Here is a 65934-nt window from a genome sequence, read left to right as displayed (position 1 = left end):
GCAAGATAGCAGCATGCTCATTGATTCTAATTAATTCCTTGATTACATGCTCTTGTGGGCACCAGGTGTGATTTATTTTGCTTCACTCTTAAAGGCAGGAGAGGTTTGAACACAGCGATTTGGGTGAAAGTATATATAACATTTGGAGCTGATTTAATGCCTATTTTTTGTCAGCAGTCCCTTCTCTCTTTCTCAGTCCCCCACATCCTGCTGCTGATGCTGGTTCCAGTAAATCAATGCAACTCACAAAGATGGCCAAGAAAAGCAAGTTTGTTTATTTTTTTTTTTCTTTGCAGGGTTAGCATGTTGAACCAAATTCCAAGGGGACACTGAGGGATAAATGTTCAGGGGTGAGATTTGTCCCTGCCTCTGATCAACCGTATGGAAGTAATTCTTGGGATTTTTGTAAGCCTGCATTTTAGAAACCAAGCATCATGGGAGTCAGCTGTGGATTACTAAAATCAAAAACAACTTTCTGATGGGCAAAACACACTTACAGTTTGTCAGTCCTTAATCATATTGACAGATTCCTAAGCTGGCAGGACAAATGCCCAGCAGACCTCACAGAGAAGGCAGATCCAAAGTGCTGCCTCTCCAAAATGGATTGAATCAACATGAATCAACACCTTGATTCATTCCTTTCAAAACCAGAATAGCTGGAAAAAGCAGGGGCCCTGACAATGCTCTTCTGACCATTGAATTCTTCTTCAAAGACAGAAACAAGCCAGAGCCCAATAAGGATATTACAATCACAGCCTCAGCAAAAGGAAAAAAAAAAAACCTTTATTTTCTTACTATTAGTGGTAGGAGAAGGCAGATCCAAAGTGCTGCTTCTCCAACACGGATTGAATCAACATGAATCAACACCTTGATTCATTCCTTTTGCAGGTGCATTTTCATACCCACATATCATCATCTTGGCACACAGACTTAAATATTTACTTGCTCATGTTTGCACTGTGCCAGTTTCTCATTGTCACCGTGGTTCCATGACTAGGACAGTGTGAATTTCCATGGATCTCTGCAAAACCCCCAGGACCAAGGTCCAGATTTTGCCTCTGTGTGATGCGCTCTGAAGCCAGCTCGGAACCTTACACTTTTTTCCCCAGTGAATGCAAGGATAACACAGGGAAATACAGTCCAGGACAGGAAACAGCCCCAAAATCACCTTCCCCTTGCTGCAGTCACTTGTGCCAAATAGCAAACTGCCTGATTAGGCAGGCTTTCCAGGGATCTGCCTGTCCTCAGCTGCACCCTGGCACTGCTGGCTCCCGGGGCAGGGAGCACAGGTGCCCTGCCTGCAGGGAGAGGCAGGGCAGGGAATGTGCTCTGTGCACCCTGTGAAAAACGCTTGCTCCTGGTTGCATTCACATTTTTCCATGTAATAGCACAAAAAAAAAGAAAGAAAATGGTAGTCAGAACGAGATGAATAGAGGATTTGTCTTTACAAACAAGCTGTGGCTCTGCTGGTAGATAAAACTAGCACTGGGAGATAAAAGAAACAATGGGAAGGATTCCACTGATTGATGAAATGGAGAAAGATATTTGCTTTCACAAATAAACTTTAGGTTTGCTGATAAACGAAATTAGACATTGAAAGATGAAAGAAACAATGGGGAAGAAAAGACCCTAAATTCAGTAAGAATTAAAGATTAAAAGGGAGGGTTGTACATTAGAGGGAAATCTCTGGTATCAGGCCTGTTGAGAAGTCTGTACCTCTCAAGTACCTCAGCCAATGGGGAAAGAGAGAAGGGAAATGCAGCAGGGAAATTGGGATAAAAAGGAGGCTGCATCCTCCAAAAATTTGAGAGACCCCAGGGGAATGCCCCCATGGCCTCTCCCTTTATTCAAATAAAGCCAGAAAGGACTCCTCTGTCTCCTTTTTGGACATAAACCTCTGGTGTTTGTGGATTAATTTTCCTAACAAGGATAAGGCCATCTCAGCCACAGAGCAGCCAGCCTAAACTGCTTCTGAAAACAGGATGGAGGCTCACAGCCCCTTATGAGCCAGCAAAGCCTGCAATGCACCCAGCACAAACAATAATTTAAGTCACAGCACAGCCAGACATAAGGTTTGAGCTGCCCATGTGCTGCAATAGTTGGTGGGAATATTAAAACCAATAAAAATCAGCCTGTGTCTTCTTCCCAGCCTGGTGCTGCCAAGGACTGTGACTCCCTGGCACAACCATTGCAGGCAGCCCATCCTGCTTTTGTGAGGGAAACCAGTGTGTTTGCAGCTCTGTCATCACTCACAGGGCTGGAAACCACAAGAGAGTGCATCCTCCTTCATGAGCACCTCTGCTACAAGGGAAGAGCTACAGGAGCTGCCCTGGAGGAAGGGTGTGGATGAGGGCAGCTGTGAGTGCCAGCCTGCATGCACAGACCTGTCACTCCTTCCTGCATGGACTGTGGGAGCATGGTGGTTGCACAAGCAGGGGTGCCTCACTGCAGCAAAGAACAGCAATCCACTGGGTTCCTTACAGTACTTTGCTGTGAGGTAATTGAGGAAGGTAATCCCAGATTATTAAGGAATTTCATCAAGAAGCCCTGGTGCTTTGTGCAGTAAAAATCAAATATCCACCCACACAGTAATCAGGTGTAATCAGAGTTAAACTTGTCAAACAATGTTGGTGCATTTTGCATTTGCATTGCTGGGATTGATTTCCTACATTTTCCCCCTCTCTGTGAGTTCAGAAGATTTTTTAAGCTTTATCGATCACTCCTGATTTACCATGGCGCACCAGCCATGCTACCTGTGCTTTCAAATGTACCATGTCACTAAAGCACATTATCTTTTCTTTCCTTCTTTCCTCCTTTCCTCCTTTCCTCCTTTCCTCCTTTCCTCCTTTCCTTCTTTCCCAGCCTCCTCCCTTCCTTTTTTTTTTAATCTGTAAACACGATGATGCTTGCGCTCCAATCTGTGCCAAGGCAAAGACTTTACTTCTTCAAATCTTGCCAGTTTTAGAGTCTGAAGGTTGGGGACAGCTAGGGGGAAAAACAAGAACAAGAAGTCTCTGAAGCTGTAGGAATTTTGTTATTGTTGTTTTCCTTTGTAAGATAAAAGAGATTTTCTGTACCCTGAAACCGTTGGGTTTTCTTCTTACTTCACAAAGTTATTTTATTTTGTAATTGATATTGCATAGGAGACCATCAATCTTTGTGTGAAAGGCCTAACTTCTCAGGATGCTGGGACCACTTTGGTAAGGCTGCTTTCTGCCCTTCTCTTACAGGAAAAGAAAAAAAAAAGTTGTCCTATAATTCCACTGAGAAGCAGATGAGTATTACCAGCTGAGTTCAGTTCATTCTCTACATACCCTGTATTCCATGTGCTGGTATGGGAACCATCAAATGCTGACAGGACAAGAGGAAATGGCCTCAAGTGGTACCAAGGGAGGTTTAGATTCAATATCAGAAAAAAAATTCTTCACCAAAAGGGTTTTCCAGCCCTGGATCAGGCTGCCCAGGGTATGAATCTCCATCCCTGGAGGTATTTAAAAGACATGTAGACATGGTTTAGTGGTGGACTAAACCAAGCAGTGCTGGGTTAACAGTTGGACTAATTGATCTTAAAGGTCTTTTCCAACTTAATTCTATGATTTTTTGTAAAAAGTATCCCTAAAAATGTTATTCTGCTTTGCAATGAGACCATTTATCTGACAGAGATGTTTTTAGGGCATTTGCACACCACATTTTGGTGATGTACATCTGGAAACATATCTTGAGTACTTCCCATTCAACCTGGGTATTAAAAGCAGGCAGATGTGCTTTTAGTTCAGATTAACAAACATAGGAATGGCTGTTCACCTTAAAAACAGTGAAGGGTACCCCAGTCCTGTAGGAGGGAATGTGGTTATGAATCCTCATAAGTAGGAGCGTAGGTGCTGTGTTTTGGTTCAGTGTTTACCCAGTTCTGACCTTTCTGAGAGTTCTCTGTCACATGAGAAAGAGAGGGAGGCTGGGGTTTAGTTGTATGTTCTTGACAATCAAGAAATGTTCAAAGTAGTGATGTTCAACTGCACTGGAAGTGCATTTCTGCAAAGGTGGAAAAAGTTGGTGATGTCAGTGGGTCTGCAGGAGAACACTAGCAGCAATATATTTGAAAATACTTCCCTTTGAGTGCAAAAGATTTCTACCACAAGTGCTGATTACTGAAATTAATTTCCCCTACACAGCACATATGCTGCAAGATTTCACATGTCTTTTCTGCTTTTTCCCTAATGGTTTTCTGTGAAAGCAATGGAACAATGTAGTTGTGTGATGCTTTCACATCTTCCTCTTTTCTGCAGTAAATGTTTTTAGCAGAATTTAGCCATCCTTTCTTATAAAATCTTAGCTTCTCTTCTGCAATACTTCTACCTATTTAAAGCTGTTTCTGGAGCACATAGAGGTGAAATGCTGAAGGCCTCATCAAGTGCACAAGAAACCTTATATCTATGGGGATTTTGCTGTGAATTGGTGGGCTTATATTTTTCTCTGTGGTGCTCAAAAAAGCACTGTCTTCTCTTCTGTGACTTCAGTATGTATGAGTCCTTCAACTTTGTTAACATCCTAAAGATGCATTACACCTCTTCCCTTGAACTGAGGGATTTCATGAATCAAGGATATGATATGTGCTTAGGGAAGCTTTAAGTGATGGAAAAATTACGACTTCTGCCTCTGATCAAAGCAGAACAAAGCACCTGACTGCTCCTCTCTCTTTTTGTTACTTCAGTCTCTTTGGAATCAGGGAAATCTCCAGAGGGGAAGGTACCAAGAATTGTAATACCTAGGAAAAGAGAAGGAGCCCTGAGTGAGAATAACACCCTTGAGCTCAGCTGTCTATCTACAATTTAGGCAGCTTTAGCTGGTCCAGGCTCTTTTGTGTGTGATAAGGGGTTGTGGTATTTCCTTACTGCAGTCTGGCAGCTGATGAGCTCAGTTACTTTCCCTGGGATTGCCCATCCAAAAGCAGGGTTAAGTCCTGAGGAAGAAATGCAGACACAAACGTAACAGGCTGGAGTTTCCTTCTAGTTGCAATATGCTAATGGCAGAAATCTGTATTTAAAAAAGGCTTGAATTCAAAATGGAAGTGAGGTGATGAACTGTACAGCTGTAGCAGGGTTCCAGTCACTCTGTAATGCTAAAGATTCTTGATTAGACTAGCAGGAGAAAGTTTATTCCATCTGACTCACAGAGAGGCAGTCCCTGCCTGGGAGCTGTGACTTAGGGAAGCTCTGTTAATGATACTTTCTTCTTCTCTGAGCACCATGGAAACACTTTTACGTAAACACATGGTGCTGCTGTCGTCTGCATTTGCAAACCATGCTGGTGGAAAAGGCATGGATGGAGTACAAATGTACAGGAATTAGATCATAGCCCGAAACAGGCACTCAAAACCCTGCCATGGAGAAAGAGCCAGTCTAACTCAATAGCAGACTCCTCTCAGCCATTTCATGTACAATGATTTTCTCTCTACATAAATGTTATAACCTGTATTTGATTTCTCTACAGAGTACCATTGTTTTAATTATGTCAAAATAAATGTCTGATTTGTAATTCAACCCAGTCCATCTAATCTATCTAATTCAAGGAACCTGTACTGAAGAAAAACTGAAGCAATGTAGCAGCAAATCGTTTCTGATAAAAAGGATGCATTTCATTTAAATCAAAATAATTTAAACCAGCAAACCAGAAGTCTGCGTTAAAATAAATTATTTTACTCTTGATTTGTATTTCCACTTTTTTTCTCCTTGAAGAATACCCTGTTTTCATTGGTGTGCAACCCTCTTGCTGTGATTATTACAGCTAAATAAAACTCCTTACACTGTAACTGCTTACACTATACCAGGGCTTATTTGTTTTGCAGGGGGGTGTGCAGTATCTGTACAAATCTATATCACTTAGCATGCATTTACTCCCTCGGGCTCTTATTTACTAAGTGGTTTGTTTTTCTGCCCAGGAAAAACTCTGCTGGAGTTTTCTGCTCTGGACTGGCTTGGGTTGGTGGTGGCTCTGCCCTTCCAAGGCTTCAAAGCAGGGATTGTCTACAGGGATTGTCCATGCCTCTCCCCTTGGGCCTTGGGAGAGCAGTGGGTGCCTTCTGAGGAAGGCAGGACACAATGCTGGGGAGGCAAGTGCTCCCTCCACTTCCACAGGGCTGGTGGATGCTCTCTGGTGACACCACGACCGTCCACATTTGGCCCTGCTGTCACATCCCACTCCCTGTCCAGGTGCTCAGCCAGGACATCCATCACATGCAGCCTAAGCAACCCTTCTTAATTTTTCTTGGGAAAATCCGTTCCTTGATGGATTACATCCTGCTGGGCCTGAAATGGCGGTGCAGGCACTGTGTTTAATTTCAAAGGTAATTTTATACAACTATTCCCAAAGCACCATCAAGGTTTCACTTAGCTGCATTTTAACCTCCAAAGCCCCCAGCACTGCCTGACACTTACATTCAGAGGCAGGGTCCTTCTGCCTGACCCCTCCTGGCTGGAGGAGCACCCAGAGCATCCCAAGGGATGAAGCAGCCCCGTGCCCGTGGGAGTGACGAGGGCGGCAGGCGCCGCGTCCTGGCGCACGCCCCGTGAGGAAGCGTGGGCGGTGTGAGGTGACTTATGAAGCTGAGCAGCCTCCCAGCACTACAGCTTCCCCCTGCACCCTGCTGGGGAGTGTTTCAGCAGCCTGTGGCAGCAGCCAGGCCCCCATGGCCTGGCACTGAGCCCCCTGCATCCTCCCTGCTCAGGGCTGGCCTCGGTGCTGCTCCACCAGGGAAACGCCAGGTACCAGGGGAGGGAAACGCTGGGCTTGTGCTCGGGGTTTTTGGCGGTGGCGGCAGGCAGGAAGGAGAGGGACACAGAGGAGGGTGCTGTGACTCCTCAGGCTCCCTTCCCCTAACCTTATTCCCCTCTCCTCCCAGCCCAGGAGCTGCAGGAAGATGATGTGCCTGCCCACCTCCCCACCGGCGCTGAAGACGTGCCTGGGGCTCGGGCTCTTCGTGCTGCTCTGCCTTGGGATAGGTAAGCGGGAGCCAGGATGGGAGCATGGGAAGGGGCTGGGAACCAGCAGCAGCACCCATGGGATGGTCAACAGGGGATGGTGGCCCTCAGGACACTCCTGGTGCCTTCTGCCAGGGCTGAGCCCAGGGTTTGGGGCAGCTGGCACTTCACTGAGGAGCCCTCAGCTTCCCAGGCCCATTTTGCACCAGGCTGCTGGCTCCCAGACGGGCATGGTGATCTGCCATCCCAGCCAGGGTGAGAGAAATGAGGGTGTTTTTGGTCAGCTGATGTCTGTGGGGAGCACATGGCACAGCCCTTGGGCTCCGGTTTCAGTGGCGGCGTGGTTTCCGCAGCTTTTTGTGGGGTTCAAAGTGGGTGCATGGTGGAAAAGATCGGCAAAGGTGGCAGCTTGGGGTGCTCTGCACCTCCTGGGCAGCTCAGCACAGAGCAGAGTTCTTTCTCCAACAGCACAAATCCCCACTGAAGCCCTGCCTGGGCTGTCCCTTGTCCTTTTCTGAGGACTTGCCATAAAGCTCACACAGATCGCTCCTCGCGTCAAAAGGCTTCGGATGAGTCTTCTCAGATGTGTGAAATATCAACCTGGAAACCACACAAAATTCACTTCTGAGCTGGAGTTCGTGGTGGATACAAAATAAGTTGTGTTTATTGGCATTTTAGTGTTTCTTCGCTACTCCAGAGCAAACCTGGGCAGAACTGGGGCTTTCGTTAAAAATCAAGTGATGCAAAATGAGGAGCTTCTCATGCTCGTATTGTGAAACTGGGAGGTATTTGATGCCAGGCTTCATTTTGAGTTTCAGCCTCAGAATTTTAAGATAAAACTTGTAGAATTTAGCAGGGAGTGAATTTCAGAGCTCACTTGTAAAGAAAGCAGTGACCTCAAATGTCTCTCTGGGATCTCTGCTCTTCTGTCTTCCCCTCACTCCTTCCCCTACCTCTGTGCTTGCAAAGCATCTGTCAAGCACAAATATATTTTGCTTGTATTTGCATCAGGCAGACAATCTATCATGAGCAGAACTGTTTCTCATACAGTACTTTTAAGAGCTTGTGTTATGTTAATAATGTAATTACAATAATATGGTAATTTTCCAGTCATGTAATTTTTCTGAAAACAATTCTGGTTCCTTGGCTAAAGAATGTATAGTTGGATGTATAGTTTGATGCCTTCTAATATCCACTACTAGAAACAGGAGTTTGATAAGAAAACTAACTGTTCCTCTAGTTTTACTTTTGGGGCACAGTTTTTAGATGTTTCTCAAGCAACAAGTCAGTGGAAGTCCTGGTGCCTCAGGAGCAGGTGCTTGGCAGACTGATAACAGCAGGACAGCTGATGCACTTATTTTCCTCTCACACACACTCTGAACCCTTTCTCTCCAAAGATCAGCATTCCTGCATCAGAGCTCCTGGAAAATACATGGTGCAGTACCCACTAAGGACTGGGTTTTAAAAGCTTTACTGGTGCTTATGGGTGATGCCTTCTCAAGGCTGCCCACAGGGACCACAAGGACCAAGTTCTGACCTTGTTGTGGCAAAACAGTGGAGCCCTGAGTGTCTGCCATCAGCCTGGCAGTGACTTTCCACACAATGCTGAGTGAGTCACCACATTTACAGGACATTTTAGAGGACATTACACATTTTACAGGACTGACCCCACATGGGACTGCTCATGACCATATCAAGGCGCAGTCAGGGCTGGCTCCCAGAGCCCATGTCCTTGGTTTGGCCCAGGTGTGCTGATGCTGGCACACCTCCCTGATGTAGCAAAAGGTCAGGTAGCGTTCTAGGATGGAAACAGGTGCTCTCTGTAAAGCCCATGTGAGCTAAATAGTAACAGAGAGGATGCCAGGCTGAATTTTCATGTCATAGCAGTGGAAAGCATCAATGGGGGGCTTAATTAAAAGGGATTTGAAGGTTGTCTTTTATTGGAAAGGTTGAAGGTTGATTCATAGGAATTTTGTGTATGTGCAAGCTACATAGATCCATTTATTTTGCTTTGAATTGAATTTTGCTACTCTGATATTCACCTGAGGTGCCAGTGTAATTTAGAGCTGCTTCTGGGATGTCATCTGCTGCTGGAGACACTGATGTCCATGAACAACACCCCCTTGTCTCAGCAGAAAATGGCAAAATAGCTTTGGTTACAGCACAAACACTTTTATATATTATCTGAATGCATTGCTGGTATCCCCACGGGCTTGGTTTTATCCTGCCACTGCACCTTCACACCTACCTACAAATTGTAGGATGTTCTCAGTCCCAGTTTGATATCCTAGAAAAATATATCTTGAAGTTCCTCAGTATGACCTTTCCCTGCCCTGTGTGCAAACAAAGCACGGGCACTGACTTCAGGGACCCAGCAAGCCCAGCTTTATGTCCATGGAGTATTTTTAAACTTCCCTGGAGTCTTTTCTTCCAGCTGGGGACCACTTAGCTCTTGGTTTCTTCCCAGGGGTGAAATTTTTTGAGAAGTTTTGAAGAAAATTCCCTACAGCTTTTCTAAATTACTGGAGAGTTGGGAAGGGAGGGGGAATATCCACTTCTGTCAGCCAGCAGAGGCTCATGAGTAACTCATTCCGGGAATCCCCTTCCCCTCTGTTACTCCCAGCAAAGAGCTGGGAGTGGAGCTGGGTTTCACAAAGGGACAGTGAGGGCTGAGAAAGATTCCCTGTTTTGTGTCCACCCCCAAATATTGAAGTGTCTAGCAGTGAGCTTTAGGTGCTTGGTGTCTGATTTCCGTGCCAGCTCTGGTATGGGCTGTGCTGGGGCAGATTTCACCGTGGAGATGGCAGAAATTTTTCTTTACCTACTGGATTTGCCCACTTGATCAGCGGATGCAAATTGAGTTTCTGACTTATTCCTCTTCATGCCTTCAGCTGTTGTTTTAATTTCTTTTTTCGGATGAGTTTCTGTCTCCTGTTCCAGACATGTGGGAAAAAAACGTCTTTCGAAACCCAGGGCAGCGGATCTAAGGAACTCCTTTTACTGTCTGTCAGTCTGTCCAGAGTGAAACCTGCTGCAAGAGCTTGTCTGGAGAAACAGAAACCCAGCTAAAGCCTACTGCTCTTTGCTTATAGAGACTGTTTTACTTCTTCTGTTGAGTGCTTCTCAAATGAAAGAATTCCTTAGGAAGAAAACCACAGAAAATTCAACTTAGACAAGCTACATTGTTACACACAAAATAGAGTTAAAAGCCTAAATGCCCAGTTTGTAAGGCAATGGGTCAAATGTTCCTTTCACCCACATCATTTCCTTTTTCCAGTTAGATCGGAATGAACCCAGATAGCTGCAGTGACCTCGTGTTGCTCTGACTGCAGCAGCTTTTTTGCATTTCTTGGATCACTGAGACATTTGTATCCTTGTTGCTGTGTGCATGTTGGACATTCCTGCATTTAAACATGCAAAGTTTGGAGTGGACACTTTTGTTAATTGTGGTAGATCAGCAGCAGAAGATGCCACCCTTATGCCCTCTCCCCTTTCCTGCTCATCATTGCCTTGATTCTGAGTTCCAAGTGGGGTTTAATGGGGGTAATTAATCTGATATAAATGACTGATGCTATCCCTCTGCCTCTCTTGTGGTGAGTTAGCTTTTTTCAGAGCCAGTTTGCTTTTACACCTATGCTGTGCACCCTGGAGGGGGATGGCTGCAGACAGGAGTCACAGCTGAGGGGTACAAACAGGTCATTGCCACCAAGAGATGCAATCCTGCTCCTCTCTGGTTTGTGATCCTCCTCTTCTTCGCACATGTCTGATCCCTGGATTATCTACTTCACCTTCCAGCTTAGCAGAAAGTTTCCTTTTTTTCTCTTTTTTTAGACTGGTATTTTGAACCAGACTCTGGAGAGCCCTGCAAGAGGGAGCATGTGGGATTGGAAGGGAAAGGGGACCCAGATCCCCTCTGCTTGCATGGGGAAGGCATGAGATCATTATGAGTTTGCTGTCTGGCTGCATCTCAAGGTCATGACAGGCTGGGGAGAGAATTTCCACATTCAGAGAGATTCTCATGTGGAATTATAGAGTTTGTGTTGGAAAGGATCCTAAAGCTTATTTTGTTTTAACCTCCCTGCCACGGACATGTCCACTAGACCAGGTAGGTCAGATTCCTACCCAAAGTGGCCCTGAACACCTTCAGGGCTGGGGCATCCACAACTTCCCTGGGCAACCTGAACCAGCACCTCACCCCCCTCACAATAAATAATTTCTTCCTAATATCTGATCTAAACCTTCCCTCCTTCAGCTTGAGGCCATTCTCCCTTGTCCTGTTGCTACACGCCCTTGTGAGAAGTCCCTCTCCAGCCTTCTTTAAGGCTCCTTTTAAGCACTGGAAGGCTGCTCTAAGGTCTCCCTGGAACCTTCTCTTCTCCAGGCTGAAGGTTTCTCCTTCCTTTTAAGCATGTGTTTCCCAGTATAAATGCTGTGCACATGTGGATGTGGTATCTTCTATAGGGTGGCAAGGCAGGTGTGCTGGATGCAGTGAAGTCTGTTCACTTGGCAGAAGGAGGTCAGTTTTGGTTTAAAATAGATTAACTTTATGTTTAATTGTAGCTGTTCTGTCCCCCTTGGAGGGGCACCACCATTGGGAGTCTGAGGATTTCATTTGAGAATATGTAAATCTTTCCCAACTCGGAAATGCCGCAGGCTTTGCTTCTGCTTTTTCACTGTTATGCTTTTAAAATATCATTGGTCCCAGGGGACTCCCTGACTGAAAAGAAAGTGCTGACTGATGGCTAATGGTGGCATTCCTACCTACCCTGAGCTGAAAGGACATCCACCTTTTGGCAAGCCCCAGTTCCTATCTATCACATAAAAGTTGTTAGAAAAGACGATTGAAGGAAGTCTCTCTGCTCACTACTGCTCTTGCCTTAGAAGGCACCCTCTGGTGTCCTTCTGAGTGCCCTCCAGACAGGGATTTGGTCCCTGTGGAGGTGTCCTTCTGAGTGCCCTGCAGACAGGGATTTGGTCCCTGTGGAAGTGCTCCAGAGAGAGCAGAGCTCGCTGTCAGACACTGGTTCCTAAAAGGAGAGAGCCCTGCCCTGCCCTGCCCTGCCCTGCCCTGCCCTCAGTGCTCCAGCAGCACCTGCCCAAGGCTCTCCTACCTCTCCCTCTGCAGCTTCTGGAGCTCCCAGACACCTCTGGGCTGCTCTGCTCTGGTTTCCTGAGGGTCCCAATGGTTAATGACCACTGTCCATGCTGAGCTCTTCCCTAGGGCTGTGTCATCTCTGTGACTGCCAGGGCTGTCTGCAGAGCATCCATGAGTCAGTGCCTGAGCACAGACCAGTTTTTCTAACAAGTTAAAACACTGCTGGCAGGCCTGCAGTGTTTTTTGTTAGCTGCACTGGTTAGTATTGCTATGGCTGTGGGCAAGCACTTCAGCAGGGAAAAAAAAATATATTAAAATTTGTGATTTTTCGACTTTGAAGTGGGCTTATGTGAGAGGTATCATACTTGATTTTCCTAGTTACTGGCTACTTTCACCTTCTATCAGTTTCAAGAGAGGGCTGGCTGCTTGGGGAGCATGTGAGACAGAGATTTAGTAAGCACTGAAGAAAACTACAGCCTTAAGCACTGGGGAGAACCTCAATTTCAGAAACTGCTGTGAGGACAGCAGCATGCATGGCAGTGGTACTGCAGGAATTAGGAAAATTATCTGAGAACATCTTCAGCTGGGAGATAAATATAGAGGAAGTACAAAGTGATCCTGTCAGCAAGAGACAGAGACTGCAGGGGAAAAAATTAACAAATTTATTTTTGTCTGTCTTTGTAGCAAATCTCCCCTACCAGCCCGTCTTACACAAATGCCACATCTAGCTTCTGCTCCCAAGCCGGGAAATCAAAAGAGTGCCGAGCAAGATGTAGGAATTTGATCTCCAAAGGAACTAAAATATGCAAATTTTCCAAGGACATCCAGATTTAGAGGCCCTCCCAGCCCTTTTTTGTTCTAGCAGGGTCACACAGGCTGGGAATGGAGAAAGGGAGAAGGCTCAGAAAGTGCTTGTTTCTCCAAGTCAAAGACGTCCTTCTGTCCCCACGGCCACGTGTCCCTGCTGGTTTGCAGAGCTCTCCTTCCTCTCCTCCCACTCTGCAGCAGGGGGAAAGGTCTAAGACATGATCCAGTCCCCATCCCTGAGTAATTCTGGTTCCATATCCAGCTCCTTGCTTGGATCTGACCTCCTGCCTGGTGCCAAGCTGAGGAAATTGCCAGTGATTTGTGCAGGGTTGCGGTTTTACTCATGTAACAAATGCAGCAGACTGGACATACCCGGGCAGTGGGCTTGTCCCAGGCTGACTCAGAAAGCAGGAGATTTGTATCTGCAAAAGTACTGAAACCTGAGCTGGAGCAGGAGGTGTCAGCTGGAGCCCCTCTGCCCAAGTATTTCAGATTCCCTCTTGTCTTCTCAGATGATAATTGCAGATCACCCTCTGGTTTTCAGAGCCACTTCATGGCTTCAAGGATTTCTTCACTAAAGGTGAAGATGTGCAAACACACACAAAATAAAACAGTGTTACAATAATATGAAGGCTGCTGATGGAGTGGGACACTGAAACACCCTGGGAGTGTTATAATTGCCAAATCATCAGTACAGAGCTGGGCAAACCAGGGTTACTCTTTTGTTTAGAAGGAATGTGGAGTATAAAGATGGGAAGTGCATAAAACCATGTATGGGGTGCCCCAAGGTTACAGCACAGAAGAAAGCAATGATGAACTTTTAGAAAAACCTGTTCAGAGCATTTCCCTACCTCAGAGCTGCCATGCCATCATCATACACTAGGATGAGCACTAGACACTGAGCCAGTATCTCCACACAGAGGTTATCTGGGCATCCAGCAGGGTCTTGCTGTCATCAGTGTGTTCACAGGAGCCACTGATTTAAGCACAAAGCATTTCACGTGTAGCACAGGACATTTGCTGGCTTTTGGCTCCATGGAAAGCCTGGGCAGGATCCATTCCTCGTTGGTAAAATCACCTGGGATAAAGACAAGATCAAGGGGGAGTGTCTAGTCTTTTAAGGATTCAGCTTTTCAAAATGTCTTGATTTTTCGACTCATTGTCTGTTTTGCTTAGAAATCCCCGTAAAATATTGCATTGCCCTCAAAGGATAAATCATGCAAGTTTGGGGTGAATGTGCTATTCACAGAAAATAAGGGGTCTGGGCTGCAGAATTACCTGCAGAGTGGCAATCTCAGGTGCATGGTCATGGGCAAAGTCAGTGATGCCATTAACTTATGAGTAGAGATACCAGCTGCTGTTGCAAAAATAAATAGGGAACCAGAAGGAAAAAAAGCAAAGCAAGGCTCAGAAGGGCAGAGAAATGAGGAATGCGGGGGAAAAAAGAATGGCTTTGGAGCTTCTGTTCACCAGGACTTATCTGGAGGTTTCCAACAGTTTGAGGCTGCTTCTGCAGGGCATTGCTAGGTCTTTAGCTGCCTTTTGCTGTCAAATCTCTGTGCCAGAGGAAATCTGCTCTCATGTGCTGTCTGGCTGCATGTGTGGTCAGGATAACAAAGCTCTCTGTGGCTGGGGAATTTCTGAGTCAAGGCTTGGGCAAAGAGTGCAGGAAATAGGGATACAAGCTCAACAGCTTTCCTGACTCTGGAGCAGACAAGAAGGAACAATTCTCCTCTATATTCCTTTCTGTTCCACTTAGCCCTGCTGCATGGGGCATCTGCAGCCCAGGCATAGTTTGAATGAAGCAAGCTTTTCTGCCCAGGGAAGAGAAAGTCAGCCCCATCAGTTCAGCATTGCCACGGGCTTCCAGTGATGGAGTGATATGTGTGCACAGCAAGAGAGTGGGTGGGCTCCAAGGGGTGGGAAGAGGAGGGATCTTTTTCTAGACAAGTCATTAAAAATGATTTCCATGGTGAATACCTTCCCCACAGCCTGGCTGCAGAGAGCGTTCAGCGCAGAAACGGCACAAAACTGGATTTTCATTTTTGCTTTGCAGCTCACCTCTAAAGTGAAAGGGGACTTTTGTAGGGCTGAATGACTCTTCATGGACTTTGGTTCCTTCAGGCCTGCAGCACTCAGGTTGCAGTTTCAAGGGTGCAGAGCCTTTTAAGGGTACTCATGACATCAGCAGGAGTTTCCAGCCCCTGCACATGTACTCCCGAGAAAGTTTTTGTTCTCCTTTTGGTTGCAAAGGAGACTCTGAGGGGCAAGGTAGGGAGAACCTCATGCAACTCATGATGTGATGTCACTCTGACATTTACTGTACACCTACTCTTCCCCTATTGCTGCAAAAGGAAATAGAAAATGATCGAAAATGATCCTTATCAGTCCCAAAGTTTGACTCACTGCTCTTTCGAGTCTCTCAAATAATAGTAAGAGTTGCACTGTGAGAATAAGTGAAGATGTGGTCAAAGATAAAAACACATGTACACACAAACACACACAGAGGTGCAGGAGAAGCAACTTCAACAATCACAGCCTGAGGTGGGCTGCTTTTAAGGTGAACAGAACAAAATTCTTTCTCACACAGCATATAATCAAACTGCACAGGTCATTGCCAGAGGATGTTGTGAATGCCAAAAATATATGTGCATTCCTGAAAGGGCATTGCTGAAAGGGCATTCCTGAAAGGGCAAGAACTCTTCCTGCAGGGTAGGTCTAGTAGCAGCAATTTAAATGCTGATGTCAAGAAATCCTGAATTTCAGGCTGCAAAGGTTGGCAAGCCAAGGCAGTTTTTCTCCTGTGTGGAAGAATTAGTTTTTTTCTCATTTTGTTACTAGTTGATGGCTGACAGAGGTCAGTCTGCTGAGCAGCTCCTGGCCTGCCCCAGCTTGGTTGCTCAGGATCAGCAATGCATTAGAAGGGGAAGCACAGGAAATGGGGGGAAATAATGAAACTTTCCCTTTGGAAGATCAGTGGAGTGGCTGAATAGAAAGAAAGCAGTTAAACAAGAAGTTGCTAATTTAATTATATATTCTATTTTATTTAACTAATATTAAAACACTCCATAGTGTTGCCAGGATCTCCACAGTATTTTTGGTGAGTTTCCTACAGATTTAATGTCAAGTATGCAAGTGGGACAGGGGTGGGTGTGCGGCAGGGGAGAGGAGTGAAATTTATTTCACAGAATCGCAGAATCATTTAGGTTGGAAAAGACCTTTAAGATCTTTGAGCCCAACCTTTAACTCAGCCCTGCCAAGTCCATCAATAAACCATGTCCCTAAGCGCCACATCCACAGATTTGTTAAATGTTCTGTCCCCGTTGTGTCTGGGCTTTACTCCAGCTATGCTGGGGCACTGGCTGAGCATCCGCTTGTCTCCCTCCAGCACTGGCAGCTGTAGGATTGTGAGCAAGTCACCAAAGGGGTTGTGCTGTGACAGTGACCCCAGGGTCCGTGAGTCACCCCAGGGTCTGTGAGTCACTGCTAAGCAAATGAGGCCTGGCAGGCAAGCAGCTGGTGGCCTATCCTAGAGCCCGGCAGCATCCTGGTCCAGCCTGAGTGCCGCACTCTGCCTTGGACAGCAGGGCTGCAGTCGGGCTGGGACTATCAACAGTGAGCCAGCACCAGCCAAATTTTGCAGTTCTGAGGCTCAGGTTTGTGCATTGCTCAGCTCACACTCAGGCTTTGCACGTGGGCCGTCCCCTACACCGATGGGTGATGCTGCGCTGTCCCCGTCAGTGACACACAGCCTGTCAGGACTTTCCAGCTTCCTCTCCCAGGTGTGTTTACTGAGGTGTGTTCTGCAGGGAAAGAAGAGGGAATCTGAATCTTTTCTGTCCTGAAGACAGCTATTTCCTTGTTTTTCTGCTCTCAGTCAGTGGAGTGTAGCAGATCGATATCCCACTTGCACCACTGGAGATGAGTGCTAGGCAAGCAGGACAGAGAGCAACCTGATCTTCTGGACTAACAAAGCTGGGTGCACATCATCCCCAGGCTTGCACTAACTCAGGTGCAGCTCAGGGCTGTGTGTCCATGCTGGGTCACCTTCCAGCAGCAGCAGGAACTCCTTGCTGGGCTGCTCCTTCAGATATGGAAAGAGGAAGGAGTGGGAAAGCAAGGCGGATCATGAGAGCGGGGTGCTTAGCAGGGGAATTACTGCTCATATAGTCAAAGTTGTACCTAATTTCACCCTGCAAGGGTCTCAACTTATTGTTGTCAGCACGTGGCTGTACTCCAGGTATGGCACCAGCACAGTCACTGGCCAGGAGCTGGGGAACACCTGTGCTGGTTCCATGTCATCCATGAGCTTTCACAAAGATAAATTTGTTCTAGCTAGACTAGGCAAGCTTGTTCATTTGATAATGCTAGAAGATTGATGATAGTGTGGCCGCAACCTTTGTGTATCATTGTCGGGTTGAATCTATTTTCTGGGATCTTGACAGTTTTGGGGTTTTTTTCTTTTACAAAAAATAACTACCAAAAATCCCCCAGCCCCCCTCAACAAAAAATCCACTGTGGCCCTGTTAGGCATGCAGAGAACCCAGTGGAGAGTGACACAGATTTTCCAAACACCAGGCTCTGAAAAGGGAGAGCAGAGGAGATAGCAGTTTGTACATGTGTGTTCCTATCCCTGTTTTTAAAGGGGCCAACAAAATTTGTGTTCAGGCAAGCACCTCTCCTGCCTTTGCCTTCAGCAATCCTTGTGTGCCCACTGGGTCATGATCCTGAGTGGGAGTGGAGTGTGATGTACAAGGCAATGCCCAAGGATGGCTCCCCTCAGTGCAGAGCTGAAGCTGTAGAACAGCTCAGTGGCTGATTGATGAGGGATGTGAGCAGTCAGAGCCAAAAGGGGTGAGCTTTGGGAACAGGTCCTGCCACAAGGCTGCACCACTCACTGACTCACTGGCTTTTGTTTGCCCCTCCCCAGCAGGCCAAGCAGTGGAGAAGAAAGTAGTCAAAAGCAAAGTGGGGGAAAAGGTCAGCCTGCCTTGTTGCCATGAAATCCCCAGCTCAGAAAGCCTCCACAAGTACCGGGTGTACTGGCAGAAGAACATCACAGACGTGGTGCTGGCCTACTCAGAGGGGAAAATCATCTCCCAGCACGAGCGGTACCAGAACCGGACAGAGATGGACCCCTGGAACCTCACGCTGTGGATCTCGCCCGTGGAGATCCTGGACAATGGCTCCTACCAGTGCGTGGTGCAGCGCAACTCAGTGCTGGTCTGCAGCGAGTCCGTCATCCTCTTTGTGACAGGTAGGTGCATTGCCTCCTGACACCTGACACCTCCTGGCTCTCCAGCTGGCGCTTCTGGGGCTGAAGGATGCCCTTCCAAGCTTATTCATACTGTAGCAGATAGACTTTCATCAGGAAGCCTGAAAGAGTGTTAACTTGTTAAGTTACAGTAATGAAAGCTTGTTAACTGCTTCCATTCCAGCAGCCTCCCTTCTTACCTTTCTAAAGCTACCCCAGGTACAGAAATTTTATTCCCACCAGCAACCCAACCTCCTCTCCTTGTCTTCCTCTTGTGAAAGGATCCCTCCTGGGGCCCTCCCCAGGTGTCACTGGTGATGGGTGCCTGAGGCAGCTGTCTTTGGGTCAAAACTAAACCAAGCCCTTAGTCTTGCCCTTAGCAAGACCAAGCTGAAAGAGAAATAGGGTGGCCATGGCAGCATCCCAGCCCTGCATCCAGACCCCTGTGGAGCTAGCTGCACTGCAGCTCCACACCCTAAGGCCAGATTAATCACGGAGCTTTTTGAGGCTTTTTACATTAAAGAAACCGAGTTCCTTTGTTCAAAATGAATCTGAATCTTCTCTTAGATTGGTAGCCCACAAAAAGTTCCACTGACATTTTCCATTTCCACCGGCGTTTTTGTGGCAGTTTATCTCAACCAGAGATACTTGTGACATATTTAAATATATACTTGCATTTGAATACCTTTAACAGCAGAGAGTTACACTTCCAGATAAGTCAGGAGATTTGGTAACAAAAAAAAAGACAAGTTCCAGGCCATTTCCTGCTGGTCTGAGGGCATATGTGCACAGAGACAAATTTAGTTATCTTTCTGGGAACTGGCATGAAAAAAGAGAAGTGTACTGCCAGCGCCCTTTTTTAACTATGAGGGTTGAGGAGTTAACTGCATAAAACCCATAAACCTACGGATCTCTTTTCCCGTCCACAAATACTCCAGTTTCTTTCCGGCCAGAAATCCCCTTGCTGTCTTAACAGGCCAGCTGAAATAATTATGGAAGACTTCTGCTCCCTTTGGTGAAGTGGGATCAAGTTATTGTGGGGATCAGGAGAGGGAAATGCTGGAATCAGGCTGGGACATCTGAAGGGATTTTCCAGGCTGGATGGCAGTGGGCCTGGAAGGAAAACTGTCTCTCCTTGCTTGCCACTGCTCAGTGTTGGGCACACACAGTGTTGGGCAACTTTCTTTCACTAGTGACTGATTGCTTGGTATCCTAGGCCATAGGCAGGAAAAACTTCCCATGGTGAATACCCTTCAGGTGGGGGGGGGTCTTTGCTTTGGCTGTGGGTTTGGGGGCTGCAAACCTCTCTGTGGCCTGACAGAATGGTAACCAAACCATTTGGTTTTGGGGGCTGCAGAGCTCACTGTGGTGGCCTGAGAGAATTGGTAACCAAAGCTCTCTTGCTGCAGCTGACTTCAGCAAGCCCAACATTACGGCAGAAGTGTCCGCTGACTCTTGCGAGTCGACTGAGATGGTGATAACCTGTTCTTCTCACGGAGGTTTCCCCAAGCCCAGAATCTCTGGAACCCTCAACAACATGTCCATGGAGTGGAATGCCAGCTGGGTGTCTGAGTCCAGCTTCAGCCCCTACAACGTCACTGGAAAACTGGCGCTCAACGTGACCAAGGACGTCAACATCACTTGCTCTCTTGAATACAGCGGCTTTGCCACGTCCGCCAGTTTGCTTCTGAGTATGTTTTATTCATGTTTTTGTAACAAATGCATTTTGTTGAATCTGCTGAGTTGCCTCTCTGAGAATGCAGTAGATTTTGTGCAAGTGTTCATGCAAGGATCACCCAATGATCCCACCAGTGAACTACACACCAAAATATTTTAGAGGCTGGAAGATAGCCGGGGTGGGGAGGGAGAGTTACAACAGTGACTGACAAGCAGAGGCAGCTCTGTCTTCCTGCTGCTCTGCTACAGCTGGGCTGAGAGCTGAACTGGATCCTGTTGTGACCTGGTAATGTCACATTTGGTGGCTCTCTGGGGCTGCCACCACCCCGTGCCCCTCCATACCAGCATGGTCTTGCTGCCAGCTGCGTGACACAGACCTGGTATTTGAACAGAGGGACCAGGGAAACGTGTGTGCTTTAGTAACCACAGGCTGCACTTTAAAAGAATTTCCTCATTTAACAAGCATGTTTGTCCCTGCTTCAGTGAAAGAAACTGTCGACTGGGGTCTAGACAAAATTCTGCTTTCAAATGTAACATAGGGTTAACTCATAGGAAAAGAATTCCATCACTGAGCATGGCTTAGAAGTGATGGCATAATAGATAAGGCTGTGCTTTGAAAAGCTTGAGGCACAAGTGGAAACAGCATGAGGGAAGGCAGCACACTACATTCCAGATGTTTTGCAGTAGAAGGGGATTTGCAAGAAAATTCGTAAAACCAAAAGGATTTTTTTTTTCATGTTGCTACCAAAAAAAGTATTCTGAAATATCTCTGGGCCTGATGTTTTTACTGTGGAGATAAGGGCACCTTCAAGGGAAGATAGAGGAGCAGCATTTTTCCTAGGGAATTGTACCTTATTCATCAAGGTAGCTTATTCATCTATCGTACTAAAATCAAAGGGGCTTGTGGGGAGAGGTGCCATTCAGCTTCAGAACAAATGCCAGGAACTAAAGCTTTATGAATATTGGCTATTGCTGGATGTAGAGCATAATGTCCCTAATGAAGGGAGAATAAGGTTATGAATAGCTCACTACACAGAAACAGAGAGCAACAACAAAAAAGAAAAGCAGTAATCAGAGGAGGGTGCAGTGACACGGCCACAGCAGTCACAAACCCCCGCTTTTTGACTTTTAGGATGTGGAACCACTCCTATTTTGGTGTAAATGGTCCTCCAAACAAACCTTTCCTGAACACTGAGTTACAGACAGAACAGAGCCTCTGGTAAATGTAGAAGGCAACCCCTGCAGAGTTGGAGGTTTGCATCCCCTCTTGAGGGGAGGGCTGAACAGCAGATCAGGCTAATTAATGTCTTAGGAGGGGAATGATGCTTACCTGTGCCAGAGCAGATGGTGCAAGAACTGAAGGTCTGTGCACACAGGTCTGCAGACCTATGGACTGGCAGCAAATCCTGTCCTATGCAAGAATGGCCCAGTATCTGCTCTAAAATCCAGTGGTAGAATGGGATTTTCCACCATCTCCATTGATGAAAAGCCAAAGGCTCCAGACACTGAACTCTGCCACAACACTGTTCCTGCCATGCAGAAAAAAGTCTATTCTAGACTGTTAAATGCATTCTGCTTCACCTGTGAATCTAAAAGGAAAAAAATTTAGGCATAAATCTGCTGAAAACAGTAAGGAAAAGTGCAGAGTACCTGTGAGAGCAGAAATTTTCTAGCTGTGAACTCAGACTTTTTCACCAAGCCTAGCTAATTTCCCTGAAACGGCTCATGTGTCTAAATATTTCCTGTCTCAGTCCTATTCTGGACAAAGACCCAGCTTCTTATATTCAGTAAATGTATTAAAAATTTCAGCCCATAGCGAATGTGAGTGAATGGAAGGAATTTAGGTGCCAGCTTTGTTTGCTTGTTTATTGAGTAAATCCATTTTCAGGCTGAATAGCAGAGTTAGAATTTGGCCAGAACCCCTGAAATTCACATACCTGCTCTTACATGAAAACTCCAATATCCGTTTATTTATGTTTTATTTCTCCTGTCTCAGAAAAAACAAACAACTGCGTGGTTCCTCCTGTGCCTCCACCTTATAATGTCATTACTGCTTCAATTATCATCGTTATCACCTTCATTCTGGCTATCACCCTGGCAGCAAGATACCTCCCAAGGCATGGTAAGTGCAGCTTCTTTTTCAGGAAGGTGTCTCTTAGTGCTGATGAAGTTTCTATGTAGATACACATTTATAGAAACTTTACTGTCACACCAGGTATTTCTGTACCTTCTTCTCATTTTCCTTTTTTTTCCCCCTTTAGCATCCACTGTCACAAAATCTAAGACTAGCTCATGATTTTCCTACATTTTGTGTGCAGGAAACACTTGAGTTCAGGTTTGAGAGTGGAGGGGTGACAGGGAGTTTTGACAGCAGATCAAAATATTTTCAAAATCAGGGATAATGAAGAGGTTCATAAAGGTTCATTTTTATGTATTAAGATGCTTTAGGATGCTTTAGGATGCCAAGAATCATGGTGATCATGATAGATACAACTGAGCACTGAGAGCTTCAAAACTGGATCTCTCTCCACACCCTACATCATCCCTCAGAAAGTCACTGAGCCAAAGCAGCAAAAATACCTAGTGTTAGGGCCACAGGAAAGACTTCAGCAGAGCAATGTCCCACCTTTATGGGAACACCAACCAGGAGAGTTATATTTGTATGCTTTGTATGGCCAAAATTGGCACAGGTAAAGTGTCTGGTCCCATCTTGTGAAGTCTTCAGTAACTCCAGTCAAGTCTCCAAGAGGTTTTCAATAGCAAAGGGGACGGACCTCAAATATCTCAGGGTTAGTGGACAGCTGAGTAATTTACTTTTTTATCTTCAGAAAAAATCCTATCTGTTAGCTGTTGCTCCTAATCATGTCTAAGCTGACCTTGCCAGAAAGTTCCTGAAGATGTGGGCAAGCATTTAATAGATTTATGAAGGCAGGTAGGATTGAAAGTCAACAGCAGTAGGTGCCTTACCCACACCCTGTGAGCAGCTTTGCAGAGCAGCCCTGGAGAATGACAGCAGGCCTTGAGGATAAATAACACCCAGCTGAGTTCTGGTCACAGGGGAAGCCACATCTGGAGACAAGAATCCCACACTGAGGGCTCTGTGCTCAGGCCACTTACACCACCTGGCCATGGTATTCCCCCTTGGAAAAGGTCCTTTTCTGGGCAGCAAGGGCTCAGCCCACTCACAGACACCTCTAAGTTTGCCCTGCTTGTGTCTTCTGGTACCTCTATTTCAATTTCAGACAAATTCTCTCCCAGGGCACATGTGTGGAGGTCTCATTACTATTTTTCTTTTCCCTTCCTCATCAACTACATCCCTTTCAAAACCCAACATGACCATTGAGTCAAGCTGGGCTAATTTCCTTTTAGTGTTTTATCACAAAGAAAGGAAGTTTCTGGAAGGCTGTGACTCTGGGTCACACCTGTGCAGCTCCTCATTTTCCACCCCTGTGCCCTTATGACACCAGTGCCAGTTCTTCTCCCCTGCTGTTCCCTGGGGCTGTGTCAACAGGAAAGCAACAAGCAGGCTGAAACCAAGAAAATCACAGTTGATCACAGCCTGTGCTGTTAGCTGCATGTATAATGAACTTCTAATTATAGGAGAAAATGAACTGGAATCAGAAGATTTGGCTCTCAACAAATATAGGCTGGAAATTAAAAGGTTCCTTACCATTAAATTAGCAAGATCCTGGAGCACACTGAAATAGCCTTTAAAATAGGAACTGAGTTGCTTTTAAAGCAGATGTAAAAAGCATACCCATGTGGTAAAATGCAATCACCTGCAAACAGCATGGCACATGGCCAAATTAACTGGAATTTCCCTTTTAGTCCCACTTCCATAATATGCACAGGGAGTAGATTTGCTGAGTCAGGTGGTGCTATTTGGTTCAGCCAATTTCCAGACCAGGCATGGAAGAAACTGTAAAAGGAACTGTAAGTGCAAGAAACTGAAGCCAGAGCTTCCATCCAGCTTCCCAGTTTGTGTAGTTGTCCCATTTCAGTGCTGCTGTGCATGGGCAGCTGTCAGGGAAGGGCAGTGTCTGCCCTAAGATGCTGCCTGTGGGTGCTGCTGCAGGGCACCTCTCAAGAGCTCTCCTGGGAGCTCAGAATAGGTCTGAGAGTACCTCTGTTGTTCTGGGCTATGGAAAGCTGAGTCAGGAGTTGCTAAGAGTGGTTTCTGAGCTCGAAAAGCCATGCTTCAAAGAGCTGAAGTGTGGGAGGGAGGAATAGAAAGGCAGAGCAAAACAAAACGAAAAAGTTCTCACATACGTGATTGTTGTGGTAGCCAGAACAATCAGGTGCTTTGTTGAGGTTCACAACCTCCTACTCTGAGGAGCTCACAGCCTATTTTGCAGTAATTTAAAAATGAAAACACAAAGAACCAAGATTAGAGGTCACCGAAAGAATAGTTTATGATTCACATTGCATAATTTGTGCTGGCACATTTGCACAAGATTCAACTTGAACTACTAAAATTCAGTCATAGATAGTGAGATACTAAGGGGATCTGCTTAATCTGAGATCCTCTTAAAGCACTGAAAGGGTTTGTTTAAGGGTTTTAACACAGGCATTCTTTCAATCGATAGGCAAACTGCAGTTAGTGACATGTAACTTCCATCATTATTTCCCTTCTGACCTTATCTCAGCATGTAGCAACCTGGTTTTGTGCCCTGTGCTAACGAGAGCAGTTTTATCCCTATGACAGTATATAGATATTTATTTGTAACAGAGCTTTCTATCAGGACCATATTCATATACTAACAAGGGATCTTCTTTTTCAGTTTGTTCTCACTGTTGTAAGCACCAGGATTCGGTGGAAGAGGGTGTGAAAGAACACACAAAGGCACCCATGAGCTCTAAAGTGACAGCTGAAACATCATCTGTATGACCAGATAGCATTTGCAGGTAGTTTTCTTCACTCTCCTCTTGGCAAAACAGTTTCTCAAATACCATGACATGCTTGTGCAATGTGAGCTCAAACCAGCACGGGTCAGCCAGCTGTCAGATCTGCAGTGACATCCCCTGCCATTGCCCCTGTGCTCATTTTATGGGCCTCCCAACTAAACACTGGACAGTCTTGTTGGGCTCACGTTGGGCTCATTTGTGAGTTACTCATCCCTGCCTCAGGTGCCACACGTGGCTTCACCCCCCAGAGGTTCTGGCTGATTCCCTGTGAGCCTGATCTGATGCCTCAACGTGCGAACATCACTGATGATAGAAATTGAGCATTGACCAAATGGTGGTAAGGGAGGGGGGAACCAAAGAACAACTCCAGCTTTCCCAGTATGATCAGACAGTCCTGTCCACTTCTGAGATGTGTCCATTCCCTTCAGCAGCTGGAGGAACAGAGAAGGAAAAGTTTCCTCCCTCAAGCTTGCCCAGAAAACACTCATATTTTAAAATGAGTTACTTTTGATAATGGGATGTTACAAAAGAAGGGCTGGGGAAGTCTGGCTTGCCAAGGTTTTATGATTACAAAGGATTATATTTGCTTTGGCTTGAGAGCTCAGCAGTGTTCAGGGCTGTGTCCTCCAAAAAGACACTTAAGTGAAGATTAGCAGCTAACTGTTCTTATTCACATCATTGTCCAGGTGAGTGCATGTCCTGCTTTCAGCACAGCTGCGGAATTGCCAGGGTAATGCCTGCAGAATTGCCAGGGTAATGCCCTAGAGCAACAGCTGTGGGGTCCTGGAAGTCACGACTTTGTCAAACTGTGCACTGCAGAATGTAAAAGTTTAATAGTTTGGAGATGGAAAGGAGGGGAAACTCTCATTCAGGCCACTTGTCTCATTTCCAAACCTGACCACCCACTCATGTTTTCCTCTGGGGAAGGCCCTGTCTGGAACAGATACTAGAGCCTTGGTTAGCATGAATTTTGGGGAGTTTTGTGATGGGAGTGGCAGGAGTTCACCTACAGAATAAAGCCATTCTCTTTTGCTATAAAACTTTGCCAGGATTTTCCTGTCGGTGGCTGGTGCTTCCCAACTCCAGCTGTCTGTGGACTGGGATGGAAGCTGTGCTTCCTTGGTGGCTGACTGCCATGTCGTGATGCACTGGGCCATGATGTCCTGCTGCTGCTTAAAGAGGGAAGCACGTTCACTAGTCATCCTCACTCTGTTCCCAAGGTTTTTGCAGGGAACGTGGGCCAGAACAGCTCCGAGTTTAGGGACCAGGAGCCCTCTTGTGGAGGACTCTGGCAGGTGATACCTGTTTGTCGGCTCCGCAGCATTACTGGGTTGAGGTGTGAAAAACAAAAAAAAATCAGTGACATCTTTTCCTCGGATTCCTCAGGTTCTTCACGCTGTGCATCCCGCACGGCAGACTCCACTGTTGGCTGTACAGCGCTGCTTGCTGCATTGGCTCTCTGCAGGGGGGTGGCAGCAGGAGAACTCTGCTCACCACGGCTGGAACACGACCTCCTGTGGACGATGCAAATCCTGCCCACGCCACCGAAGCCCTGCGGTGGCCTCGTTACAGGGAGGTCGCCGGGATTCCAGCTGAGAGGCGCCTCCGTGTTCCTGCAGCGGGCAGAAGGATGTCACCAGTGCCACACCAGGACTTCAGCAACCTCTGGCTGCTCTGTGACAACCTGTGACAACCCTCTGTGACAATCAGGGACCTGCAGAGCCCTAGCAGGGAGCCCATGCCCACCTGCCCCTTCAGTAACACGGAGCTGCCCTTTGGGACACCCAAAATCCTGCAGTCTCTTCAGTTTGTGCCTCCACATTGCAAGTGGGAGCAGCCAAAACTTCTTTTATATTCAGCCTCACACAAGTATCTCTCCGTTCTTCCTGCTGGAGGACTTTGGATTTGGACTCGACCATGACAGATACACATCCCTTCTCCCCTAAAGAGGAAATAGTGGACACGTTTTTCATTTAAAAAAGACACCTTGGAAGTGAGCCTACGTGCCTCATGCTTATTTGCAGCACTATGAGACCTTTTAGGGAACGATACACACTGACAGCACTCCTAGGAGCTAATGAATATTGCTTACCCACTGCAGTGGCACAAGTTCTCATAACCTTTGTCTCCTGAAAGGACAGCCTTGCCAACCCAAGCACCAAGGTACAGCCACACCACCTGTGCACACGCATGGCCAAGCTTCCACGCTCATTCCTTCCTTCCCAGCCACACCTGCAAAGCCCCACTGGAACCTGTGTGACAGCCAGAGGTGATCTCCTGTGTATCTGCTGTCATCAAATGTAACTCTGGCCTTGCTTCATAAACGCGGGTCTGCCTCTGTGTGTACATCTGCCACGGGATACTTGTTAGGGAAAGCTCTGCAGATTGTTGGGAGTTTCTCACAGCAATGTGAGGAGATTTACTTTGCACTGAACATTGCTGCTTTCTGCCAGTGTTGTCTCTACCCAGCCAGGACTAGAAGGAATTTCCCTACAGGATGCTAACATTGAACAGGACTCATCTGATCCAGGTGACATTATTGCCTACTGTGTAGGAAAAAAATGGCTTCTCATTTTGAGGGAAAAGGAGGAAAATGCCCCAACCCCCAATAAGCTTCCCAAGCAACTCTGCCCTGAGTTTGACTGGAATGTTTTTTTCCCTTTTGCTCTGCAAGCTGTACCCATTCCCTCACTGTTCTATCCACGTTATCAGGGCAAACCAAAGTCTGAAAGCACAGTGCCATCCTCTTTGTGGGATATGTTGTTACTTGAGCTGCTTATCTTCCTAGGACACAGCAAAGACATAGTCCATCCATTTCACTTTTTTTCTACCTGGTACATATTGAGAAACTGCTGGAGAAAATAGGAGGATTAAAAATGGTTTATAGGATATTGAGCTCTGAGATTAAGTAAAAAATAAGACAGTGCTCCCTTCCTACTCCTGCAGAGTCACGCTGTGCCATCACCTTTTTACTGCTTTCCCATTGTGTCACGTGTAATGGGAACTTCAGAACAGGAGTTCTGAATTCTTACAGGAGTTTTAGACAGAGAAAAGGAGGTAAGCTGGGGGTTAAGGAAACAGTTGCACTTGTGTGTTCTGGTTGCAAACAGAACACAAGTGACAGAAATCAGGGTGTTTTCAAAAGGCAGCCTGACCTTATTGCAGTATTTGGTGCATGAGTGATGTGTGTCACACTGTGCAGGTTTCCTGTTTTTTCAGCCTGTGCTTGCTCCAGCACAAACCACCAGCTCCTTGCAGGCTGACCACCCTCTCTTGGCATGCAGTTCCAACTTTGCTGATTTCCAGCAGTGTTTTTCCCTATAACCACACTGCAGCTGCACCTTGCCAGTCACACCACAGCTCTGCCAATTGTTCCAGCATGTTTTCCCTCTCACTATCCCATGCTCTCTTCTTCTGCTCCTGACCAGTGATTGTGCAGCCTCCCGGAGAGGGGTTTGTCTTTTGCTCTGTGCCAAACCTTTCCACATCACCACAGACTCCACTAACACTTCCAGTAACTCCTTCTAAGGGAATCCAAAAATTTCACTGATAAATATGTCTAGCATCAGGTTATTTGGTTCATTTTTCACTAAGCACTAATGCTCTGGATCATGTTTTCTATTGCCTTATGCTGTATTCAGTGAGTTGCACACAAGTAATTTCTGTGAGACTTTCTCAGCTTCATATCTGTCATTGTAGCAAGTGAGCTGCTCTGTTTACCATGGATGTTTTGTATATAAGGTTTCCTGGGGTTCCTCCTTTAACTGTATTAAAAAATAAATTGTAAACTCGGTTTCCTTTCCTTAGTAATAAAAGATGTCTGTCTGTGCACTGGGTAGAACCTCTGTTATTCATGTTCGCCACCATTTCACAGCATCCAGGTAGGTGATGCAGGTGTTGACAAAGCTGTACCAGGTACAGCTGGCATCAAGCCACAGCTCTGTCCAGTGTGCTGACAGCAATGACAAAATGACACTGAGGTAACCCAACTTGTGACTTCCACACCCCTCACACCTCTGTTTGCCAGGGGTTAGCTGAGCAGTGTAGCCACAGATCATCCTTCTCCCTCCAAACAGGAGGCTCCCTGCAAAGGCAAAACCCAGTACGAGGTGTTCTCACTGCACCCCTGCTCCTTGGGTTACCTAATCTGAAAGTGGAGGGTCAATAATTTCAGTGCTGTGCTTTTGCTGGGGATGGAGGGAGTGGGGATGTGAAGAATCCTTTACAGGTATGTAAGAAACAAACTCTGAACCAATTCTTCACACCCCGTTCAGGAGTCATAGAAATAAGGAAGTGCAGGGAGCTAAATTCAGCAAGAAACTGAGAAACAAATGGCTGCTAATCTTGAGCGTAGCTGGAAGTCTCTGCTTCCCGTTAAGAACATGTAGCAGCCCTCCCTTGCACAGAGAGAAAATCCTCATAACTGCTACACCTTGCTCAGCCTCCCCTCTCAAGGAAGAACGTCCCTGCATCAATGGTCAGGCACAGGAAAATTAGTATTCTTTAGGCATCACATAAAATACCACCAAACAGGAATAGAGACAGAGCAATGACACAGCTAAATGTCATCAGAGCTGCTGTACAGATAAGAGTGTGGGATATTGGGTGGGGATGTAATAGCAAGAAGAAAGAAGATAAAAAAGAAGAAGATAAGACATCGCTGTGTGTGCACAATGGCAAAAATGTGACTTATAAAGGGCTCTTTTCTTTTTTTGGGGGGGGGCAAAGGACAACACCATTACTGTCACCAACACATACAGCTTAAAACAGGAAGAAGGAAAGATATATCCATACCTCTGCAGATCCTTCATCTGCACATAGAAAAGGAAAATCAGAGCTGGCTGATGACAACCCTGAAATACACATGTTTCTTCAATGGAAAAATGAGCTACACTGGAGTGTTTAAAAAATTAAATGCTCACTTCAGGAGTCAGAAAACACAACACCTTCTTGAAAGCAAACTGTGCCAAAAATCTGCTTTGGGTGGGTGGAATACACTCTGTGGGATCAACTGTTCATATTTCAATCAGCACTAATTATCTGGAAAAGCATTCAACCAGAACAGATTCTTTTCTTATGAGAAGAACACCCGAAAATCCTGCCTGGATGTAATTCCTTTCAGTAGGAGAACAAAGAAAGGGAACAGGAATTCTGACCTCCTGCTTTGGGGGGACAGTGATGGGCCACCTCACCCTTCTGAGTAGAGACAATGTTCTGTAGAGTAACTGCAGCACCACCCACAGCTCACAGCTCTGACTGAACAGTTCATCTCTGGAACAAAATAACAGAGCTGGCTCTCTCGTGGCTCTTGCCTTTGTTACTGCCTGGGTACAGGGATGTCTGGTGGGATCTCTGAGCTCTTCTCAAGGAATATCACTCAAGGATGCTTCTCTAGTACCAACACTGTACTGGAACACAGTACCAGCTGTACTGACATAAAGAGCTTATGGACACAGTCACCACTGCTGGATGGCTTTATTGAATCTCTTGAACTACATTTCTCTCAAAGTCATCCCCTGATTTCCAAATTGCAAATTAAATTAGAGGCCTTCTTGTTGTTAAAGCTGTCCACAGTGCCAAGGCTTCCACTGTCACCACCAGAAATAAGTCATGTTTTCTGTGGCACCCTCAGGCTTCTATTGAGGAACCCAAAATAGAATGCCTCTTTCAGGGTATTTTCATGTAATTCCCAGCTCCTCCACCCTTCTTCCATACTGACTGCAAAATCCCAAGTCCAAGTAAGAAACCACCATTAGCAAGTTGTTCAGGCACTGTCTGAAGAGCAGCTTTTACCAGAGCATAATTAACTTTTGGATTCAGGGCACCTTTAGCACACAAACCATTCACAGGCTCCTTTACCTCAAGGATTTCTACATCACTGGTGGTTTGGATATTTTCAGCAGTGAAATGGGTTCTAGATGAGACTATGGAACCCTCACTTCCTCCCAAAGCTACATGACACTTTCTGGTCTGTAAAGTCTGTATTTCCACTTCTCAGGTGGAACAGGTTTGGCCCTTCCAAGCTCTTTGTGCAGTGATATCCATCCCTGAACAATGTTTTCAGCAAAACACCTTTTCACAGGATACAACTGCATTCACAAACAACTTCCATGATCCCGTGACTGAAGGATCAAGCAGGACCAAAATGCTGTGTAGCTTCTTACAACAGAGATCTGGGGAAGGCTCAGTAGCTCTTCAGTTCTCTTGCTGTCTCCATCTCTGGTCTTCCCTGGGCATTGCTTTCTGTTTGGCCTAAGATTTCAGTCATACTGAGTCTGGATTGCCTAAGGAGAGAAGAGGGAGTGCAAAGCAATTTTATCCCTGTATCCTCCTGACAGAGACATGACTGCAGAATCCAAGCTCTTGAAAATTTCTTCTAGAACTAGTCAGTAAGTTTCAGTAATTCACATGACCAGTTTAATGGCCTTTTTTTCCCCCAAGCCTCCAGCTATCCTCCTTATTTCCTCTCTTTAATAGGGATGGAAAGAAGGAAGCAATGAAGGAGAGACTGGGAAGACTAAATCAGCATTTCTAAGATTGGTATGTGAACAACACCAACAACCAAGACAAGAACTGAGGTTTAGAAAACCTAGTGTGTTGTGGTTTCTCTAAATGTTTGAACCCACAGGCCCAGACACCCTCCTAGCCCACAACTGAAGGGACAGAGCTGCTCCTCACCACTCTGCCAGCTTCTGTTCGTACAGCTCCCTGCGCTCACGACTCCTCTTCTCCTGCAAGGTCTCACCAGCCAAGCCATACATTGCCATCAGGAGGCCTCCTGCAGGAACCCTGAGGGAGGAAGCAGAGAAGTCACCCAGGGGACACACAACAGCAATAACTTACTGCCATCAGCAAAAGGAGCATGCAGGGGCCCAAAACTCACATCACAGCACAGACTAAGGTACTCCTGTTCTACTGTCACCCACCAGCCTGTGACTCACTGGAGCCCCAGTGATAATGTAATTTGAATTTTCTCATTGACAGGCATACACAGGACAGAGGAGTGGAAGGATTTATGGTGCCCAGTAAGGACCCCATAGAACACCTATATTTCAGACAGTGATGCCCCTACTCAGCTTCCATCCAGCTCTGGAAGTACTTGTGTTTTCAATGGTAAAGCTCCCTAGGCTGCTTCCAGAAATGCCCACAGCTGGTACCATCCTGAAGGTGCCAAGCAGCACAAATAAAGCTCGTTCTCTTTTTCAGGTAGGATCCTCAGATTCACTTGTGAGGATATTTACAGGTCAGCACTTTGAGAAGAAATCCCAGTCCTGCTTGAAAAGTCAGATTTCTCCTGAGTTAGAAGTCATTGTCCAGAAGCACAGAGCCTCTGAGACAGAACCATGGGTTCCTCCATGCCCCAGGGAACTTTAGGAGATTCGTGACTGCAAGACACACATAAAGACACGTGTCACCTTACAGCCCAGCCATGCAGCTACTCCCTCAGTGTTTCCTAATGGCTTCTACTTCCCATTTTAGCTTTGGTGGAGCCTATGTTGCTCCCTCTAATAAGCAAACAGCATCAAATAAGATTCTCTACTGAGAGCACTGAGCTCTCACTACTGAGAGAACAGCAAAACACAAAACAAGAAACAAAGAAGAAAAGAAAAACAGTTTAAAGGGTGGAGAAAAGTGATCATCATGAGGGATACAGAGAATCCCTCAAGGCAAGAGAGGAAGGGAAGCTCCTGTAGCCCCACCTGTGACTCCAGGTTTGGTGTGTGCAGCAGTCACAACTCACCCAAACGCTGTTCCAAACACGACGCCGCCTGCCAGGCCCTGCAGGCCCAAGTGCATTCTGAACAGGGCTCCTGTGAAGGCTAAAAAAAGAACAAACCACTGAAACTAGAAACAGCCCCGCCACAGACATCTCACACCAACACTGGGAGTTGCTTTGCTGCATTTCTCTTCTCCAGAAAGATGAGCTGACATCTGCTTTTAACAGAGCAGAAACCAAGTGCCATGGCCAGTGGGACAGACCTTCACCACAGAGTCACCATGGTCTCTGCACTGAAACACTGCACGAAGTTCCTTCTGCTTCAGAAAAACTGCCAAAGTTTTTGCTGTATCATAGAGGTATCTATGAAAGTAAAACCAAGCTCTCTCTAGGCTGGAGCATGATCTCCCTCACTCTCTTTTCTGTTCAACAACAGCTAATAATAGTAGCTGCCATGTAAGGCAGAAAGGATCAGTAAAAAGTGTATCCACAAGTGTAAGGGCAATAAAGCCTCTAAAACTGAACAAGGAGATCACTTACTCAGAGCCCTGTTGCCAAAAGTGGGCATGCAAAACTTAGCATGAAAAGGGCAGCCTATAAACAGTGTGCTGAATTGTTACCAAGAGTAGAAATAAAAAAATGCTTTCTCTGTTAAATAGGTGCTTATGAGAACAGGTTATCCACCAAGTGTTGCCTTTACCCCACAGAAGCATTTTTCACCCAAAACACTCCAGCAAGTATCTTGGAGATTAACCACAAAACTCCCCAATGGGTTCAGCAGTGCATCAGTATCTCTGTTACAAATAAAGGCACGCAGCAGGCAAACAACGGAGCAAACTCACTGGAACAAGAAACAAAACCCAAGAGCACAGAAGCTGCTCAATCCCAAAGGAGGTGGAAACTTGCTTATGCTTTTCTGCTACAACCCTTGCTAACAAAGAGAAGCACACAAGGTTACAGCACTCTTACCTCCTGCTGCAGCAAAATTACTGATGGTGGTTTTATCGCGGTACGCAGACAGGCCCGTGCTCACCACGCTGCAAAGGCAAGGCACACAAGTCAGCACATGGAAAGAGAGGGGTAGCAAAACACAGCCTGAAATAAAGCTGGATTTCATTAAGCCAGCCCTCAGGTTGCCTCTAACTGCCTGGCTGCCCATCTGTTTAGAGCACACACATGCCAGCCATGACTTCTGTGACTTTACTGTGGGCAGCTGCACAGACACAGGCCAGGGACTATCAGAGCTCCTGAACTGGATCTGAGATATTCCTTCTTTTTTTTAATCAAAGATTTTTCTTTCCTATCATAGAATCATAGAATCAGAATGGTTTAGGTTGGAAGTGCTGTTAAAGGTGATCCAGTTCCAAGCCCTCACTGCAGGCAGGGGCACCTTCCACTGTACCAGGCTGCTCAGAGCTCCATTCAGCCTGGCCTTGAACACCTCCAGGGACGGGGCATCCACAGCTTCTCTGAACGACCTGTTCTAGTGCCCAGGAACATGTAATATAGTCAAGGAGAAAATCATTTGAGCAATGAAAAAGCCCTATCAGTCAGCCAGTCCTGATGTAGGCCATTCACCCCAGAAGCTGATCCATGTGTCAGTAAGATCCTGCCTTGTGAACAGACCTCAGTACAACAGCCTAAATCACACTCATGACACCAGCAGGGTCACCCACACTTGTGGCATCAGATTTCCCTCTGGGGTAGGCTAACCAACTCCTCCTAAACATCAGCTAAGCCTCAAAACACTGTTCTCAGTTCAGCAGCCACATATTCCCCAGCCTCCTGCTGATTGATAAGCCAGCAGCAATCCTCCTCTCCTTCCCAACACAGATAAACCCAAACAATTCGGGTTTTAATTGTGAAACTTAAGGTTTTCACAACTGCAGGATGGAATTTTCAACTTGGGCTTTACAGAAACAATGTGGAGCAGCAAACAGCTTCGTTCAGAACCTTTTCCAAAGGGCTGGTGAAAAAGGGGCAGATCTGACTGCAGGGGAGACACCTGGTGGAAGATAACGAGGTTACATGTCAAATCCAAAGAAATCCAGAAAACCCAAAGAAATCAAAAGATCCAGGAGAGAAAGCAAACAGCACGCTAACTAAGCCTAAAAACAGAGACTAAACTAAAAAGAGCCACAGAAACCAAGAGACAGCGAGGAAGAAATTTAGAAAGGAACAAAAATATTAGAGAGACAGAAATATAAAGTAATGCCAGTCAATACAGTGGGATCTTAAAGCAGAAGGAAAACTTAAACAGAACACAGCTGCAGAGAAAGTCAGTGCAGGTTTAAATTTATAAATTTACTGGTTTGAGCAATAGGGAAGGAGATATTTCTAGTTTAAAAGGGCTTTGCTCAGAAGACCAAGCTTAGTTTGATTTCTATTGTCAGAAATGCACTGAAGCACCCAAGGAAGAAAATCAGGGAAGCAGAACACTCTCTGCATTGGTTTTGTGTGTACAGGAAAAATCTGAAGGCCTAAACAGGTACAGAGAAGTGGTAGGACTGATATTCAGCAACTGCTCAAGAACAAGACAATCCCCTGCAAGTGTCTGAGGATAAGAACAAAGAATTGTAACACCAGTGTACACAAAGCAGGAGTAGTGACAATTGCGAGTACCACCAGCATATACAAACGGGGAGGAATGGGATATAGCAGAAAGGACAAAAATCAATGTGGATTAGAAAGCACTTCCAGAAACTGCCATCACACTTTAACACTCCCTCAGAGAAAAAGCACAAAAAGAGAAGAAGGTAAAGCAGAAAGCAGCTGTTGTCATCATCATATTTTCTGGAAAAATCCCCTTGCCCAGGATTCTTCTCCTGGGAAGCTGAGAAGCCTCAGAGAAAAAGGAAAACAGTAATTATCTGATTTGCTTCTCCTGTGTTTTGCTGCTTTGGAACGTGGTTTGGACATTGTTTACCAACAGGTGGTTGTTTCATTGGTTTCAAGCGATTTGTTTTTACTTACTGGCCAATTACAGGCCAGCTGTGTCGAGGCTCTGGGAAGAGTCACAAGTTTTTCATTAATATCTTTTAGCCTTTCTGTCTGTATCCTTTCAGTATTCTTTAGTATGGTATTCTTTAATATAATATAGATCGTAAAATAATAAATTAACCTTCTAAGAACATGGAGTCAGATTCATCATTCCCTCCCTATGACAGGGGTCTCAGAAAATACCACAGCTGTCAAGAAAGAACAGCATTCAAGTCAGCAACAGATGTACAAACAGGGTTTTTCCACACTTAGGGTTTGTGTTGATCCATTAGAAGATGAGGATTCTGGTGCAATTCTAAAAGGTCAAACCCTCTTCATGCTCCTGCCTGATCAACCAGACTCAGGGTAAGGCAACACCAGGAGCCTCAATCACCAGAGCTGTGGGCACTGCTGGCAAGGACAAGAACCTGCAACCCACTGCCATGCCATCCTGAAGGGCAGTGGAGGCAGTGGCACCCCAGAACATCTTGATGTCAAACATGTGGATGCCAGCTGGGAATGCAGCCACACTTGCAGAGGAGTGAGCATGAGGGGAGAGGTATCAAATGTGTGACATGGTCTCTGCCTCACCAGTTCCCTTTCCATTCCCCATCCTTTGCCAATCTGCTCCATTAGTTTGACTTGTTTATTCCTGCCAGGTCCCAGTTGAGGGCATAACTAAATGTCTTGAGGCATAAATGGGGGCGAGGTTGGATGCTTGATCTGAGCACTGTGTTTTATTCTTTCCAGACCTCCTTGCCATATCCCAATGGTAGGGAAATGAAGAAGGGGTCATTGGGACAACCTTTGATCTCCCCAGTATGCAAGGCAGGAAGTCCTCCTGTTGGCAGTGCTGCAGGGTCTCTGCAAAGCTCTCCCCAGCTGGATTTGCAGGAGTCCTGGGAGATGAGGTAAGCCAAGGTGTCTGCTGCTGCAGTGTGCTGTTCACCTCACTCTTCCCATATCATGTAGTCATTTTGCACAGTCAGCTGTCCCATGTATTTAGGTAAGCCTCTGTGTATTCAGCATTTTGCCCATCTATGATGATCCAGCACAATGTCAAACCCAACAGCAATGCCCCAAGAGCAGAGGTGGTGGTGGGGAAGAGGAGGCAGGGCTTCAAAGCATCTCAGGATGGGTCCCCTGCTGGACTCATTTCAGCCAGAGCTTGGCCAGCTCTGTGTGACTCCAGCACCAGAAAGCTTAAGGACAATTAATCATTGCATCCTGTTGGGTTTACACGTTGCACTTCCTCCTTCACCACAGTGACCATGCTAAGAAGGTTTGCCTCCTTTCATGGTACACCCATTCCCTCCCCTCCCTTCCTCCCTCCTGCTCTGCTCCCCCTGCCATCAGGAGCACTCACTTGAAGACGGTGGCGAAAGCCGCGACCCTCCAGCTCCAGCGCCAGCCGTAGCGGATGAAGCTGCGGAGACCAGCGCGGTGTGCCGATTGCTGAGGGGACAGAGAGGACATGTCACAGCTCACAGCTCCCTGCCAGCACCCTGCAGGCCAGGGCAGGGGGCTGGTGGCACCCCAGCTCTGATCGAGTCAGCCACCTCCGGAGCAAAAGCTGCTCCCAGCCACCAACGGGAAAACCGAGAACGGATTCCAGTTTGGAATGCCAACTGGTCTTTCTAATCCTGGGTGGAGTGGGAGGGCTCTTCTAGGACAGGAAAGCAGCAGAGGAGAAGGGAGGAAAACCAGAAACGACTTCATTATTATGAGTTCATAAGTATTAATAAATAATAACCATCAATAAATAATAGCAAGTAAATAATAACCATCTACATTAAATGTTAACATACCATCAAGCTCTGCTATTTAACACTGGCACTTGTTAGTTCGAAGAGTTTTTTTAAAATAAGCGATAAACAGAAGCTTCACAAAGATTAAAAATGTTGCAGTTAATGCCATGAAAGTAAATAAATCTTCTCTTCCAGTGCTTGCGGTGTAGGTGCTTAGCCTGGGTTCAGACATACCACAGTCACCAGGGTGAAGCCAGGCAGTGGTAATTTACAGGTCACCACATCAGAGGCCAAATCTAATGGTAAGTAATACAAAATTTACATCAGGGCAGATTTTTAAAGGGTTCTTCTTCCTCATAATCCAGGTAAGCAACACTTTAATTGACTAACAAACACCCAGAAGTTCAAATACATCTATAAAATGTCACAGGCGTTCTTTGTTGCGCTGTTGTTCTAAAAGAATTTTAAATGGTCTAAAAACGACTCACATTAATAAGATAAGAGCACAATCCCAGTTTGATACTGCGAAGTCTCCTGTCAGCACACTAAAACTTAGAAGCAGAAAGCCTTTTCGAGACACATTAATCGGAACGGTAAACTCTGGTTTTGTTGCCAACCTTCCCTGTAACGAAGGACATTTTTTTGAAGCTAACCGCGTGCAGTTTGGGTGACGGGGCCCCGCTAATCCCCGCACAGCTGACCTGCACGCACTTACACACTCCCAGCAAACTCTTAGTCCCAGAACCGGGCAAACACACGAGTCCCACACACGCGAGGCCTCCTGCGGGCCCCGCTGTCACCCCAAGCCGCGCCTCCAAGGGCACCTTCCGCCCCCGGCGCCTTCCCGAGGCCGAGGCCTCCCCCGGTGCCCCGGTGCCCAGCGCTCCCCCCCGCAGCCCCGGGCCCGTACCACGGCATCGGCGCGGTTCTGGAAGATCTCGCCGTGGCTGCTCTCGATGAAGGCCTTGCGGGCGCTGACGAAGGCGGGCAGCCCCCCGTAGAGCCAGCCCACCACGCCCGCCGTGAAGGCCGACTTGGCGATGTTCACCGTCTCCTCCGGGAACTGCTGCTGCTCGCTGCAAGGCAAGGGCAGCCATGGGCAAAGGGTCGGCCGGGGGAGGCACGGCGGGACCGCCAGCGCCCAGCCCCGCCCGTCCCACCCGAGCCCGGCCCGGAGCTCACTCTCGCCGCCAGAGCTCGCTGAGTCGCTCCCAGCCCGTCTGCGGCAGCGGCGCGGGGCGCCCGAAGCCCGCCTGAGCCCCGGGGAGCTCCGCCATGGCCGGGCCGGCGGCAGCGGCGGCGGCACCGACAGCGCCCCCTGCGGCCCGGCGGGGCACGGCCCCGAACGGAGCGGCTCCGAACCGCTCGGCTCCGCGTTAATTACTGATTAATTACTCCAAATAATTGCCCGTCTGTACAGGGCCAGGTTTGTCCCCCCGCCAGAGAGGAGCTGAGTTTTGGGGGCTGTGATGCCCGGCTTGCATAGGACAGAGGGGGTGCAGACCCCAGGCTTGGAAGACGCAAATCCTGCGCGGCGAGATGGTGCCTCTCATTGCCTTCCCTAAGACAACTCAACTCCCTCCCTCTGCTGTGAATTCCTCCTTTCCCAAAGCAGCGAAAGCTCCCCACCAGGGGAGGTGCCCGGGCCTTCCCACCCAGCCTGTGCATATTTTAACCCATGGGACTGGAATTCCCGGGATTCTTCCCCCACTCCTGCCGAACCATCACTTTGGCCAAGGGCCACCTAAGCTGCAACAATCACTTCTCATTGCAAGATCCACGGGTGTAAAAGCTGGGACTTCACAGATCTCTTATTAATCTTCTGATGCAGCAATATGCAGTCAGCAAAACTTCATTTTTGTTTGTTTTATTCTAAAAAACACTTTGTTACAAATGGTTTTAAAATATCATACAGAGCTGTTCAGTTTCTTGGAGTGCTGTCTCTCCACTGGCTAAAAATAGAAAACGAGAAAACCCTTTCCACTCTGGCACAGTTTTCCTGGGAAATCACGTTCTTTTAATGCCCCATTCTGTTTGCTGGATGGAATAACCCCAGCACTGGTCCCAAAACCAACATGCTGCCCCAGCAACCAGCACTTGATCAATAGGGCCAGCTGCTGTGTCCCTGTAGCAGGGCTGCAAGGCCTCTGTGAGGGCACACATGCACTTAAATATTATTGTTCCATGCAATTTCCTTCTTCCCTGATCCACACTGACTGCAGAGGGGCCTGAGAGCTGTTGCTATCATCCTATTCCATTATAATGTGCTGCTTTCTCAGCCTTTAGGCTGCTTTACCGACAGGAGTGCTCCCCTGGGAGGCTCCTGTGTCCCTCCTGCCACCCTACACTCTTCCTATTTGGGTGCCAGAGAAGATGCTGCTGCCTCCCAGCCTCTCCCCTTAGGGGGCACAGAGCATTTCAGGAATTGCAGTTCTTCTTAGCTGAGAGGCTGTGGTGGGCATAAACACAGCGAGCACAAGCAGCCTGTGACCAACCCAAAATGGGTAATGTGAGCAGTAGCTGCTACTGTGTGACTGAAGACATTCCCTCAACCAGGCTGAAGGAGATTAAAAAAGAAGTGGCACAGCTGTGGGGAAGAAAAGCAAGTACTGAAGTGAGCAGATGTATTATCAGTCTCAGAAAAAAACAAACCCTAAAAAAACCCCAAACCAAAAAAACCCAAAATAATCCTGGAAGGATTACAGAAGGGGATCAAAGCAGACTCAGCACTTTTGGAACAAGGAAGTGCTGAATCTACCTCTGTGAATACTTTCTGTGGGTTCCTAAGGATGACATCCCAGGATGTCTGGCCAGGCAGCTGGTGAGAGATAATTAACAGGGGCTCAGTTGTGCAGGGCTGTGCAGGCACCCAGCTCATCTGCTGGAGGATGAACCATCCCTGTCCCAGTTGCCAAGCACATCACTGATGATGGCCCCATCACCAGCACATGCTGATCTCTGTGAGGTAGGTAGGGTAACTCTGCAAGGATCAGTTATCCTTTCAAGGGCATGTCAAAACCTTGCCATCAACCTGTAAAACCCAACCCCAATAAAGATAAACTCTAAGCTATCCAGAAATGTAACCCCCAAATCCCAGTACCTGCTTCTGTCAGAGAACACCTAATACCCCAAGTGCTATCACCAAGCTGAGAAAACATTTGCCAAAGGGGCAAGTATTTACTAGCTGAGTGCAGCTCACAGTCTGTGTCCTTTGCCATGACCTTTGGTAAAAAGTCCAGTAAGGCCTCTCATTGACTGAATGAGATTTAGGATCATTTTGAGACAGGTAGTAACTAAGTCCTAAATGCTAACATCCCTCCTCTATGCATGACTGACCACTCCATTGAATAACCTTAATCCAATATGCTGCTTAACGTTCTTGTGGTGACAATATAACCAGGTCCCAGTGCCTGGAAGCAATGTCCAAGTCAGCCTACTGCTGACTTCTCTGTAGTTCTGCTGTGAAAGGTAAGTATGAGAGAGCAAGAAATAAGTTAATACTGATCTTCAGATTTCCACAGTGAGCCAAAGAGAACAACAGACAAGTCTCTACAGTTCTGTTTTCAGCTGTCCAGAAGTGATCTCGCTGTAGCTCTTCTTCCTTTTCACTTTGTAAGTCAAGATTTGGGAATATTCAGACAGCAGATGCTCCCAGTAGCAAGAGATGTCCTCCATGTCCAAGTGCTCAGTGATGAACTGACGTCCCCTAGAGACACACAAGGCACAGTCAGGCCTGTTTTCCAGTTCCTACAAGAGTCATTAGTTTTGGTTTGGATGTATATCAACTTTCACACTTGTTTCAAATGAGAAACATGCAGTGCTCTGTACTGTCTGTTTTAATTTTACAGTTTTCATTCATGCTCACAGCTCTGACGCTGCAGTGCTTTTGCTATCCTCAGGATGGTATTTGCTATCTGGGATAATAAATATCAGATTTCACTTATCACATGCAGCTGGAGCAGCACTGATGCATGCTGCTTCAGACCAGCCTGGATAGATAATGGTTACAGTGCAGACACAGCTCCCAGGAGCCAGCTTGTCTCATAGTGAGACGAAAGCTCCCAACCTCTGCCAGCTTTCCATGGGGTTCCTGACATGGGTCACATGTGAGCCAAAGAGCTAAGCACAGCATCCTGCCCTCTGCTTCCCTCTGCTTGCTATCATGCTCCAGCCCTCCTGCTGTTTCTGCAGAAGATCAGTTATACTGCATCCTACTAATACTGGCTTGTCTTTGATGGGCAACCCCTTCAAAAGCAGTGTAAGAAAATGTTTTGGAAGAAGACTGCCTAATAGCCAGGAAGGACATACTGCTTACCTCTCTGAAATTTCTTGTGCTATGGCATCATTTTCCTTTACAAACTGCAAGAGCTCCCTAAAATGAAGACACACACAAAAAAATTTTTGAAACAACTGGCTTAGTGGAGAACATCACCCCTTGGCTAAATTGTTGGGGAGGGTAAGGTTAAGTCTACAAGTGAGTGAAGGTGCTGCTCACCTCAGAGCACAGAAGAAACTTCTCTTCTTGATTGTTTCACATCAGTTCTGGACAACATCCTGAAATCTGGGAGCTAACACATTTTTGGCCCACTGATAAGTTCTTCTTCCCCCTTATCTCTGCTGCCCACTTGCAAATTTAAGTGTCTAGTGCCTGCTGATTTCAGTGAGAGTGAAAGACTTACTCCAGTGAAACTGCACTCCCCAAGTAATATCAGCAAAGGATTCTCTGGGGGCAGTGATCAAAAGGCCATGAGCTCCAAGAGTCCTTGGCTGGTGCCTTGGAGTGGAGGCACTTCATGGCCTAACACAAACCATCCTCCCTTCCCAAAGGCTTCCCCGTGGTATGGAATGCCCCATCGAGTGCCTCAGGCCCCACACCTGGCATCAGAGAGGTCTGACCGCACGGGGATGTAGTGGACCCAAGGCTTCAGCTGGGGGTAGAAGAACTCCAACCACTCCTCTCCGACGTGGAAGACGAGCGAGCCACACAGGAAAAGGTGCTTCAGGCGGAAACTGGCCGCCACTCCCCGGAAATTAAACAGGTACCTTTAACAGGAGGAGCAAAGAGAGGCACCTGATTACACATCTTGTGTCAGGAAATGCACGAAGGTGTGCTGGTCTCCAAGCAGCAGTGAACCTTCCCTGGCAGGCAGCAGCTGAGCAGCACACCGGTCACTAAAGCAGAGGAAAGGTATTTATCTGAAGCTGCTCACAGGAAAGGTGAGCTGAAGTTAAGGTGAGTTTCTGCTGTCTGTCAAAACTCAGTGAGAAATTCAAGGTGTAAGGCTTTACCTCTGACAAAGGCACCTTCCCATGACAAACCAAGGAGCCCGGTGGACAACTGCCAGCAAGGCATGGAAGGTCACAGCATGGATTCTGTGACCCTATGGGGTCACCCAGAGGCTTTGTCAACCACAAGGAAATTTTTCCCAATTCTCTCTTGCCTTGCAGTGAAGCTTTTCTGTTCACTGTTGTGCTTTGCCACATCAATCTCAGGTTATTTTTTCCTCTAGGATTCTGCTTTAATCTGAATGTAATTGTTTGATATTAACTTGGGAATGCAACCCCAAGAGGTTAAATGGGACAGCATACAACAGATGGACTTCGCAGATAACAAAGAATCCACAATTTTGTTTTCAGTATTTTCTGCCAAGTCAGTAAAGTGGGCTTGACTGTGGCAAGGGGATATTTCTCTTAGCAAACTGTATCTCATAGGGATGTTTGTTTGCTTACTTGTTTTCTTTATCAAACCCACATTTCTCCTATTATATAGAAGTATAGAAAGCTGTTTTTCCTACGGGTAAACCTCCCCAGAACATAACTGATCTTTGAAGTCAAATATTTTGGGCTGGGGGAAGAGAGTTCTTCCTTTAATGAAGCTATTTTGGGTGAGATGGAGCTTAAATATTATATATATTTTGGGCAAGATGGGAATTACAGCTAAACTTAGTTCAGCAGCAAATAACAGGGAGTAAATCTGAAATCACTTTGCATCCTTTGTACTACCTAGGATCTCAAGGCAGGGACGAGCAGCTCACTGTATAAGGAACTCAGCAAATACATGTAGAGATGTAACAAGAATGTGAGATGTAACAAGAATGATGGTCTGGAAGCAAGGAAATGCCTCTGTCCAATTCCAGACACAGCTCCCAGCATCCATGACCCCAGCCTGCTGTAACACCTACACTGAAAGAGCAGACAAAGTTCATGTTGACCCTACCACCCTGGGCTGCAGCAAAAGTGTGTGAGAAGGTCTCAGCCTACACCATATGATGGGCTGGGGAGCACCAGAGTTGGGCAGTGTATGTGTAACAGAAGGGAGAAATCTGTGCTTCAGTCTAGTGAAATACAAAATGAGACAAGTCAATCACATTTGCACAAAAACACAGATTCAGCCAAATGACTGAGCTCTTATATCAGCAGATTCTGGCTGGCAGAATCACAACTAGCAGAAGAAAAAGCAAAACATCTGACACACAAGTGCATACACACTAAGAGTTTATATTGCACATAGAAACCTGTGAGAGTGTTACACCAAAAAACCCTCATTAAGTAGTTAAAGAATAAAAACCCTTGTAAATCAAAACCACATTCTCCTAAACAACATAAAAAGTATGAATTAATACTGTGTCTGCTCAATCAGATTTCAGGTTCTCACTTTTACTACATACACCCAGTGGCAGCACTTGTCAGGCTAAGCTCCTAAATTTTCAACTGTCTTATATCTGCTCACAAGCTTTCATATCTACAAGAAGCTGGTTGTTGAATTAGACCTTAAAATAAAATGAGACCCTACATCATGCCAGGAAAGACTAACCCACAGCCCTTGAACAGCTATACTAATCAAAACTCTTACTTGTATTTGCAGTGATCAACCAGTGGAATTTCCTTTGCAGGAGGCTTTCCTAAGGTGTCCTTAAAATAAAGAGAATTTAAAAGCAAAGCAAAACAAAACAAAACAGTAAGCTTCAAATGGTGATTTAACTTGTTTTCCTTCTCACTTAGAAACAAAGGTAAGGTGTTAAAAGCTTCCATTCCCACTTCTGAGAAAACCTTCTCTGGTGGGCTGTTAGAAGGATTATAAAGAATTCCCAGCCCTTCAAACATGAAAAAAAGCTCAGTAAATTACACACTGCCTGTAAGTGAATGCCAGCACAAACACATTAAATGATAATGTTTTGTTGGCAGCTACAGAGTAGAAAACAGCTTGGGACAATGGACTGTGTGAAGCCAAGTGTAACTGGATTAGCCAAGACTGTCTGGAGAGAGCTGGACTGTAGACTAAGTAAGAAACTAAAAAGTTATCAGCAACAGTTATCAGAAAGTTATCCACAATAGGATCAAGAAATGGAGCAAACAGAAAAAGGTTTGAAGACTGACAACACCAGAGAGGCAGCTCAGAGACAAGAAGGGGAAGGGCTGGCCAATTTTGTTGTTGTGGGAGAGGAGGAGATTGGCAGAGATTCATTTTTTTCTGTGTTCTCCTTTCCTTGAACAACAAGCGTGGAAGGAAGAAAAGTGTTTGGCCTGCCAGGCTCTAGAGACTCCTTCCTTTCATCTGTCAGAGAGGTGCAGCCATCAAGGGAACTACAAACCTCCCCCACTCTAAGGATCACCCACAACTCTCCAACAAGATGTTTCTCTCCCATCAAAGCCATCTTGCAGTGCCACCCTTTCTGGCCTTCACACTCAGAAGACAGACAAACACCCACACACCTTTTCAGATTTCCAAGCCTGGTTTTTAGTGTACTCAGCATCAACAAGTTCTGGGTTTTCTCGGGACAGCAGGATGAGGGGATCTCTCTCAGGGCTTGTTCTGAAAAAGAAGTGCTGTCACTAATTGCCAATCCCCATGACTCAACACAGCTAACAGACTACAGGACTGGAGGCACTGCTTCTTTCTGAGGCTGACCTCCCTGTGTGCCCCCAAAACACTGTGAAGTGTGTACCACAGTGTATTTCTGGCCAAGGGTATATTAACAGAAGAGAATGAGTTATGGGTACCAAAATAATTTGACTGACTATATATTTAACAGTATTATTTAAACAATTTCCAGGACAAATCCTGCTTCCTTTATCCTGATGAGTGCCAAATGCTTTAACTCCCACCTTAGAGAAAGTTAAAAGATGCTCAGCATCTTCAGCAGCGATCCCTCTGACAGGGCTTTAAAACACTGCTGATAAACAAGGTTATGACATCCCTGAGACACATTCCTCATCAGCTGATGAGCCTACCTGGAAAGCCATGAAACCCTTCCCTATCGAGGGACAGTATAGGGTTTAACATTGTATAACAAAGTATAGGATTTAACATTGTCTCAAACTGTCACTGGAGAGAGGCCAAAAAAAATCTTCTCTTATCCCCCACCACTCAGGTAACTTAAGGCCAGAATACTTTTCATTCAGTGTGGATCACTTGCACAGCAAATAAAGCATTCACATTGGCAGGAAGCATGAACAGCAATATTAAATCTTTAAATTTATATCAAGCACCTGCAGTTCCCTTCACTGAACAAAACAAGCGGGCTCCTGAGGTGACAGTTTTAGTCATTAAGAAATAATGTGGCAAATCCATCATAACTTCTGCTTCCAATATTAAGTGATTATAATAAACTAGTTGCAAATGGCAGTTCTTGTGGAGAATAACTAATAGTGCAATGCTGTACAACAGGTCTCACTTTCCTTACTTTTGGAAAATACACTCTTAATTAGGGTTTAGGCCTAGCAGGCATGGAAATTTCTATATACAGAGAGCTGTCACAGCCCCTGTTGGTAGAATCATCTGTTGCAGGAAAAAATACTCACCTGGATCCTCGGAAATATCCCTTAGAGATTTTTTTCTTCCATGGCCATTTTTCTGCAGATCTGAAAATATTTTTTACACATGGCAATAAATGATTTAATATAACCATGAAACAACACTCTCATCAGATTTCACAGCATGGTGTCTTTTTCTGTTCTTCATTTTTGATGGAAATCACTTTCTTCATTATAGCATAAAAAAACCCCTCAGCCAGCTCCAATGAAACAGGTTTTCCTGTAAATATTGTGTTTAAGGCAACATAATATAGGCTACTTTCCAGAACACCTTTCAGGCAAAACAATGTATTACACACAGCTCCCCACCAAACCTTGAAGAGCATTAAAAGTTTACCTAAGCTTTGAATCCACTTTTTGTGCAGTGGCTTTATTTTGCTGTAGTGAATATGGATAATGAAAAACGACTAGAGAATTTCTAATCAGTCATTTCCCACTACAAAACAAAACTACCAATCAAGAAACAAAAAACCCACCTAGTGTTTTGCACTTAAAACACAAGAGTTCATTGTTTTTACTAATCACTTTCATTTTAAACCTAATCAAGTCCTTCAAAATAGCTGTTAACCTGGGGTTTTTTTCTGCCAGTGCAGTCACCTGCCTCACCACTTCTCAGGAACTCTGCCATACTTTTCTGCTGCACCTGGTGGAACGTGCAGGTCCTGACCCTCAAGCTGATCTACCTGTGCATGTCAAGCTTTGCATCTCCTTATAGTGAAAACACAAGGATGAGTAAATGCTTTGCACCTCCATTACACTACAACACATCAAGCTTTAGCTATGAATAATCACGTGGATCTTCAGATTTTGAAGAGCAAAAGATTCAACTTTGCATTCAGATGTCAATTACACAGAGGTGGTTTTTGCTGTTTTGTTTCTGTGTTCACTCATTGTTGCACACTTGGTTTGTCACTCTCCATGGGAAGCAGCCCCTTACTCTGCTAGTAAGTCAAAAGATCCTGCCAAAAGGAAGACTCCCAGCCAGAAATGTCTTCTGTTTAGCCCAGTAATGACTCTTGATTCCTAGGAATGGTTCCAGGTTTTTCTATTGCACAATGACGCTCAAGTAAAAGCAGATCTAAAGAAGGCTTTCCTTTAGCCTCCCAGTAGCTTATACAAACATCCTGGATCATTCCTGCAGTGAAAAAAACACAGCTCCTAGAGAAGTAGTTGAAAAGAAAGCAGAATATTTCTGTATGTCAGGGGAGATTTCTGCAGGCAAAAGATAACTGTTACTTTATTGACAAACCTGCTCTCCCCACACCCGATAGCAATCTGGCCCTGACAGCATGAAGGATGTGCATAGTTTGTCCTCTGCATTCCTTACTAAAGGGTTGCAAACAGAGGAGCTAATTATAACTTCCAGTGACATCATCCAAGGTTTCCATGGAGAATTCCCATACAGCAGTTAGGCTGTAGGTAGTTCATGTGAGGCAGCAGGACAGATCACAGGCCAACAGACTTATGGTCTTGGACATCAACACTAGCCCCGTGCAAGATGGATTTTTATCTTCCATGAAACCTCCCCCCACACATAACCATTTCCAAAACCTACCTTCTGAGGTCCTCTCTCATGAGGTCCCAGCGCCCTAAACCTGTTGGGTAAATTGGCCAAACAGCTGGTCCTCCTTCCCAAAATGTCCAGGCAGGATACATGATGTCATTGTATTCAGATGTCTTGAGAAAAAGGAGAGTAAAGCAAGAATGAGAGTAACATCTGCTTTGGTCTACTGACTGAGCCCACCAGTAACAAATATTCCTTCTGGGAGTTCTGTTTGCTTTCTCCATTATGTGTCCAAAAGAGGCCAAAAGAGCTTTGCAAAGAAATTTGCTGGGCTTACAGAATCACAGAATTATCAGGGTTGGAAGGGACATCTGGAGATCATCCAGTCCAACCCCCCTGCCATAGCAGGATCACTTAGAGCAGGTTACACAGAAACACATCCAGGTGGGTTTGGAATCCTCTCCAGAGGGAGACTCCACTCCTCCCTGGGCAGGGTTCATATGAAGACAGCTCAATAATGAAATGCTTCAATGATTTTTAAAAGGCTTTGTCTTGCAGTGTGATGACACAGAACTTTCATGTAGAAAATAGCAAAAGAGATCCATGATGCAGCTGATTAGTAAATAGCAAAAGACCTGAGTTCAACTCACCTTTCTAAAGACTTGTGCCTATGTGTAGCAACAAATGTTTTCTTCTGATGACAAGTCAAGAGGCATTATTACCTCCTCAGAGATAGAGGCACTTAGAGACACTTTGTGGTTAAGGTTTCTAACACTTCAGTTCATTTCAGACTTCCTAGAGATCACTTAACAATTCACTGTAACAAATATCCAGGTCATGTAAGAATTCCAGTTCCTCACTCCTGTTTGGTTGCTTAAGTCCCCATATATTATCAGAGGGAAGACCAGCACTTGAGACTAAACCCTTCCATGAAACCAGACTATGGGCAACTTCCTTGCACTAGCAGTAAACTTCCTACACCATTATCCATCTGTCTGTAACCTGGAGATACTGGAGAGTCCAAGCCCACTGAGGCAGTTAGGAGCTTAGTGCACATGACTTATGAACAGGGCTGAGGAATGGGTTTGTCAGTGCACAGGAAGAAGAGGCTTGGGGGAATGTAAATCTCCGACTGCCTAATGGAGAGTTCAGGAGGAGGCACACTGTTTTCTGTAGTGCAGGGCCAGAATAAGTGGCAGCAGGCTTTGATTACAAGAGGAAGAATTCCAGTTAGATAGTGGGAAATGTGTTTTCATTCATCAACTCTGTCTGTGGATGCCCTGTCCCCAGGGATGCTCAGATCTGAGCAGGATGCAGCCCAGAGCTGGTCCTACTCTGAGCAAAGGTGCTGGACTGGGTGACCTTCTGAGGTCCCTTCCAACTTGAATGATTGTGTACTTCTCCGTCTTCTCAGTCCTGCTACAACCAGGCACTGGTAACAGAGCATGACAGCTCCATGATCAACTTTCTGAGATGCAGAACAGGACAATATTTCAATCTTTTATACTTCCAGCTTTAGAAAGCAATGGGACCAGCACCCTGAAGTCTTCCCAACACTGGCTGCTGAAATGTGAGCTGTGCCTGGGTCACTGGGTTTCAGTTAAGATAGGGTTGAGGTAACAGTTCAAATACTGGACAACAGTGAGTGCAGAGCTCAGTTTCTTGCAGGGCACTCAGGGGCAGAATGATGAACATGGCTGCAAAGATTAAACTCCTGCAACCTGCTTTGGAAAAACTTGGGTTCTGCTGGCTAAAGTTAAGGTTGTTCAATGGTCAAGGGGCAAGACAGCTTGGTTTTACTGCTGCATCCAGCAGCAAACATGGTTATTGCCTGTACTGAAAATTTAGAGACAGTTTTAGGACTGCCACGGAGTAGGCAATAGTTAGGGATCATATTATGGTTCAGATTGCATGAGCTGAAGACTTAGGTTCAGAGTAAGATGCTGCAAGTTAGCAGAAACAGAGTTGGGTTTGAACTAGCAAGACCAAATAGTTAATTGCTTCTCCTTGTATCTTACTGTCTGCTGGAGCTCAGCCAAGAACAGGATTTGTCATGAAAGTGCAGGATTTGGGCATACAGGGCGTACACCAAGGCAAAGCAAGATTAGCCAAAGCTTGAGGTGTAAGAGCGTTTTGCTGAAAAGGATGAGACACTATGCTACAGTCAGGTCTAATAGTGAGAGAGGTAGGAGAAGATGCAGGAGGGCTCTTGAGTCTGGGAACAGTGAAGCAAAGAGCAATTGCCTCCATGCATGTGTGCATGTCTGCATATGCGTGCACATTTGCAGGTGGAAAAGGGAATCCAAGAGAAAAGGGTTCAGAGAAGGTGACAAAATTATAGAAAAACCCATCTGTGGCACCACAGAAAAGGACTAAAATATTCACATTGAATGAGATTACTGTATGACCACTGACATGATCAAAAATCCTTAATATAGCTGGTAAACTATGGCTACAATTTTAACAGAGGTATTGTAGCAAATGGGAGGCATACTGGCACATATCCCACCCAGGTGTGTATCATTCCACTGCAACAGAGGTACACTTTTTGACCTGGAAGAGGAGCTAATGAGGGGAAAAGCTGATTTATCAAATTGATCTGCAAGTCTGTCTGTCAGAAAACTGGAAGCAAAAGGAAACACAGGGCAAGAAGGAGCAAGCAATTTCAATGCACGGAAAATCTGCAGAGAACCATGCTCAAAAATATGTTCCCAAGAGAAAGAAGAACATGCACATCTTGGAAATGCTCAGCTTTTGAAGGTGTGTGTACCTTGCTGAAGGAGAAGACTGGGATAATGGGTTTCATCCACTTGGGAACCTGGGGGTAGTCTCGCACATTGATCACCATTTCCATGTCAGGGAGGCGCTGGATGATCCCCAGAATGAAGTGCTCAACTCCACTGCATCTGTGGAGAAATGACACATGGCAAAACAGCTATAAGGAGGCAGGCTCCTGCAGTCTCTTGCAGGCCTTCCTCTGCCCAGAGGCAGAAGAGATGGCGAGCCTAAGCCATACCATGATGCAAACTGGGAACTGCCTACAGCAACCTCCAAGTCCCACTGCAGTATGGACACCAATGGGGCAACACATCCTATAAAATCTGGCCTGACCTGAATTTCTATGGGATTCCACAACCAACCAACCCTTTGTACACTGAAATGAAACAGTGACACTTTCCTATCGATGCATATAAGCCTAACAGTTTATCTTCTGGGTTTCTCCTCTGATGAGGAATTCAGACCTCTGAAATATCATTGTACCCAATAGCTGCCAGCTTGGCAGTGTTGGAAGTATTCTTCTGTCACTGTCCCAGCTAGGGAGAGCAGATCCTCTGCACAGCTCTTACCTTGCAGGGAACATGCAGTCCTGCTCACGATACAGTCTGTTTTTAATTATTTGGTAGTGGGTCCCGAGCTTCCGGCTCACCACGTCTGCCATCATCTCCTTGGAAATGCCACCTCGAAAAGGAGCCAGGTCCTGCTTCCAGACACTGAAACAAAACCATCAGCCACTATTATCTACCACAGGGAGGATACTGTGCATTAAATACTGCAGTGTGCAGAACAGGCTTCTAGCTAAAAGAAGCTCCATGCAGCTTCTAGGAGCTCTGGTGTGAGAAGTTAAGTCTTGGAAGTTCCTCAGAGGTTCACAGGATCAAGTTTCACACTTTTACCTATGTGCTGTTTGCCTGAACACAAAGCCCAGCTCTAGTTACTCTCTCACAGAAGTACCCGACATACCCAGGCAGGTTTTGGGTAAAATCCTCCAGCTCACTTCACCCTTGTGCTCTGGCTCTCCATAAATGATGGGGCACACCAAGACCAAATTCCTCACAGAATGTCACGCTGTGTAAACATTAAAAATGTAGGTAACAGTCTAGTTGCATGAAATACCATCACCCAGGAACCCTGGGGGAGTGAAAGCTGGCCCAGGAGGACAGGCCTATGCAGCACATGTCCTGTGACTTCTGCACACCACCAGCGAGCTCCAGGAACACAGTATGGAAGCACAAACATAATGAATATAAGAAAACACAGAAGAAGGATGCAACTTACATAAAATTACTCTAAAAGTCCTGTGATCTAACTGTTTGGAGCATGTAATAGACAGTGTCAGATTGTAACAGCCAAGGAAACATTCTTTGCTTTTAGGTAGACATTGCATCAATGTTTCAGTTTAAGAAAACACTGTCAGGGTGATCCCACTGTGCGAGTGGTCAAACGCTGGTACGGGTTGCAGAGAGAGAATGTGGAGTTTCTTTGGCATATTAACGTTGAGATATTCAAAACCTGACTGGTCACAGTCCTGGCAACCCTACTTGAGCAGAGGGGTTGGACTGACGATCTCAAGAGGCTGGACTTGATGACCTCAAGAGGTCCCCTCCAACCTCCAGAATTCTGCTATTTCCTAATCGGGTAGAGAGCAGTAAAACTGTGTCAGGAATTGCCACTGTGCAGATAGTCTGGCCACAACAGCATGAGCAGTCTGGTAGGCATGCAAACGGGATGAGCTTGAGAACAGGAAGAGAGTTGCAGTGCCATGGCACATTCACAGCCATCCTCACCTCATGTTACTATTGCCTGTCATGTTCTGCAGCAGATTTTTGGAGGTTGTAACCACTTGGGAAGGTGTTTGGCCCAAAGGTGGGCAGGAGCTGGTGGGGTGTATGTTTAAAGATTAGGATATGTCTTTAGGCTGTATCTGGATTGGAACTTAGGCAAGACTGGAAAGCTCAGCTAAAAAAGATTTCATCAATATTTCAAGAGCAATGAATATCAAAAATTCCAAACAGAGAGTACAAACGGTAGCTCAACATGACTCATCTGATTTTAAAAGCCAGTATAGTACTCAAACCCCAAAATGAGGGAGCACATCTGATACTTTTAAATAGGAGGCTTGAAGTTGGGCATCTGTGTTTTTGCATGTGAAATCCTAATCCTAAAGGCAGAAGGATGTGGTAACTCCTAAAGTCCTTTCCTTCCTTTAAATAAAAATGGTGATTAAAGGTATCAAACCCCCTAGTCCCACTGAGTGAGAAGGCAGAGGTGGGCTGTTAAGAGAAATGTCACCAGCTATGTGTATGGTTTATTGTGTGGTCTATATGAAATGCCAACACACTGTACGTTCAGCTGCAGAGGGTAACAAGGTGTGGGACCCATAGCTGCAGATGTGACACTTTTGGGCCAAAATATTCCCTGGTTTATCCAAATCCACCAGTGCTGCCGAAAGTATTCCCTCCTGAGACCTGCACAGTCAGTGAGTATTCCCTCATGTCCGGAGACCTGCACAGTCGAAAGGAAACCAGTCTCACCTTTGGTGGCAGCTGCAATTTTCCTTTACACACGGCTCATAGGTTTCCACAGCTTTCTTAATTTGCCCAATTATCGCTTTCCACTTGGCATCTAAAACACACAGGAAGGAAAAGCCAAAGGGTTCGATCCGCCCGCCAGCAGAACGAGCGGCGGGCTGGGGAGGCGGGGAACGGGCAGCGGCTCGGGCGCCCCTTCCAGCCCGCGTTCCGCCCGCCGCGGGGCGCGGCGCTGGGGAAGCCGCCCGCCCGGCCCCCGGCTCCCGGCCCCGTCCCGCGGTCCCGTCCCGCCGTGCCGCCGCTCACCTGCCGCCAGGGCGGGCTGCAGGCGGCACAGCGCGGCCGCCACGGCCGCCACGGCCCACAGCGCCAGCGCCGCCCGCCCCGCGGCCATGGCCGCTCCGCCGCACGGCCCAAGATGGCGGCGGCGCCCGCCCCGCGCGGCCATGGGAGCTGTAGTTCCCGCCCCAGCGCTGAGGGGGCGGGCGGGCACTGGGACATTGCCGTGTCGCGACAGAGTGGCCTGTCGGCACTGCCTGTCGCGATAGATGGGGCCGTGCTGCACAAGCGGCCGCTGTCCAGACAGGCTCTGAGCTGGGATAGCCCCCAGGTATCCTCCTAGGTCCGCCCTCAGAAGCCGCCAGCCCCGCACAGCTCCGGGTGCCCTCACTCCCTCTCCGGCTGGCCCTCGCTCCCTCCGGACAAGTTTGGGGAGAACTTCCCCCAGAACGCCTGGATTCATCAAGCACTTGGTCCAGCCTGTAAGAGGCTCTTTCTCCTGGCCCGACCACTCGCTGTTGCCAAGGCCTGCTTCAATTTGAGCATCTAAAGTCACAAATCTGATTGTTACTATATAAAGGTTCAGACTGATTTGTGCCAATTTCTTCGCAACTTCAGGGCTGTGGACTGCAAGGAGTCATGGAATCATCAAATTGTTTGGGTTGAAAGGGACTTAAGGCATTATTTAGTTCCTGCCATGGGCAGGGATGTTTTTCACTAGACCAGGTTGCTCAGAGTTCCATCCAGCCTGGCCTTTAACACTTCCAGGGATGGGGCATCAACAGCTGTAGGCAGCCTGTTCCAGTGCCTCACCATCCTCACAGTAAAGAATTTTTTACCTAATATCTAATCCGAAGCCATGCTCTTTTGGTTTTAATCCATTCCTCCTCGTCCTGTCACTGTATGCTCTTGTGAAAAGTCCATCTCCATCTTCAGGTGCTGGAAGGCTGCAGTTAGATCATCCCTAAGCTGTCTTTCTTCCAGGCTGGACAAATTCAATTCTCTCAGCCTTTCCTTGTAGGAGAGCTCCTTCATCCCCATAGTCATCTTGGTGGCCCTCCTTTGGACTCATTCAGGTTGATGTCCTTCAAGGATTAGATGATCTTTAAAGATCCCTTCCAACTCAAGCTATTCCATTGCTCCATGAAAGAAGAGAACTGAGAATCGGTGGTTGAGCACCATCAACATAATGTGTTGGACTTGCACTTTGCAAAATGGTTTGTAAGAATGCAGTATTCAAAGCTACCCTCCACTTAGTGTTTGGTAGTTGAGTTTGGGTCAGCTCGGTCACATTCAGCCATCCTTCAAGAGACAGGCTTATCAGCTGGGTGCTAGATGTTGATGATGCTGATAAGCACCCAAATGAACGTAGGTCAGAGGGGCTGGGGATAAGCAGGTACCATCCAAACATGAATCCAGACCAGTCAATCAATGTTTCTTCCCAAGGCTGAATGTGGGAAGGTCTGTTCCATCTTCATGGGGTCTGTATATTTGAATATGAACACTAAACATTCATTTTTCTTAGCTTGGTGGCTTTAGATTTCAGGAAGAGGAGCTGTGGTTGCTCATTAATAGGAAGGAGCCTCATTTACACAAAGTTCTATAGGGTGAATTGATTAGCCACAACAGCCTCCAACTCCACTAGTCATAAAGGCCTCTTTTTGTGAAACTGAATTGGTCCTGTAGGTATTTGTAGGTTTGGGTGAGAAACGATTACCAGAAAACAGACCAAAGAGGAAAAGCATGTGCTGACAAGGAGCGTGAAGGTTTCCCAAGGACTGCTAAATTCCAGAGACCAGAAGTTCTACTGAATTTGCAAGAGCTGATAAAATCCAGGCACCGAGTCTGCTCGCTCTGTGCAAGGCTCCAAGTGAATATTGGGATCAACCCCTGGCTGTGTGACCGGAGGGCAGCAGCTCCTACAGGCAGAGTCTGCGGGATCCTGTGTGCACCCATTGAAGTAAGTCACTTTGAGGGACTTTCTGAACACTTGCTTGAAGGTGCTAGTGCCAGCACAGCCCTCTCTACCAGGGTTGTCCCTGTGAGGGAATAAGGGAATCTTTGTGTCTTTTCTGCTATTAATAGTAACAGCTTCCTAGAGTGAAAGCCTTGAGTAGTTCTGGCTGTCTCATCCTATACCCTTGTTGCACGGCCAAACATTTTTTTAAGCAAATCAGGAAAATTAATCCCTTCTTTCCATCTTCTCCTTGAGATCCTCTGTCTTCCTTTTGATTTCTGCATAGGGGTCTGCTTTCTTTCTTTTCCTCTACAATCCTTAGAACTGCAGTAGCCACAGGTTCAACTAGAGGCTGGTCTGAAGACTCCCCCAAAAGTGTGAACCTTAGTAAGGTAAAAACAAAAAATTGTCAATACTTTTAAATATCTATACTTGCCTCCACTGGCCTCACTCAGTCTTAGCCATCTCTACATCACTACTCCATCCATTAGTTCTAGCAAAGTTTTCTGTCTTCCCTCTCAGGTTCCAGACCAGATTTTCCTGCTTCTTTCCTGGCTGACTGAATAGAGACATCAGCACACTCTTCCAACACCATTTCTGTTTGTTTCTCACAGCTCTCTGCTAGTCTCCTACTCAGCCAGTAGAGCTGTAGTAGTTCACTCTGTAGCAAAGGTTATTTCGGGTACTTTCTCTGAAGCAAATAGTAGGAGTGGTAGTCAGCATAAATGTTTAATAGGCCCTGAGAGCTTAGACTTTAAGATGAAGCTTCTTTTGAAGCTACATTTACAGCCTCTGCTCTCCCAGGCTTTGTATAATGAAAGCACCCCAGGCCACTGTGGTGTGGTTTTGGCATGTGCTGTAGTTCCCCCCAAGCACCTTGGATGGTTGTAAGCCTCAGAACCCCTTGACTCTCACTTCAAACACAGCCTTTGCCTCACCTTCTCTACCTTCTTAATTTCCTGTAAATCCAGAGCTCCGTGCAGGAGCATCTGGCTCTGATCTTTGATACCCTCCCTCAAACACAGCCCCTCCCTCATTTTTTTTCTCTGCCAAATCAAGCATAAACACCCACAAATTTACTTTCATCCTGTTCCATGTGCCCCGAATGGAAAATCTCTTGGCTGTAAATCTGGTGTCCTTGCTTTACATATTCAACATAGGTTAGAAAAGGGTGCTCCAAGCTGCTTTTGAGATTGACTTGAAGAAAACATGCTTCCTACATGTTGAGTTTCTCTCAGAGCTGTGGTCTGGCTTTTCTTTGCTGCTATCTGCTTGAGCAGGGGTGGCAGTGAGGGCTGTTCTCCTTTAATTCATCCTTTTGTGCCAAATGGAAGTCCTAGGCTTCCTGAATTCCTCTAATAATGGGGAATATTTCCTGTGGAGAATGGCCATCTCAGCAGAGGGAAGAAGGAAAATGTACAGGCTGCTGAGCTCCAAAACCTGTGACTGACATTACCAAGGCTTCTGGGGATGGGTCCAGTCTTTCTCATAAGAAGCCACACAGCTTCTGGAGAGTCAAGATTGTTTCCTGTTGGTGAGCTCCTCGTGGAGCTTCTTTTCCCCACGGCTCTGAGCTGTGTCTCATAACATGCAGCCCTGTGGAGGTGTTGGACTGTGGCTGTCAGGATTCAGGGCTGGCCACAGCTGCAGTACATGGCTTGGGGATGTTTGGTATTGAATATTCAATTATTTTATGCAAAGGAGGGGAATTATAAAAGCGTTACAGCAACTGGAGCACTGCAGGGAAGTGTAGTGCCAGAACAGGACACCCAGTAAGGGTTGGGCTCATGAATGAAGGCTCAGACTAAGACTCTACAGGCTCTGCAGAACCTCAGGTTTGGACTGGGCAAAACAATGCTGGAGAGCCCAGAGTTGGGTTTTGATGAAATCCCATCAGAGGGTGCCAGTGAAGGAAGTCAGTAACCCAGCCCTCAACCCAGCCTGAGGATTTGTCAAAGCAAAGGAAACAATGGAGCTACCAAGAAACAGTGGGAAAGGCATCTGTAGCTCAAGCCCAAGGTCAAAGTTTAAGTAGTTGTGCATGCTGTGTGAGCAACACAAACCAACTACATCTGGTGCTTGGGAGAAGATGCAAGAACTGCACTGGGTTCACCCCTTGAGGGATTTGTATGTGTCAGAGGATTCCTGTGCTCATGACAGTGACGACAGTGTCATAAATTACTTTTTTTTCATATAGGCAGCCCCAAAGAGGAAGAAGGACACCTATTTAGTGTGAATTGAGTATGTAAACACACTTTTAAATATTGGGCCAGGAATATATCTAAGGCCTTTTATTTGTACCCCTTAAAAATAGTACAGATAAATCCATCTTTCTTGGAGTTAAGAAAACCTAGGACTCCTGCACAGAAGGATAAACTGAGTTCTAGTTCCTCCTAAAGACACAGCACTTGTCACTACCAGTGTCATTGCTGCAGCTACTATTTTTCCTGCAGGCCACCATCACTGGAGAATTCCTAGATGTCTGTGACTCCATAGACATTAATTCATGGGAGTTGTTAAATTATCGAAGCATAGAACTGTAATTGTGAGCATCTTGTGAACTGAGGGACTGAAGTCACCAGCACCCCCGCACAAACCAAAAACTGGAAAAGACAAATTTGTGGTGGTGGAGCATGGGGGGGATGTTTGGAAAGTAAAAAGCCCTTTGTCTCATCAAGAGGATGCATTCAATAATTGTACCCATTTGCATTTTGCTTTTGAATCACAGGACATCACCACAAGCTGAAATTGAGCACATTCCTATAGAAAAAGCATTGGCATTAGGCCATGGCTGTAAAGACTTTTAAAAATCTGTTTGAGAGGCCATGTTAACTAAAACTGATCATAAATCACTTTTTGCCATTGCCATTGGGGATCTGGCAAACACCTTCCTGCAAACAGAACGTCTCTTTCTTTAGCTACAGTTGTATAACTTGCAAATTGAATGCGAACCTGAGAAAGATTTAGTAGTTGCAGGCACACTCTCTAGAGCCTTTGACAAAAATTCTGTGGAACAAAGTCCCAGGCTAGATTATGGATATGTCAATTGGGGAAAACAAAATAGAAAAACCCAGCCTTGTCAGTTTTCAAATGAAATGCAGAATTTTATTGCTGGTGGTTTGCTGAGGACGAGACACTGCAGGATGTAATTAAGGTTCTACTAGAAAATGATTTGCACAGCTTATTCTGTCCCTGTTTCAGTTTAAAACGATTTAGATACCACTTCTCTGAGGCATGAAGAAAACTGATCCTTGAAGTGTTGCAGGAAAATAAAGACGCAGAAAGCCATTTAGAGCCTGAAGGCAGCGTGAGACATCTCTGCCTCCCTCAATAGTCAGAAACACAAGCAATGTGAAATGGAGGAGTAGTGCATGCTGGTGGAAAACACTCAAACACTCACCCTCTGGAAGGAACTTAGGGAAGCAGGCTGGCATCAGCTTGATGTGGGAATCCTGAGCAGCCATTTTCATATTGCAGGGCAGTCTCTGAGGGAAGACACTGCAGCCTTGTAAGGGAGCAGGTCGCTGGTATTTCTTATTAGTGGATTTCATATTCATAATAACCTGTCTGCCAATGGACTGCAGGTCAGTGCAGCCTTATTGTATCCCAGCTAATCCCTGGTGCCTAAACTTACCGCAGCAGTGGAAAGCAATGCCGAAACTCTGCCAGGAAGGGGGCAGTGTCAATCTGCTGCACTGCTGGCACTACTCAGTTGCAGTGGATTGGCACATCTGTGCTAGCAGAAACTGATATCGCAGTGAGGGTGGGTTTGTTGAGATAAGCAAACAGGGAAAAGTGGAACAAAAACGTGGTGTGATTTTGCAGCCTGGGATTGGCAGTGTTTCACAAGTGATGCTCAGTAACAGAGAGACTCAACAACTGAAGATTGCTCTGTGGAGACCTCATCATCACCTGAAGGGTTTGTTGTAGGCAGTGCATGCTATGGAGGAATAGATTCACATTTCCCAAATTCCACAGGCCAGTGGGAGAGTGTAAATTGCTGCTTTCCACGCTGGTGGTATTGGCTTAGAGTGGCTGTAGTCTAGAAAAGTAAGCAGCTTTTAGTGGGCTTTTTGCTAACCATGGGATGGGTTCTCCAGAGGACCTGGGTTAGAACATGGGACATCTGTGGCAACAGGACATTTCTTAGGTGAACAGACACCTTGTGGTGTAGTTGAACTGTGTCCCTGGGGAAGCTTTGGGGATCTGTGCCTTTCAGAAGCTCTTGGAGGAGGTGCCATTGTGCAGAGGCTTGTGTGAACAGCACTGATCAGAGCTCCAACAATGATCCATGCAGAGCTCCTTGGGGTTCCTGCTTAGGAGGCATTCCTGGACAACATGGAACATGGGAGTTCTCCCATGCTATTTTGTGTTCAGGTACAACGTGCTGAGCACTGAGAGGGCCTTGTTTCCTCCTAAAGTCCCAGTGCTTGTCACTGCCACTGTCCTTGCTGCAGCTGCTTTGCTTCCTGAAAGCCATCATCGCTGGAGAATTCCTAGATGTTTGTGACTCCACAGACATAAAGTCACTGAAGTTGTTAAATCATTGAAGCACGGAACTGTAATTGTGAGCATCTTTGTTACAACTTTTTTTTGCAGAGCTGCACAAAATTTTGTGCTTTTCTCTGTCCTAGCATTGGTTGAATGTAATAGAATTTCCTTCTGCTAATAAACTGAGGCATTAAGTTTCTAATTTAGGGATGGGATAAAATGAGTTGTGCTGTGATTTCTAATCATGGGAGAACTCTTCTAATGTGCACACATTCAGTGTTTGTTGTATAAAAATGGTTCCTTAACAATGCCCATTGCAGCTAATTTGTAACTACACAGTGTAAACATTGATTTCTAAAGTTTTTTAATAGATCCCCAAGCTACTTAATTATCACTTACTGACCCTTGTTTTCTAATGGTGATTAGTTTAGTTTCTTCAAACTTTATAAAAGCTGGGTCTCAAGTGGCAGTAATATGGACAATTTCTTATTCCATATTTAATGGGATAGAGGGTCTCCAAAGCATTACTAGATCATGTCTTCCCAGAATTAGGCTTTACCCTCACAGTGATAGCCCTCTTAGCTGGACATTTTGAATGTTCTATCTGGTTCAGCTAAAGCTTGTATTTAAATCAGGGAGAAGCAAATTCAAACCACAACTTTGGGATTTAAAAAAAAGTGGTTTAAAAAAATCACAACATTCTTGCTTATAGTAGGTTTCTTTCAGGTCTGGCACAGTTTTTGGTCCTATAAACATGTTGGATTCTTCAGCACTCATGTCTATATAAGTTCAGGAAAGAGACCAACCTGGTTTCTGAGAACAATTTGCCATGAAGAAAGTGTGTAGGCCAACTTAATCTCTATGTCTTGAACAGTTAGCAGAGCTGAACTTTCTTTTATTAGTCTTAGTCTTCCACTGCACTCAGCATTCCCCCACACTCGTTAACACTCATTGGCTGTCAGGTCAAGAGAAAAGCTGCTTCTGAATCCCTTGAGGTAGGAAATTGGAGAAAGGCTTTTGCTGATCAGAGAGCAGAGCTTCTGGAAGAGACTTCCAAAAGCAGAAGTTGGTTTTCTTGTCACCTCCCATCATCAGAGAACTAGGTCTGTTTTAAAGGGGTACAGGTCCAGAGACCCACCAGTCTGAAACAAGCAGTGAAACTCTTCTTCTTATCAAATATAATATCACTGAAAAGTCAGAAAACAGGACTGAAGGGTGCATTGGGATGTCTTCTAGCCCATTCCTCTATCCAACAGCACGGACGCCTCTCTCTGTCATTCTTGACCAACATTTGCCCTTCTTCTAAAGACCTGCAGTGATGGAGCCTGCTCAGACTTGTAGCAGTTTTGGGCTCATTTTAGGCTTGCTTTCCTTGTGGTTCAAGTCCTGCCTTCCAATACTGACACCATAACTCCCATGTAGCCAGTCCTGCCCCTGTCTACTACATTTGAATAGTTGATTTTTCCTAAGCAACTGTAGAATTTTACATGCCTTTTTTGAATTCCATCCTTTTTTTCTTCCCAGACTTTCTCAAATAATCAAAGATGTTTTGAATACTAAATCTGTTTTCCAGCATATTTGCAGCCTCTCCCAACAAGGTGTCATCTAAAAGTTTAATAAGCTCAGCCTCTGTTTCTTCATTCTTGTCATTAATGAAAATATTGAATAATACAAGTTCTGGGAGAGTTCTCTACAAAACTCTTGCTTGATGCATGTCTCCTGTTTGATGGAGAAGGAGCAGTAACTTCTCTGGATATGAAATTTCCCTCTCCTCCAACTGACAGTGAAAAACAATAATTTTTGCATATTGTGAAACATTCCAGGTTTCAAATCTTTTACTAAGAAGAGTCTCCAAAGGCTGGGCAAGCACAGAATGCCTAATAGCAGAATTTATTCAAGGACTGTGGAGAATCTGTGCTCTAGTCACAAAGTCCATAAACATTTAAAGGGAGATGATCTGCTCAAGGAAATTCTTTAAGTATTTATGGTACCCTGCTAGACACCTAGCAGGACAAGGCACCTCCTGGCCTTACAGCTGGAATGTTACAGAAAGAGTCTCAGCAGACTGTTGAGGAGAAGGAAAAAAAAAACCAACAACCCACAAAACTGTGGATTCAAGCCTTTTGGAATGGGCATGACCTCTGTAGAATGCTTAGAAATCCCTTTAAGGTTTTATTACTTTGCTAAAAGCTCTCATGGTTTGGTGCTTTTGACTTTTGGGTTGCACGGTGATCTCGTACTGGTGGCACAGTGATCTGCACGTAGCTAAGTCCTTCTCAGACAACCTCTAAGGGTGCTTAGACATTTAAATGGCCAACAGGAAGGCTTGAATTTTTCAAGACAGTGATGCCTTGTACCTTCCAGATTTAAGCCAACCTTCAACTGTTTGATACCAGGGAGACACTCTGTAGAAGGCACTTTATCTCAAATGGTTCTGCTGCAGTTCAAAGGGACCTAAACAGCTCAGAGAAATGGGCCAGTGGGAGTCTCATCAAGTTCTACAAAGTGAAATGCCAATGCTGCTGGAATTGGAACTGTTCCAGCAGAGGACCAGGAAAATAGTTACAGGCTTGGAGTTACACTTAGTTCCACTTTCTGAGGGCTGGGACTATCTAAACTGGAGATGGGTCTGATCTTACCCAGGCGCATAAATGCCTGATGGAAAGAAGACAGAGACAGACTCTGTCCCATGGTATATAGTGAAAGGACAACAGCCAACAGGCACAAGGTGAAACACAAGAAGTTTTATCTGAAAAACACCTTTTTTTTTTTTTTTAACTGTGATGATGGGTTGAATACTGGAACAGGTTGTCCAGGGAGGTTACAAAGTCTCTGCACATGACAATATTAAAGATCTGACTGGATGCAGGCCTAAGCAAGCTGTCCTAATTGAAACATCTTTGATCAGGGTTGAACAAGTCAATTTTCAGAGGTCCCTTCCCATCCCAATGATTTGGTGTGTCTTGGAGACACTTTTACATATTCCTCTTGAGCATTCATGTGTGGCATCATCAGGGCACTGACTAGAACCCCAGTTTGCACAGACATCCAAAGAAGGGAATTCACATTTTGATGTAAGGGAATGAGAGAAAGGTGTCTGTTCTTTGTGTCTCTCACACTTAGCAGAGACACCTCTGTGTGTGCCAGCTGGTGCCAAATTTGCATTTTACACATAACTGAGTCTGGAAAGGCAACAGGAGGCAGTGAAGCAAGCCCTGTGTGATGTCAGTGCACACCTTTCCATGTGTACAGGTCTGGATCCATGATCAAGAACCCTCTCACTCCATTAGACACTTCATCCTCTATTATCATAGTTAGTGTTTTATTATCATTATGTTTTTAATTACAGGCATAGATGGATATGTAAATCATCCCCCATATGAACTAATGAAGAAGCAATTTCATTTTCTTTCCCATAGTGGGAGAGGACACTGACGAAGGCACAGCCCTGACACAAGGTACCATTGGTTCAAATTGCCTGTTTGAAAAATATGTGACAGGGAGCTGTGGAGCAGCCACCTGGAAGGTCCATGGGAAGACCTGGGAGCATTGCCTAGAGAGGAAAAAGAGGTTGTTCCAGAGGCAGACTCCAATTTCTGTACAGGGAAACCACATTCTTTGTGCATTTCTACAGGGTGTAGGGAAATGGGACTGGAACAGAAGACAGAGGCTGTGTATCAAGAAAAGCTTTGCTGCTGCAACTGATGTCTTCTGCACATAGAAACAACCCAGCCTGGAAAGCTGGGCAGTGAACAAACAGCATAAAGGATTTTATGTAAGGTGCATTAACACTGTGTATTTTTCTCAGCTTCTCAGGTAGAATATTTCCTGTTCTCTCTTGTAGCTTATTTCAAAATGCTTTTTCCCTGAGTTGTACAGTCTTGGTGTGCACTGCAGTGACACTTCTGTGGATATAGGATATCCTGTGGATATTCTGTCCAATAGGGCCTGATTTGCAGCTAATGCTACTTTCTGAAGGCATCTATAGCATCCTGAGAAAGAAATAACTCTTCAGTGCACAAGTAGGTCAGAGGGCATCATCTATTGCTCAAATATGAGATTTCTCTCCTACTGTGGGCTGCAGAACCCACTGTTGCTACTTCAGGTTTTTTTTGTGACAGAGCTCCTTGGGTTACCCTGTAACAAAAGAAGGCAAACACTGTGAAAGAGCCATTTTAATGGCACCTAAAGTCTGATTGGTATTTCCATACCACTTCTCTATATCCCAGAGCAGTGGTCCAACCTTTCTACACTGACACAAAAATTCTGGACTGGATTTGAGGGCTGGCCTGATATTGGAATGTAACTGGTGCTGTGTGAGGGAGAGCAGCAGAAGAGGCCATTGCATCACTGCATCTGGATGCCACAGAAAGCTCCTGCTGTCAACAGCTGCCTCTGTAACCAGGTGGTTTGGACTGGAGCTACAAATGGTGTTGGTATCAGCATGTTCTGGCTGCAGAGGCATCAGCCCCTCAGTGCCACCTTCTGTGGAGCAGACCTGGCTTCCTCTGAGGGCCTTTCCAACAGGATCCAAGATGCACTGAACAACAGCTGTCTGCCACTGTGACACACAGCCAGCTCTCTGTTGTGTTCTCTCTCCCTGGCACAGCTGGCTTCTGAGCTCTCCAAATCCCAGCCCTGCCATCCCCACAGGACCTCTGCAGTAAAATAAAATGGCCTGCAGGTCTGGGGTGAGGCTGCTGGAGCTTCTATTATCCCAGATCTGAGACTCCAGGAAGAAGGAAGAATTTCTCCTTCCCAGAACAGTGTTTCTAATTAGTTTTAGTTTCAGGCAAATAATTTTTGGATGAACTGGCATCCTTCAGCAGGATGATAATACTTAAATGTGCTCCTTTTGGGGCCCTGTGAGTTGTGCATTAGTCTCTCCTGCCTTGAAAGAAGAGATGTCTGTATTTACAGGTTTATCTGGACAACATTGTATCCATGTGGAGTAGCATAAAGTGAAACTTTAAAATGTGCCAGACTCCCTGTTTTGTTTTTTTTTAATTTTTTTTATTTTACCTTTCAGCCGTAGGGTGTTTCTGATTTGTTCTTTACGGTGCCCTCTTCCTGCATCATTTGGGAAGTGTGGGGAGAGGGGTGAATGTTGTCTTGCAGCCTTGTGCAAGAGGTGGTGTGTCATTCCTCTCACCAGCCCCGAGGCTCAGTGCCAGCACCAGTGTACTTTACCTGCTGTCCCCTCCTGTCCTCTCTCCCTCCCAGGGAGCAGGGAGGAAATGCTGCCCCTGTCATTAACCTGGATCCATCCAGGAGTCCTGCCTCGGTCTCCAGCAGAAGTGGAAGCATCCCCTGCTGCTGGAGCATCTTCAGCTGCAGCCCTGCTGAGGTGCCCCTCCTGCTGCTGGAGTGTAAATCCCCAGCAGCTCTTTTAACCACCCTTCTCATGCTACTTGAAAAATAACTTTCTCTTGTCATTAACGCTGATCTATAGCTGCATTAATGTGTGAAATCACTGGGTGTGAAAATAGTGTACTAACCACTACTTAATGTAATATTACCACAGTAATGTCTCTAAAAATATCTTGTCCACTTGATTGCTTTCATTGTGAACTAGAGATAATGTACCACTTACAGCTGATGATTAAAATTCATAAAGCTTTGGTTCTTAATTACAGCAACTTGCAATCAAAGTGAAATGTCAGATCCTGAATGTTGTTTATCTGTATACAAATTCTCAAAACCAAGAAAATATAAGGATCGTCTACACAACAAAGCTGAGTTGCTTTGCTTTAAGGTTAAGTAAAATAAATACACATGTGAGTATATACTGAGACAGGCTGGAATCAGTGAGCATGAGATCTTTGACAAGGCAGAATTCACCTTGTATGAAATGCACATCCTTGGAAAACGTGTTGATGAAGATGGAAATGTAAACTTCATAGAAAACTGTTGTGGATGGATGGAAGTAACTGTTTGATGTGCTGTGAATAGAAATTTTGCAAGTCAGGCTCAAGGTTAAACCAAAGATGCAGATATCTGAAAATGCAGAGATGGATTCCCACTGCCACTGGGAATTACCATGGTGGCTGGCAGGACAGGGCAGTGTCCTTGGTTTCCAATGTCAAAATGACTGAACTATAATCATGCTCTTGGTCAGCAGTGGCACTGCATGACAAAAATCACTTTCTTTTGGGTGCCTTTAGCACTGCATTTCCAGAGATATGGTAATTTTTTTCAAGTTAATGCTAAGCCCTGAGGGTTTGCAGTGCTCTGAGATGTATCTTACCCTAAATTTACTTTCACAAGCCCTAACTCCATGTCAGCATAGCTCCCTCCCCTTTTTTTTTCCCTTTCTTTTTTTTTTTTTTTTGTTCTGGTATGTGAGATACAGGCATAGCTGAGTGTAGGAACTACAGTTCTATTCCATTTATAGTCCTACTGGCCTTCTTCATTTGTTGCA

At 45.9% G+C, this 65934-nt stretch overlaps 3 protein-coding genes across 4 annotated transcripts; 1 reads left to right on the top strand and 2 right to left on the bottom strand.

Moving 5' to 3' along the window:
* Window positions 1-6691: 6691 nt before the first annotated feature.
* Window positions 6692-28546, top strand: CD80 (CD80 molecule). Its single transcript, XM_036382604.2, has 7 exons — window positions 6692-6761; window positions 6899-6998; window positions 17810-18136; window positions 19543-19824; window positions 21807-21932; window positions 24592-24715; window positions 26102-28546. The coding sequence occupies exons 2-6, from the start codon at window positions 6917-6919 to the stop codon at window positions 24696-24698; spliced, it is 924 nt and encodes a 307-aa protein (XP_036238497.1). The 5' UTR covers window positions 6692-6761; window positions 6899-6916; the 3' UTR covers window positions 24699-24715; window positions 26102-28546.
* A 1628-nt stretch (window positions 28547-30174) lies between these two features.
* On the bottom strand, window positions 30175-38452 carry TIMMDC1 (translocase of inner mitochondrial membrane domain containing 1). Its single transcript, XM_036382615.2, has 7 exons — window positions 38342-38452; window positions 38070-38235; window positions 36778-36866; window positions 33402-33469; window positions 32457-32535; window positions 31394-31504; window positions 30175-30999 (listed from the first exon to the last, which is right to left on the bottom strand). Exons 1-7 carry the CDS (start codon window positions 38434-38436, stop codon window positions 30900-30902), a joined length of 708 nt encoding a protein of 235 aa, XP_036238508.1. The 5' UTR covers window positions 38437-38452; the 3' UTR covers window positions 30175-30899.
* Window positions 38453-39010: 558 nt separating this feature from the next.
* POGLUT1 (protein O-glucosyltransferase 1) lies at window positions 39011-54896 on the bottom strand. Of its 2 annotated transcripts, none has more exons than XM_036388827.1 (11): window positions 53905-54896; window positions 52790-52880; window positions 50825-50968; window positions 50248-50383; window positions 47529-47650; window positions 45962-46021; window positions 44873-44972; window positions 44013-44071; window positions 42035-42202; window positions 41475-41531; window positions 39011-40865 (listed from the first exon to the last, which is right to left on the bottom strand). In XM_036388827.1, the coding sequence occupies exons 3-11, from the start codon at window positions 50917-50919 to the stop codon at window positions 40709-40711; spliced, it is 954 nt and encodes a 317-aa protein (XP_036244720.1). In that variant the 5' UTR covers window positions 50920-50968; window positions 52790-52880; window positions 53905-54896; the 3' UTR covers window positions 39011-40708. The 2 variants fall into 2 exon arrangements, with proteins under 2 accessions (XP_036244720.1, XP_036244712.1); XM_036388819.1 differs by lacking the exon at window positions 53905-54896 and adding an exon at window positions 53093-53185.
* Window positions 54897-65934: the final 11038 nt, after the last annotated feature.

Source organism: Molothrus ater, chromosome 2 (genome assembly GCF_012460135.2).
Source record: "Molothrus ater isolate BHLD 08-10-18 breed brown headed cowbird chromosome 2, BPBGC_Mater_1.1, whole genome shotgun sequence".
Taxonomy (NCBI): Eukaryota; Metazoa; Chordata; class Aves; order Passeriformes; family Icteridae; genus Molothrus; species Molothrus ater.
Note: the sequence above shows the minus strand (reverse complement) of the source record. Positions and strands in the feature narration are given on the sequence as shown.

Excerpts from the sequence above, each read along its gene's own strand:
- CD80 (XM_036382604.2), top strand. The coding sequence starts at position 6,917 with ATGATGTGCCTGCCCACCTCCCCACCGGCGCTGAAGACGTGCCTGGGG. Across the intron at positions 6,999-17,809 it reads GCTGCTCTGCCTTGGGATAG|CAGGCCAAGCAGTGGAGAAG; the intron begins GTAAGCGGGAGC and ends GCCCCTCCCCAG. Across the intron at positions 19,825-21,806 it reads GTCCGCCAGTTTGCTTCTGA|AAAAAACAAACAACTGCGTG; the intron begins GTATGTTTTATT and ends CTCCTGTCTCAG.
- TIMMDC1 (XM_036382615.2), bottom strand. The coding sequence starts at position 38,436 with ATGGCGGAGCTCCCCGGGGCTCAGGCGGGCTTCGGGCGCCCCGCGCCG. Across the intron at positions 32,536-33,401 it reads TAATTTTGCTGCAGCAGGAG|CCTTCACAGGAGCCCTGTTC; the intron begins GTAAGAGTGCTG and ends TTCTTTTTTTAG. Across the intron at positions 31,000-31,393 it reads GAACAGAAGCTGGCAGAGTG|GCAATCCAGACTCAGTATGA; the intron begins GTGAGGAGCAGC and ends TTCTCTCCTTAG.
- POGLUT1 (XM_036388819.1), bottom strand. The coding sequence starts at position 53,180 with ATGGCCGCGGGGCGGGCGGCGCTGGCGCTGTGGGCCGTGGCGGCCGTG. Across the intron at positions 50,384-50,824 it reads GACTGCATGTTCCCTGCAAG|ATGCAGTGGAGTTGAGCACT; the intron begins GTAAGAGCTGTG and ends ATTTCTCCACAG. Across the intron at positions 42,203-44,012 it reads GTTGATCACTGCAAATACAA|GTACCTGTTTAATTTCCGGG; the intron begins GTAAGAGTTTTG and ends CTCCTGTTAAAG.